The 72,089-nt window shown below is 37.7% G+C and overlaps 2 protein-coding genes and 2 pseudogenes across 2 annotated transcripts; 1 reads left to right on the top strand and 3 right to left on the bottom strand.

Moving 5' to 3' along the window:
• Positions 1-41,843: 41,843 nt before the first annotated feature.
• On the bottom strand, positions 41,844-45,123 carry LOC147498446 (uncharacterized; annotated as a pseudogene).
• Positions 45,124-48,406: 3,283 nt separating this feature from the next.
• On the bottom strand, positions 48,407-49,093 carry LOC147498445 (mitochondrial metalloendopeptidase OMA1-like). The gene has a single exon (XM_086563236.1). It carries the CDS (start codon positions 49,091-49,093, stop codon positions 48,407-48,409), a length of 687 nt encoding a protein of 228 aa, XP_086419362.1.
• Positions 49,094-49,467: 374 nt separating this feature from the next.
• LOC147498444 (histone-lysine N-methyltransferase SUVR3-like) lies at positions 49,468-50,842 on the top strand. The gene has a single exon (XM_086560423.1). It carries the CDS (start codon positions 50,103-50,105, stop codon positions 50,604-50,606), a length of 504 nt encoding a protein of 167 aa, XP_086416549.1. The 5' UTR covers positions 49,468-50,102; the 3' UTR covers positions 50,607-50,842.
• A 20,365-nt stretch (positions 50,843-71,207) lies between these two features.
• On the bottom strand, positions 71,208-71,675 carry LOC147498443 (histone-lysine N-methyltransferase SUVR3 pseudogene; annotated as a pseudogene).
• Positions 71,676-72,089: the final 414 nt, after the last annotated feature.

Genomic DNA, 72,089 nt, shown 5'->3' with positions numbered 1-72,089 from the left:
GTGACAAAAAGTCTGTTGTCACTTTTTTTTTTCCAAAACCATGATGGAGTGAGGGTCATTTATTTTTTTCCTAAAACCGCACAAATATTTGTTCCAGACTAGTCTCTCTCTATCATAAAAAATGGTAACAACTGCTCAAAAACCGTCACAACAAATCATATAATTTGTGACGGTTTTAAATAAACGGTTATGCATTCATCCTTTTTAACAGTCATAAAACCATAAAAAACGGTAACAACTGCTCAAAAACCGTCACAACAAATCATATAATTTGTGACGGTTTTAAATAAACTGTTATGCATTCATCTTTTTGAATGGTCATAAAAAATACCATTAGTCATGACAGTTTGGGTAAAACCGTGATATGTATATTTTTTTTTATTTAAAAAACGTGAATATATATATATATATATATATATATATATATATATATATATATATATATATATATATATATATATATATATATATATATATATATATTACTAATAAACTACACACTGAATAAACTACATACCTAAATATGATCCATTAAATTTCAAGTAACACTCATATATATTGCTAATTTTATTAAAACATTCCAATCCCCTTGGATAACCAATATATATTATTTATACTTAATCATAAAACGTAATGAAGTAAATAACACATTTTCCATCTAATTCATATAAATATAATCAGCTTAATCTAAATCCAAATCCAAATGAAAAAATAATCTAATTTCGTCAAAGTTGATCACCCACATGAATAAATTGGACAAATCCACAGCGCTTTCCCAACTGGTAGCATTCATTCCTCCAAAGGAACCCCAAAATCCTATCTCACATATTTTAACACACTAGCCCACTTGAATCCTGCAATTGAAAAGAGGTGGTGACACTCAATATTACTTGATATAAAATAGCCAGTAAATATATGCACCAATATACATGGTAATTAACCAAGTAATCTAAGCATGTACAAATTATATATAAGATATTTCTTAAGGGGTTAAAGTAAATCATTAGTAGGTATGATAGTTGAATGCAAAATAGTTAACTCAAGATCATTAATACCTATGTAAATAACAGAATTGCAACTGTTAATATATTTGTAGTGCCCCGAATTTTTCAAACAATTGAATATTTAGATAAAAGAGCTTAATCCAAATATTCAACCGTCTAATAAACCAAGATGTGAGCGGGTTCAACTCACATGAGTCCAACTAGAACTAAAATATAAAACACCTTTTGAACATCGCGTTCAAAGAAATTTCGACAAAGTTTCCTTTGTATTTCCAACATTTCATAAATTGAAAACCTGACATAACTTGAAATTCAAATAATATACTTCAATTTAATATATAAAAAACCTCAGCCGTAACCCAACTACTAAAAGATATATTGATTCGTGGTACCAACTACTTAACCATCTTGACGAATGGAAGTTAAATCAAGTAGCTACAGTGCCCCGAAACCAATCTCTTACTCTAGATCGGTCTTTCACACTTTGAACGCTCATCAACGTCATAATTTCTACCTAATGGATGCATTCTAATATGGATTCATTTTAAAAGATAGTAAAGAAATAATAATTTATTACAACACACTTAGAAAGAATAAATTTGAAATTAAAATAAATAGGTGAAGAAACTGTTGTATCACTCAGAGTGATTTAGGGACAACGCAGGTAGTTCCTCACCCGGAGGCATTTTAGTTCCTTATTCCCTTAACAAAAAATCTAAAGTAACATATACACGATTATACAAAATAACTACATTTATCTTTACTTTTACCTTTACCTGAGTTAGTATCATAGGGTAGACACGCTCCCTGCACAAAGTGTTAGTAGGGTCTACCCTCCTACAAATCACAGTTCAATCAAGTGAAAATAACTAACACTTAAGACATTTATAACTTAGTTAATCAACATCAAATAAATAACTTAGTTTTTAACCATATAAATTTTAGCATATAAAAATATGAATCCACTCACTTAGTTATTGAAAACAACTCCTCAAATAAATTCCCGAGCCACCGCTGCCATTTGGACGTCGTCACACTATCCACACGTACCACTAAATCCCAGTAGCTTATATATATAAAGGTTGTTGAATTAAAAGGTGAACTACGGAAGAAATAAAGAAATTTTAGTACTTAGACCAGTACTAGTGCTACTGACAGAAGAAGATAAAGATGGTTCATATCTTGTCTTTTAGCCTTTGCTTCTTGATAAATTCGAGATAAACAAAAAGAAATATGTAAGGTGATAAGCACCCAAAACTGTAATATTAAACCCCGAGAGACATAGCATTTTGGTCGATTATGTGTTTAATAATCATGTAATAATTATATTTTCGTACTTTTGCAGGATTCCTCAATTAAAATAAATATAGTGATAAAACATGCATCGGCACGGAATACGGGGGAATAATTGAAGTTTCCCACTCGACCCCCGTGAAGCCCAACAAAGCGACTAAAAGCCGAAGTTTCCAAAAGAAACGAGAACCGGTCTTGAGCGGGTCCACATATAAAGAAGCGACAAACTTCGAAGCTCAAATCGGATAAATCTAGATGCCGACGTTGGCTAGTGAAGCTGCCAAGTATAGGAATACGGGAATATTTGGAATTCCCACTCAATTCCCGTGAAGCCCAACAAAGCCTGACTAGAGCCGAAGTTTCCAAAAGAACAAAACCCGGTCGCGAGCGGGCCCACATATAAAGAAGGGAAACTTCGAAGCTCAAATCGGATAAATTTAGATGCCGACGTTGGCTAGTGAAGCTACCATAGCAACCCGGGCGACGAACTCTGCGCAAGGACAAAAGTCGTAAAATGCCAAAATCGGTAGCGGCCGCTGGACACACTCTGCTGCGGGCCCGGAAGGCATGATGAGTCAAGATAGGCGGTGGCAAAGGATGGTTTCAAATTGATACCACGGCAAGAAAAAGACACGTACCAATTCAAACCAGGTGGTTTGAATTGACATAAGCTAAAAACAAAACCTTAAATCAGCAAAAGGACAAAAATTAAAAGCGGTTAAAAACAAAGTTTTGTTTGAACCATTCAATTAGCATAAAAACAAAATCTAAAACATTCACGGATCACTCTGTATCAGCCTATATATATGAAGGGGGCCTTCATTATTACCCCTTTAGCATATTAATGCTTTAGCTTCGCCCTAGTTAGATTTTCTTCAAGACTTACATTTTGCCATTTCCATTTCAAAGATTTACTTAAATCGTAAGTTATTTTTACCTTAATAATGATCATTTCTTTTCTAGTTTAATTCTTGTCCTGCATTTATTTACTTAATATATACAAACAAGTTTTATTATTTCTTCTATGACCATGAGCTAATCCCCCCGGGGAGGGTTATCTTTGCTTCGTGTGAAAATCGGATTGACTTCGTTAATATTCTAGAATCACTACTTAGGAATTAGGCATAGAATTGACATCCGGTCCCAAAATGATCGAGGCGTACAAAGTTAGATTTGCTAATGCTCCAGATCTGTAGCGCGACTCTTTGGTGTCGTGTCGACTGACTCTCCAATTCGTCCGGTGATGTGAAATTGAGCGGAGCTGAAATAATATACCGAGAGATCGCGGTATTATTAAAACTCCTTATGCTAGTGAAATGCGACCTAGAGATGTGGGCATGCACTAGGGATCAATACTCGGCGTCGTCTCCAAAAAGCGAAGTAGAGATGTAGTGACGATGGAAATATAAACCTGTTGAAAAATGATTCTCGCATGAGTATGACTAACTCTCTCCTGTTTCTCTATTTTTGTTTACCTACATTTATTCGGCCGTAGTAATTTACATTATTTGCATTACCGTTATTTTAATTAAACCAACTAAAAAGAAACCTAAAAATCCTACTCACCAAAAGTTGTAATTCCGGTTGTGAACCTATCCGAGCCCTAAGGTTTGGGCGATCCCTTACTCGACCTATCCTACCAAACCCACGTGAGTAAGGTAACTTGACTAAAAGCGTCACGACTATCTGGATGTTGGACTTTGGACTCGGACTTGGATTTGTGGACCTCGGACTTTTGGATTTGTGGACCTCGGACTTAAGAAAATAAATGGCGAAAACCAATAAGCGTTCGAGAATAAATCGTGTGTGTAATCAAATGATGGGCCACAAGACGAAGGAAGGACGGACTTAACGTAATAACTGGAATACATCCATAAAACCCCCCCTCCTACCTCCTCATCTTTTTAATTTTCATTTCATTTACAATACTAACTCTTTTCCCTAACTTTTTCTACTAACAAATATCTGTGAACCAAGTTGTTTATTTTCATTAGCACGATCTAAGTAATTACTGTAGGAATTTGAAATCTTGAGCGGACAAAAGAGTCTCGGACGCGATTGAATTAGTAGTAGCTTTGAGACTAACACGGAGTATCAACACTCCGGTTTTCAGGTATAGGTCACTTTCCTTTCCAGTACTCTTTTGGGCTCTTTGGTCCTGTTTTGCTAGTAAGCATAAGCTCGGGGTAGTCGATCGCTATCACGAGGAATCGCGGGGCGCCCGGTTTCAAACTCTTAAACTCCTCAAACTTTGTCGAGGATATTATTTGCTATAACTTCTTTTTACCTCGTATATATTTGTATGTTGGCATGAGAACTCCGTGCATGTAAAGGTGGTTCATCATTACATATTCACGTAACACAATTAATATGATTGAATATATTTTGATATATGCAGAAAGCGTCAAACCACCGCTTAGAATATTTTTGTATGTGTATGTTACATCAATTCCACGTACCGCGGTATTCAATTGCATGAGTTCGTTCTCGACATCCTCCTAGCTCATTATAACTTACACATAGTTGCGCATTATAAGTAATATAGATTTGCATGGGTAGACTTTCTGCGTAAACTAGTATATGTTAGTTAGTTTCTATTTTGGCATCTATCGTTTTTAATTGTATATTTAAGTAATCCGTCTCCATAATACACTAAAATGTAAATTAAAATAAAAATAAAAAAAAAAAAAAAAAAAATAAAAATAAAAAAAAAAAAATCATAGTAATAAAAAAAAAAAAAAATCATCCAAATCATCTTAATAACACCCAAGATAATACACCATCATAAATTATCATCCTATTCCATCGATTGCCTAAGAAACTTGAAAAAAAATTGGGGTTGCCTAATTAAAGGAACGTCTTTGGTACGAACAACCTCCCTTAATTCTCTCGGGTGACGGGCTGTCTTTGGAATATTCACACGTTATCCTAGCTTCCCCGCTTCGAATTAGCAGCAATTTCGGGGAAGGCGTGCTTCAACTCCCCTCCTTCCTAACTTCTAAAACCTCCGGTCATTATTCGTTCCTTATGAGCACTAAATTAAAATTTATATTTGTATGAGACTATGGTCTGGTAAACATAAGGAATTAGAACTTACATATCATTGTCGAAAATACAAGAAACAACTATTTATGTTATCTCCTAGGCATAGTTCCTCTTCCGTAAATCAACCTCGTCAAACATCTCCGTTTCCATTATCTCCTTTAATTATGGCTGAAGAAAATCTCACAGTCGAGAAACCCCTTTCGGATTTCTATACTACCTTACAGGAAGGACCTGCTTCCTGCATTAAACTCGATACAATTGTAGGTGATTTTTGTATTCCGCCAAACATTTTCGGTTTGTTACCTGTTTACCATGGTTTAGACCATGAAAAACCGTACAATCATCTTCGTACGAATGCAACAAGTAGTCACCACTTTCCGCCATCCGACCGTTACCAACGAACAAGTCTTGCTTAGGTTGTTTCCCCTTCACCTTAGCTGATAAAGCTTCAGTTTGGCTCGCCGGACAAGCGCCGCAATCCATTGACACATGGGCCAAACTTGTTCAAGCATTCATGATTGATAAAAGATAAATTGAATAGTCTACTCACGAAATGAACGATGAACTCAAAACGTAAGTAAACTAAAACTAATCTTATGATGCCTATATTTATCAAAGATTCTACTCTCAAGTCTATAAGATATAGTGGAGTAGAGTGATTCGTTCCACTCTTAGTCCTTCCGTATGCTATGTTCTCAAGTGTAAGTACTCTCTACTTAAAGTCTAATGAGAGATTTACGAAAAAGGCAACTAGACTACGATGCAACTACCCACGAAATGCAACTAGTCTACGATGGGAATAACTAAGGGAATGCTACGTTGATTCTATGATAAGGAGTTAGGGGATTGATTCCACCTTAACTTCGACTTAATCTATTAACCATTTAATCGTCGTAATCGAATTGAGCGCCGCGAGAACAATTGGTTCTTCCTAATCCCTAATTACACATGGCATTCCTACCAATTCATAACTAGCATGTGAGCGATTAAACCCATTCTCATGGTGAACTAATCGTTTCTAGAGTGGAAAGGAAAATTAATGACGATTCTACGATATTCGAATCAAGCTTTCATCAAGGCTTCTCAACCCCTCTAATGGAGGTTTAGCCGGGAATCATTACGCTTAATCATTTTCGATTACATTTAAACTAAACATGATATAAAGAATTGAAATTTACTTAATTAAACAATAATGAAATCTAATTTAATGACTCAAATGAAATAAAGGCAGGAATTGAAATTAGATCTAGAAATGGAAATGACAAAAATCGAAATTGATAAAAATACTACTTTATTGATCTAATCAAAATGAAGAACAAGATTCAAAGGTTTAATCTAATACAATAATTGAAATGGAACTAAACTTAATTAATCTACATGAAAAACTAGATCTAGAATTCATTAATGGAGGCTACTAATCTAATCTATTTCTAGGTCTAACTATCTACCATTAACAAAGAGCTAAGCTTTTGTTTTATACATTCAGATCAAAAATCATGCATGGGCTTGGAGCCATGTTTTGGGCGAGAATCGGGCCCAAAACCCAATTCTTCGATCAAAAGGCCTCTTCAGCTGCAGTTGGCTTCAACAGACTTTCCATCCACTTCTGCTCCTCTGATTGGGTCAAGGCTTAGACCATTGGAAAGATCTTTCCGAGCCGGTCGTTTTGACATAAGGTAAGCCTCATTCGGAGGTCCGAGTCCAAAGATATGTCCGCCGGAAGTTCTAGCGACTTTGTGTCTTTGTTTCGGCCCGCGTCGACTTTTCAGCTTTTGACCGGGCTTTTAGAAAGGCTTTGTCTTCTCGAAACTTGGCCTTTAATCACGGAACTCCTTAGTAACCGACCTTTGCTCCTTTTATCTCGCTAAAGTGGCACATTTACGCACATAATGGACTTTGAAGCCCGAAATGCATAAAACAAATGTCGGTGTTAACTCTTCTTAATTATTACTCACATAATTGGTCTAAAAGTATGATTTGTTAAAGGGTTAAAACTACAGTTTTGGGCTCTTATCAAACCACCCCAAACAGCATTTTGCTTGTCCTCAAGCAAAGATGAGAAATTAACATAAGTGACCAAAAATGGAGTTCTATCTACTTCTCGTTTAGTAGGAGTGCGATTGCATTGACCATATGCAACAAGGCCTTAAACCACTAGGAATTCCCTAGTGGACGAGTTATAGCCCTCGTGAGAGTTTTCGATGAAGGTACTCACAAACTTCATCTATACTACAACGACTAAGAAATAAAACTATTGTTTCCTTATTCATGCTCCAAACTATCTATACATCTCACTAGCTATGAACAAGAATAACCAAGTCAAAACCTAAACTAATATATGCATAATAATCAATCATCTATAATAAACATATATACAATGAGTAATACTATGAAATGTCTAGCGGTCCGTTTACGAAACTTCGGAATAAGCGTCCTTAAGTTGGTTCTCACAATAATAGTCAAGATACAACACTCGATTTTTCCACTCAAGTTTAGCTACTCTAGTCAGTGCTTGATGAGTACACTTTACCTTACAATCTCAATGACAACAACAAAGGAAGCGGGGTCGATCAAACACATCTGCCACTTACTATCACACTAGCCTATTCCTAATTGAGCTAGAGGTCTTTATTAGGTGTTCGGGGATTAGGAGATGGTTTAAGAAGGAAGGAAATGGATATTCAAAAGGACAAGTCCGAGATAATAGAGTCTTCATATTATGTAACTAGAAAACCTTGTTATTTATTTTTGCTTCTACACTTTGTTTCCATCCTTAGCCATATTTTATATATATATATATATATATATATATATATATATATATATATATATATATATATATATATATATTTTTTTTGGCTTTTGACTCCCCTTTTATTCTATTTTTGGAGTTTTTATTTTATTTCTATTTTTATTTTTTCTTTTCCTTGGATGGAAACTTCTTTTCTTTATTTTAGGAAGCAATTAACTAACTTTTTTGTTTATAAGGTTTTTCTCTTCTTCTTTCTTCCTCATTCTATTCTCGGACTTATTCTAAATTGGGTAGGTTGATTTATATATATATATATATATATATATATATATATTTATTATTTTTATTTTGTTTTTTTTGACAGGGGTAAAAGGATTTGTGGTTTATGGAAGGCTAAAGAAAGGCTCGGAGAGGCGACTAGCGGAAAATAATTCATAGGTTTGAATTTTTGGCTATATCGATCCAAAAGGGCCTAAATTCTCGCTTAGGATATGGCATAGTGATCAAGCAAGTGGGCGTGTGATATCTCTATCCGGATTTTACTTCTCCCTTGTGTCATTTCTCAAATGTTTCGCTCATATAAGGCTTTAGGCTATATTCTCACAGGATTTGTAGAATAAGTACTCTAGCCTAGATTTCAGAAACTTACTACTAACAATCATAGATACTCATGTAATATATTTATAGATAGATGCAAAGTTTATTACCTATATATTAACCTAAATTTCTAACAATTATTCTAATGCAACAGCTATGTGAGACTTCTAGATTGTTAAGAGCATGGAGAAAGAAACAATACCAATATTCCTAAGTGTATAGCATAACTTATTTATTTATATTTTTGAATTTTTTTAAAATTTTAACTAGAGAACAAATGCATATTAACTCTATCTATATCCTAACAGATGCCTTAATTACATGTGTTTCTATGCCCCCCCCCCCCCCCCAAACAAGAAGCATGCTTTGTCCTCAAAGCATTTAAATAAAGAGGGTAGGAAAAATACCATTGAAGTGCGTGAAATTCAAGAACATCTGTAAAACAAGGTTAGAACGTACTAATATAGGAAATAAAAACTGACACAACTCTATACGAGTTCTACCCATTATGGGGTTAACAAGAATGAAATTGTTTGGGACATAAGCAGACACTAACTAGAATGAAAACTTACCTTATCCCCGCATTACTCATCATCTTACTCATCCTCTTCTTCCATAAAGAAGTGAGGTTCTTTGCGATCTGCCATGCCATGATAATTTGCCGGGCTTCCGCCATTTATCATCTATTATTGCTAACCTATTAAGAGCCACTTGGTGCGATGGGGTGTAAGGTGCAACCGGATAAGGTTGTATCCTCCACCCTTGCCAAGTCATTGCACGGAAAGATCGAATAATACTATTGGTGGGTCGTATGCGATTGTCGACCGCGTAATCCAATCCGTGAAGCGTGTACAAAAATAGGGAAAGAAACATAGCATAATCGAGAAACTAGAGCGGGCATAAGAAGGTACTTATGCCTCATGCTATGGGATCGAGCTAAACTAGACATCAAGGTTCGGGGAAGGTCATGACACGCATCGTCCTATGGCTAAAAGCAAGGAAGGCGGCGCAAGTGGCATCATTCACGCGAGAAGAAAAATGCCATTCCCCTAAAATGTTTAGCATGATCCAAAACATAACAGTTCCTATGTTCATGGACCGGGCTACCAAAGCGGCGTTATATTCCCCTTGGTCCTCAATACGGAAAATGCCCGCCATGCGACTCATGCAAAAACTTCGTAAGTGTAGACATACATATTATCGACCTAATAGCACCATGGGTCTTGTATTTCAGCGGGCATAGCAAGTCCAAGAACAAATGCTAGCAAGAACACGGTAATTTCCATTGGTTCATTATCAATGTTGATGGAGACACTTGTTCTCCATCCGGTCTTTCAAAGAAAATGCAGTTATCGTAAAAATAAGATGCTAGTGTTGGAGAATAAAGTGCATCGGTCTTACCATAAGCGGCTCCGGCCAGCGAATGTGATAAACCCCGTGAAACCAAGCACCATAAGTAGTGCTTTGGAACAAATCTTGAAAGACTGTTCGGTATCAATGTTGGAGATGTCATCTCAAAATTACGCTTTGGAATAGCTGCGAATGATCCGGATACTACGCTGTAAAAACTGGAAATTTTCTGGTCCACGGAAGTCGGGGCGTGAGCGCGCTCGATAGAAAAGTGGAAGGCTCTGAAGAAATTGAAATTTCCGGTGTTTGGCGCTGGTCGCGCTCGGCTTGGCTTGGCCGGCTCGACAAAAACTCGAAAAAAAAATATCTGAGCGCTCTGTAGAAGCTTGAAGTCTTTTCGGAGTTTGAGAAACTTGGAAAATGAGCGAAAACGAGGGAATCGCGCGGGAGTGAAAGGTGAGTGATGGAGTTTAGGTGTAGTGTGAGTTGTGAGGATAGATTGTATCAAGTTTATATAGGTTTAAAGTTGCTAAAATGGATCGGGGAAGTTGCCAAAACTAATTACGGCGGTTTAGGAAATCCTAAAATTTCCAAACCAAAAGCGGAAACAACTCATATCCTTGATTCTAATTCAAACCGGTATCTTTTAGGTTGATTTTATGATAGAATGTACCTATTTAATCTAGATTTCATCCTACAATGATACTCAATCATAGATATGCCTAAGCGGCCATATTTTCACCTTGACTCATAATAAATTCTTACACGAGGGTTATAAAAATAATGCTTGAATTGATAAAACCACCCCCAAACAAGTTGGGAAGGTGGGATCAATATGAAACAACCAGCATCTGAAAATAACCCCTTATATTAAAATTTTCATTGGATTACATTACATTACAAAATTCAAATTACAGAAATAAACTTGCATTAAAATAAATAACAATAATGAAATTACAAATAAAACATAAAACATCAAACTATACTATCCCTAGCTACTCGGGCTGGGGGTGGCGGAGGGAACATGCTGGAGGCTGCTCACGAGCTCTGAAGAGCCGGCACCATTAGATCGCCGGCGACGGCGGCTTCGTGCTGGATGGTGTGTCCTCGGAAGGAGAGTCCCCGTGAGGTAGGAATCGTGTCGACGTCTTCGTCGGGCTGTTGAGCTTCTAGCTTCGGCGGCTCATTTGTTCCCACCTCTCGTCTCTCTGCGGGTGCGGAGCTCGAAGTTGTGATGCATCGTTGCTGTCAAGTCCGGAGGTCTTCACGGATAGTGTTAAGCGAGCGCATGCCTCGATGGATCACAGCCATGCGTTACGCATCGTCAACACCTCTCCAAGGCATCCGCGTCAAAGCAGGTCAAGTCCTCCTCATCCCGGAGGCATCACGATGTCCCCGACCTCCTCGGCATTCTCGGCTCCTCCATCCTCTTCTTCTTCTTCTCTATCCTCAGCCAATCTCCAAACCCGTTGGACACACTCCTTATAGATCGCGAGGGTTACGGTGGAAGTGATGTATGTCGATCGATCGCTGGCTGCTCTCAACTTGAGCATGATCTTTGTTATCAACCACGGGGAGGGGCTATGAGACCTCCCTACTCCCCTAATCATGCTCGGTAAAACTCTAAGATCAGAAGTCATACTTCCGCTCTGGAGTATCCATAAGATATGGAGGCGATTCAGGCCGATATCGGTGACCTTCCCCTTCCCTTGGGCGTTTAGACCAATCCAGCGGGTCAGTAGCAATTGGTTGGTCCTAAGGAAGCTTGTCGAACACAATCGCGATCTTGCATTGTAGTCCCCTCAATAAGCTGTCTCGTGCATCAATGGTTCTACCCCATTATCTTTGGGACTCCGCAGGGTGACATCGGATGGATTCTAGGCGGAATGCCTAGAATCTCGGCCAACAACCAGTCGTCACTTCCTTCCGCTTCCGCCACAACAACAAAATCCTCGTCCCTTCCAACTCCCTCGTATCATAGAACCGTCGGACTAAGTCCTCGTGGTAATAGGCTTCGGTCGAGTACCACAAGCTATTCGATCTCGGTGATCATCTCAAATCACCGTAAAAAGCGGCATGAAGTGGTCGGGCGGTAAAAGCTTGCTCGGCAAAATTGGCGTTGTTGAGCCATTGGAAGTTTGGAATGTAGTGGGGGTTTAAATGTGATGTAGTGGTGGGATTTTAATCGACCGGTTGAAGCAATGAGTGGTGGTGGTGGTGGTGGTGGTAGTGGCAGCACCAAAATTTTGAATTTTCGATGGTTTTTAGTGATGTAAATCGGTGGGAGTGGTGGTCGGTGGTGTTTGGAGTCGATTTGGGTTGGGATTTGATTTTGGGCGTGGGTTAATTATCGTTTTCTTTTTATTTTGATTTTTTTTTTTTAGGTTTTGGAGCTTGGCGTTAATGGCGGAATGGAGAAGAAAATCGCGAGTGCTGCTAAAGGTAAGGGCGCGGTCGCGCTGTCGGTGGGCGCGGGTTGGGCCCAAGCCCAAAATCGAAATTTGTGATTTTTTTCCGATTTTTCGCGAAACTTCAAATCAAAATTGCCGCTTCGTTACCGGTCCGATTTTTGCGAATGAGATATGGAAATGATCAGGAGAGAATTTCCAATCCAATGATCCATAAAACACTCCATTCCAACCGTGGATGACATATAAGATAGTGGAAAATGTCTCGAAGTGCGTGCATGACGTACGTTATGCGAACAATTGAACTCTAAATTCATGGATTATGTCAACCCGAATCGTAATATAATAAAACGGCCTAAGCAACTCTAATGGGACATAAATATTTTAGTAACGGAAACCACCCCCAAACAAACCCACCCCAAACAAATTTTTACAACGAAGCTTAGAAAATTTGTTTTTATGGGATGAATTATGTCCTTCTTTTTAAAGTCGATTTTAGACTTCCTAGGTTACTATGCTTATTCTTTATATATATATATATATATATATATATATATATATATTATATTTTTAATATATATATATAAACAATAAACAAGAAGGACATTTAATTCATTTAAAAAGAAACATGACAAGAAAAAATCACCCATATAGAAACATGAAAAAATGCATGCAAGAGTGGAAAGCGTGAATTATGTTTAAGCGTGGACTTAGGTTTCGGTACTTACAGCCACACACTCCATAGAGAGGGCCGGTTACCTTAATGGTGCACTCACCAATATATGGAAATGAAAGGACATGCACCAAACACAAAAGTTGAGTCGTTTATAGTCGGATACTTTCGAGACTTGTCTAAACATATGTATGAACATCACGGTTTATCATATATCAACAACCGAAATAATTGTGGATCATTTCATAAATAAATATCACAGAAAACATATCCAAACACAATCAAGCACCAAGATTTCTTATGACCCAACCTAGTGAAATGAAAGCGAAGTCGGATAACCCTATTATGTAACCTATCATGCACCTTATTTTTCATTTTTTGAATGAGTGGGTGTTCTAGTAAATAAGGGTGGAAAAGTGAATGGTTGTGAAGAATATGGTGGATATGGATAAGTTGTAGAAAAGACACACTGTAAACAATGAGGATGTGGTTTTAGCACAAAACTCATTCATTGTGTGTGTAGGGAATTTGTCTCAATTCTGAAAATGAAGGTGTCAAGTGGTTTGTCATACGTAGTATTTGTTTACTAGGTGGATTTAAAAATTATGGAGCACGGGAGAAACAAAAGGATCGAGTGCAAACTCGAGATTCCTTTGAAAGGGTGGAAGGAGGGGAATCGAGGTGGATGTTGTGCAAAGTAGTTCTTGATAGGGTGATTCATCACCTTCTCAAAGAAACTCATCGAATTGCTCATCTAGATTGGTTATATCCTCGTTACTATGATAGTCATCTACATCTTTGAGAAAGTCATCTATCTCATCCTCATCCGTAATATGTGTATCGACTAGTGTAGGGATGGAAATGTTGGAGTCTGAACTTCCAAAGGAAAGAAATTTGGGCATATGATTATCAGAGAACGTGTTGTTGAAATATTCTCGAGCAACGCTCTCGATCATGCTAACCTCTCCATCCATAGACGAATCGGGTAACTGTGTCTTTGTTTTAAAAACATTGACTTCAACAGAAAGATGGCCAAAAGACATGGACATTGAACCATCACGGCAATTAATGAGCGCATTGGCAGTTGCCAGAAAAGGACACCCTAAGATGATCGGGACAGAGTCGTTAACGACTTCTGTGTCGAGGATGACAAAATCGGCCGGATAGTAAAAATCCTGAATTTTTACCAGAACATTTTCAACGACACCCTTAGGATACTTAATAGACCGATCGCTAATTGCAGCGTCATTCTAGTGGGTTGCATCTCGTCTAGAACCTATTTGTCTATACAAATAAAAGCGGGAGTAAGTTGACACTAGCCCCCAAGTCTAATAATCGCGGTCGTCGTATAAGAATCTCCTAAGGTGCATTGTACATGGGGCGACCGGGGTCCTTGTACTTAACAATTCCATTATGTTCGGATAGAGTTGGGAATTGTTACATTAAAAAGCGTCTTTTGGTATATTGGTCTTACGCCTAGTAGTACCACAATTCCTTAAGAAACTTAGCATGGTGTGGTAGCTTTTTATAGCCGAGGAAGGAAAGGTTTATAGTTAGATTCTTGAAAACATCCCTAATCTCCTCGTAATTTGTATCCCTAGTTAACATGGCTAATTTTTGTGGAAGCGGTGGTTTACGTCTATATTTAGCAATGGTATTACTGGGTGTTTAACCGTGGCTTCCTGCTTTTTAGGTTGTGTTGGAACTGGTACCTCTACAGTGGTAGGCTCTTCATTTTCTATTTCGGTATCTAGTAATATAGCAGGTGTAGGGGCTACTGGTGGGGTAACTATAGGCATAGTTACTTTGTTATCAACCATTCTGCCAGAACGGAGGGTGGTGATGGCCTTTAGCTCACCTACATTTTCATATTCACTACTAGTATTATCGGTTACCTCAAAGGCTGTATTTGTTGTTTTAGGATTAGGTATTTCGTTACTTGGAAACACACCTTTGGGTTGGGCTTTATCTTGAGCCAATTTGTTTGGTTAAATTATTAGCGGATTGTAGAAATTTGTTGGTTAGATTGAGCCATGGTTTGGAAAAGTTTTGGCTCACTTGTATGAAGGTGTCAAGATGATCGGTTGTGTGGGTGTAGTAGTCACGGGTGGTGTGGTGGAACTATTTCAAGTGAATTATTTATGGGTGGATTTGGATAGTTATTATTTACCGGAGCGATACCTCTATTAGCATTATAATTATTATAATTACCTTGACTTTGTGCTTGACCTTGTCGAGTTGCACGCTTGGTTGTTATAATTATTAAAAATCCCCGACCTGTCCTTGTCGTAGTGGGGCTTGGTTAAAAGTTGTGCGTAGGCCTAACATATTGGTTATTGTACCCTTGAGGTGTGGCGTTTTGGTTATTTCTCCAACCCGAAGTTGGGATTTTTGTCTCAAAAGGCGTTAGGTTCACTATTAATGGAACAAGCTTTGTTCATAGGCTATAGGACGATTGGAAGTCGGGATGCTCGAGGGGCTCAATGAGAAACTACATGGATTTGAATTTACATTCATGGCCGGGGATTGGCTTTTGTTGTATAGAAATGGCCTCTACCTTTTTGTGAGGGATTCAATTAGAGTTTTAAGCTCCGGGATCTTGATTTAACCTCAAACATCTTGGTAACCTTTAGCTGTTGAAGAAGAACTAGCGGGGCGGAGTAATCGTCACTACCCCGGTTGTTATTTTGCTTAGTTTGGTCCTCTAAAAATTTATAAGCCCTCGAAGCTCATTTGCTTAAGAAACTACCCCATTCATTATGTCAAGGACTTCTTTATGGTGGTGTAGAAGTCCTTTGAAAAAAGCCACGAACTAACGTGTCTTTCGCTAAATTATGATGTGGACACTCTATAAGGAGATCGGTGAAGCGATTCCAAGCCTCACGAAAATGTTTCATGAGGATTTTGTCGAAAGAAATAAGTCTTGGAAAGCATCTCATCCGTCTTTAGGGGTGGGTAAAATGTTCCATAAACAATTTGAACAAGTTTAGCCCACGAGTCCTGAGAATTAGCATTTTTGGGAGTTAACCAAGGCGCCGCCTTTTATCGGCTAAGGTGAAAGGGAATACCCTTAATTTAATTTGTTCGTACCAACCGTAGGATGGTGGAATGTTGTTAGGACTTGTTCAATCCTGCAATGTGATAAGGTTTTTCATGGTCTAATCCATGAAAAATGGGTAACAAATTAAAATATTTGGGGGATTAGGAAATCCCCGTGGTTCTGCTAGAACGATGCGATTTGGGGCTATCGCTCAAGGCTTTGTAGAAGTCGAGAGAGACCTCTCTTCTTCGTCGGGCATTGTGTCGGTGATGTGTGTGTGAAATAGTAGCTAGAGGTGTAGTGGGTGGTATACTAGATAGACTTGTTTGTTGACGTTGTTGTGTAATGGCGTTGGTGTTTTGTTGGCCGGACCTTAATCTCATACAAGGCTAAAACCAAACTTAGCTAAACACATCAAGACTCCAAACAATTACGATATACTAGTATAAACCTCTAACAGAGAGGCGAGGTGTGGAAGAAAGGAATACCTGATTGCGTCCTTGCCCGGCTTATGAATAAGCGTCTTGTTTTGGCGTGTTCAATGTATATAACAGGTTAGAACACTGAAAAATATGAAAAATCAAAGTTCGAATCAAAACTGTCGAAATCCGGAAAAATTAACAAAGGGTGCTTCGGATAAAGCGGATAGAAGCGTAATCGCTCCACATTCAGTCGGTCGAGCGTCGATGAGAGTTATGAAGCGGGAATGGTCAAGGAGAAGCGTCAAAGGAAGCTTTAATGTAATTTTTACCCGGAATTTTTCAACTCTAAAATGGACAACCACAGTATGAATCAAACAAGGGTGGGTGGGTGTAATGGGACTTTAAGAACAGTACTAACACTACGAAAACAATACGAAAGTGAAACTAAGATGGCAGCGGCACCATTTGATAAAAGATAAATTGAATAGTCTACTCACGAAATGAACGATGAACTCAAAACGTAAGTAAACTAAAACTAATCTTATGATGCCTATATTTATCAAAGATTCTACTCTCAAGTCTATGAGATATAGTGGAGTAGAGTGATTCGTTCCACTCTTAGTCCTTCCGCATGCTATGTTCTCAAGTGTAAGTACTCTCTACTTAAAGTCTAATGAGATTTCTGAAAAAGGCAACTAGACTACGATGCAACTACCCACCTAAATGCAACTAGTCGGCGATGGGAATAACTAAGGGAATGCTACGTTGATTCTATGATAAGGAGTTAGAGGGGATTGATTCCACCTTAACTTCGACTTAATCCTATTAACGACTTAATCGTCGTAAATCGAATTGAGCTGCCCTTGAGAACAATTTGGTTCTTCCTAATCCCCTAATTACACATGGCATTCCTACCAATTCATAACTAGCATGTGAGCGATTAAACCCATTCTCATGGTGAACTAATCGTTTCTAGAGTGGAAAGGAAATTACGGCGATTCTACGATATTCGAATCAAGCTTTCATCAAGGCTTCTCAACCCCTCTAATGGAGGTTTAGCGGGGAATCATTCATAATCATTTCGATTACATTTAAACTAAACATGATATAAAGAATTGAAATTTACTTAATTAAACAATAATGAAATCTAATTTAATGACTCAAATGAAATAAAGACAGGAATTGAAATTAGATCTAGGAATGGAAATGACAAAAATCGAAATTGATAAAAATACTACTTTATTGATCTAATCAAAATGAAGAACAAGATTCAAAGGTTTAATCTAATACAATAATTGAAATGGAACTAAACTTAATTAATCTACATGAAAAACTAGATCTATAATTCATTAATGGAGGCTACTAATCTAATCTATTTCTAGGTCTAACTATCTACCATTAACAAAGAGCTAAGCTTTTGTTTTATACATTCAGATCAAAAATCGTGCATGGGCTTGGAGCCATGTTTTGGGCGAAGAATCAGGCCCAAACCCAATCTTCGATCCAAAAGGCCTCTTCATCTGCAGTTGGCTTCAACAGACTTTCCATCCACTTTTGCTCCTCTGATTGGGTCAAGGCTTAGACCATTCGAAAGATCTTTCCGAGCCGGTCGTTTTGACATAAGGTAGGCCTCATTCCAAGGTCTGATTCCAAAGATATGTCCGCCCGGAAGTTCTGCTGACTTTGTGTGCTGTTTCGGCCCGCGTCGACTTTTCAACTTTTGACCGGGCTTTTAGAAAGGCTTTGTCTTCTCGAAACTTGGCATTTAATCACGGAACTCCTTAGTAACCGACCTTTACTCCTTTATCTCGCTAAAGTGGCACATTTCTGCACATAATGGACTTTGAAGCCTGAAATGCATAAAAACACGTAATCAGTGTTAACTCTTAATTATTACTCACATAATTGATCTAAAAGTATGACTGTTAAAGGGTTAAAACTACAGTTTTGGGCTCTTATCAATGATAAAGTTCTATACTCAGAAGAAAACTACAGAAATGCTTCAAAAGATTCAATTCTTTCGCCAGCACCCCCAGGAATCCTTTTTTGGGCGTGGAGCAGATTTCTTGATCTACTTCCGAATGTCCCCATCATCAACTTCGACACATTTGTATTAGTCCGTTCATTCTTTAATGGTCTCTCGACCATCAAAAGGAAACATTAGATATCATGAGCGGCGGTTGTTTCATGGACAAGGGCGCTCTTGAAGCATACACTTTTCTTGAGAAGCGGGCCTCCACGAAGCACCCATTGGGGAAACACCGATTCTTCTAGATCTTCTAAAGACACTCCTACCAAAGTTACGTCTATGTTGAGGTCAAACCCGATCCTGAATTAAAACTCTAATCGAGTCCCTAAACAAAAGGTCGATGCTCTTTTCGGTACAAATAAATGAACAAAACCCAAGCGGTCATGGCTGCCAACGCTTCCCCATGCCCTCTTTGTTTAAGTCCCGAAACGCGCCCGATTCTTATTGTCCTTTGGTATACGAGTGTCCTCCCCAACCTTCTGAAGAGGCTTGTGCTTTCAACATCCCTAATGCACCTTGGCAACAACATCGAATTTAGCTTGGGCACCCCTTGTCCAACAACAAAATCCTTCAGGTGGCAACAACGTTCCTGTACGACCACCCACGAACTACAATTCCTATCGTCAAGGAAATCTTCCACAATTCTAGCAAGGGCAAGGTAATTTTCCCAACAATGCAAATATAGGGTACCAAAACAACCGCAACCTTGTTCCCGCTAATCAAGGATATGGCTACCAAAATCAACCCGTGAATAATAACCGTGAACTAGTTCACGCTACTCCTTGAGTACAATCCACGGTAGATAAAGCGGTGAAACTTTCTGACATACATGAATCAACATAATCAAATCCTAGCTTCTATCCAACGGTTTCTTGGTTGTTAGCTCGGGATAAAAGTCAAAGGCGTGTTCACGGCCAAGCGGTTCAAACCCTAAGTCTACAAAACGCCTTTGAACTTCAACAATGCACGGGACCTAGTAATCCAAGCCGGGTGAGGTAAATGCCATTACCACTCTTCGTTCGGCGAACCATCGACAATGATATCACGAATGCCGGGCGAGGAATCGACAAAAGTCACGACCGACGTCCTTCCAACTCCTACCGCAACCTATAGCGGACGAAGTTGTACCTTCAAAATCTACACCTACGTCCCTAGGGGAAAGGCGTCATCGATCCTTATACCCGATTCGTCCAAAAGCTCCGTTCCTGCCCATTTTTGGTAAAGAACAAACATGATGAACATTTTGATGAGATCCGTGAAACCTTCAAAATTTGACCATAAACTTACCTTTCCTAGATCGCTAAAGCATTTGCCCAAGCATGCCAAGTTTTTTTTGAAGGACATGTACACCACCAAGCGGCGTCTGAATGTACCTCAACAAAGCGTTCCTCATTTGGCGGTTTCCCTCGATTACCACTACCAATGGTGTGGTAAAGTACAAAGACCCAGGTCGACCAACTGTACCATGCACGTTGGGCGACAAGTACATCGCTACTGCACTTTTAGACCTAGGTGCCAGTGTTAACCTACTTCCCTACTACTTATTTAAGCAGTTAGGTCTTCATGAATTAAAACCTACCAATATGACTCTGCAACTCGCGGATCGCTCCATCAAGTACCCAAAAGGCATAGTAGAGAATGTTATAGTAAAGGTCCAAGATTTTTACTACCCAGTGGATTTTGTCATCCTAGATACTGAAGTAGCCTGTGACTCCATCCCTATTATCTTGGGACGTCCTTTTCTTGCAACTGCTAACGCTCTCATAAATTGTCGGGACGGTTCAATGACATTATCGTTCGGGAACCTTTCTGTCGAACTCAACGTGTTCAAATTAATGAAAGCGGTTTCCGATCCTATAATGGGCGAGATTAACTTGGTTGATAGTGCGGAACATGATTATTTCACAAACTCTTTTCCCCCGCACGAGATACACCAATTTCTTTCTTTTGATAATCCGGAGTTTGACGATGACTTCGTTACATAAAGGGATGTCCATGCATTATTAGAGTCGATTACCACTATTTGACCCTAATGCTTCGGTGCAAACTGATTTGAGAAGAACGGATTAAGCTCTTTTCCATTGAAGAAATGATCCCTCCACGAATCCTTGATCCCCAATCCTCCAACTCGGTTTAAAACCTCTACCCCTGATTTGAAATACGTGCATCTCGATCCCGATGGTAGTCACCCTATAATAATATCTGCTCCTTAACTTCTGAGGCGAAAGAGGCGCGTTTGATTCATGTCATTAAGTGAATCTTGCTCGCTATCGGATGGTCCTCGGATGATATTAAAGGAATAGACCCTAGCATCACGACGCATCATTATACATCTTGATGACGGCACAAAGACATTGCGAGAACCACAGCGCCGCCCTTAATCCCGCCATAAAGGAAGTGGTGAGAGAGGAAGTTTTACATTTACTTGATGCGGGTATCATATACCCTATCTCGGATAGTATTTGGGTTAGTCACGTCCACGTTGTTCCCAAAAAAGTCCGGCATTCAAGTTGTGCAAAATGAAAATGGTGAGTGCATCTCCACTCGCATTCCTTTGAAATAGAGAATTTGCATTGACTATCGCGAAACTTAATGCCGAACCAGTAAAGATCACTTCCCTCTCCCATTCATTGACCCGGATGCTAGAGCGTTTAGCCGGTCATGCTTACTCTTGTTTTCTTGATGGCTATTCGGATACTTCAAATTGTCATTGATCCCGCCCGATCAAGAAAAGACAACTTTCCGCGTGTCCTTTGGAACCTTTGCATCTGAGGGCGAATGCCTTTTGGTCTTTGTAATGCCCCGGGCACTTTCAGCGGTGCATGCTTCACATTTTTAGTGATATGGTGGAGCGTTATATGGAAGTTTTCATGGGCGACTTTTCCATTTACGGATCGAAAATTCCTTTAATGATTTGTTTATCCAACCTTTCCAAAGTATTAGCAGCGTTGAAGAGAAAAAATCGATACTCAATTGGGAGAAGTGTCATTTCATGGTTACCAAAGGACTTGTTCTAGGTCATATTGTTTTAAAAGACGGGATAGAGGTTGATAAAGCTAAAATTGTTAAAATTTCTTCGCTACCCTTCCCACATACAGTTTGGGATATCCGTGCCCCTTTTAGGCCCATTTGGGTTTTACAAAGAGATTCATTCGGGATTTTTCTAAAGTTGCTTTCGAATTTTAACCAATCTCGCTTAAGGATGCGATATTCGACTTCAATTTCAATTGCAAACAAGCTTTTGATACTCTAAAAACCGCTCGACTACCACTCCTATTATTCAACCCCGATTGGTCTCAACCATTCGAACCGATGTGTGGTGACGCTAGCGACTTTGCTATTGGTGCGTGCTAGGCCAGCGGCGTGACGACAAACCCATTGTCATTTACTACGCTAGTAAAACCCTTAACGACGGCTCAGCGTAATTATACCATAAGCGATAAAGAGTTCTAGCTGTTGTCTATGCTTTGGATAAGTTTTGCCCCTACCTAGTTGGAACATCGACCATCATATATCTTGACCATGCCGCAATTAGGTACTTACTCACGAAAAGGGCCGAAAACAACGATTGTTCCATTTGGATCCTTCTCTTACAAGAATTCACCACGGAAATCAAAGACAAGAAAGGAACCGAAAATGTTGTAGCCGACCATTTATCAAAGGCTGGTTGGTGACATCGATAGTGATTACGAAGCTATCGGTGATTCCTTCCAGACGAATACTTGTACTCTATTTTCTCATCTCCATGAATGTGCGGATATCGTTAACTACCTAGTAATGGCGAGGAAGTCCCTCCTTTTGGTCACGTCACGATCATAAAAGTTCTTATCCAGCTGTAAAATATTATTTACGGGATGAACCCTACCTCTTTAAGTATTGTTCCGACCAACTCATTCGTCATTTTGCATTCCCGGAACGGGAACACACCGTATTATTATCCTTTGCCATGAACAATCTTGTAGAGGTCATTTCGATGGAAAAAAACTGCGGCCAAGGTGTTACAATGTGTTTTTCTTGGCCTATCCTTTTTCGCGATGCACCACGAACATTGCGTAGCTTGCATTCGTTGTCAACACCTAGGTTGAATTACCAAGCGAAATATGATGCCCCTAAATCCTATCTTAATTGTGGAAATTTTTTATGTTTGGGGCATTGATTTTTATGGGACCCTTCCCTATTTCTCAAGGTTTTCTATACATTTTAGTTATTTGTAGACTATGTGTCCAAATGGATTGAGGCACTCGCGTGTCGCTCAAATGACTATAAAGACTATCGTGAGATTTGTAAAAGAAAACATTTTTCTCGTTTTGGTGTTCCCAAAGCTATCATCGATGATGGGGGTACACATTTTTGTAACAAAATTTTTGGGTTTTAATGAAGAAATATGGAGTTACTCACAAGGTTGCTACTCCATACCACCCACAAACGAGTGGCCAAGTGGAAGACTCCAACGAGAGAGATAAAGTCTACTACGGAGAAAAGCATCAACCCATCAAGAAAATTTGGTCTCTCCGGCTTATCGGATGCCTTGTGGGCATACCGAGCAAACATTTAAGACACCTATAGGGATGTCTCCTTACCGGATTGTTTTTGGAAAACCTTGTCATCTGCCAGTTGAACTTGAGCATCGTGCCTTTTGGGCCATCAAAAGCCTCAATTACAATATCATCGAGGCAGGCGAGAAGCGAAAACTGCAATTAAATAAGCTGGAGGAGATTCGAGTGATGCTTATGATGATCTCGAAATCCTACAAAGCTAATATGAAAAGAGTGCACGACAAGCACATTTTGCGTAAGGATTTCAAAATTGGCCAAAAAGTTTTCTTGTACAACTCCAGTTACACATCTTTCACGGTAAATTGAAAACGGGATGGTGCGGTCCTTTCATTGTGTCATTTGTGAAACATTATGGGGCAATCTCTTTGCTTAATCCAAAAGATAACAGCGAATTTCAAGTCAATGGACAACGGCTAAAACATTACCACAATTACGCTCACGGATGTTGAGCGGACTCTTCTTGAATCCGGTTTACACCGACTAGATGTTTCATTTTGGCGTACTCAATCTTGTTTCTATAGAAGTGCGCCATGTTGTTGGTAGCGGGCCATCTTCTATCTTATGATCTCCAAAGTTCTTTGAAGTGTGTGGTTGCAAGCGTCGGAACCTTAGTCCACGAAAACTCTTTTGCAGAACTGAGTATAAATGTCTTATGCAACACGAGCAAACGTACCTTTCGTTAAACGATGGGTACCTAAAATTTCACCTCCTTCCTTCTCTTCCCTTTTCTACTCTCTACCTCGCAAACTTCAGCTAATCATTTGGTGTAAGTCTCACTCATCCGCGAATAGGGAATGGTCATAGTTCTTTTTGCTCATAAGCGGCGTGCGGCGAAGAATGGGCTGGTGTATGCATTGCCAAACACCCTTCTCTAAAGGCCGACTTCCTATCCGATACTAGCCGGTTTAAGGTATACTTTTGTCTAACACCAGGTATGCGGGATAATCTTAGATCACCGGCGCCGTTTCTCCCACAGGTTGGGATTCGATCTTGAGGATCGGCGTTAAAAGACTCACCTTGTAAATATGTTTATTTTGTTACCTTTTCCCTTTGCATTAAGTTTTGCACATGGGATTTCGTGTCAAACCTCGGATGTTGCATACTTGGAACACAAGCGGGCAATGGATTCCACCGGACCAACCCTAGAATTGGTTACTTTGAGTCCCTTGAGGCGGTTTGAGGATAGCCATATGTAAAAGGGCAATTTTATTAGGCCGTAAGCGCCGCGGTCAGATGGATGGTACCGTCCGCCCCTAACCCCATAATACATAGAGGTGATGCCCGCGGTCGGCTGGATTGGGTTAAGCCGAGCCGACATGACAGTTGTCTATGATTTAAGATGGTGACTCCACGGACATCCGGTGTTTTTCATTATATCTCCCTTGTATGTAAATAAAACCTTTACACTCTCCTCTTTCTAGTTTAAAAAAAAAAAAAAAAAAAATTGTGACTTTCAAGAATGACTCATACAATTGGATAGAATTTTTTTTCATGCCGATCGTTTCGATATCTCATTCGACCAATTCGAGTCCAAACGAGTCGTGGATGCGCAATTAGATTTTTAGGTTTAAATCGGGCTTTTAGGCTTGATTTGGGCTTCGAGAAATTTTTTGGCCCAACCAAAATATCGATTTCTCGGTCCATTTAAACCAAAAACCCGATAACCGCAGCGTCACAAATACACGATTCGTCTTCCTTAAAAACTGGATCTTGCCCCCTCTAGAATTAGTCTCGCGCGACGAGACGGGCCCACACTAAAAACCGAGGTCTCGGCAGCGAGACCCTCACAGCTCCGATCAAGATTTCCTTCCGTCAGATCATCCCAATTCTCCCTCTCATCAGTAATCAATAGCCATCCTCTCTCTACGACCAGCAATGGTCGGAAACAGGCGGATTTGTGTTGAATTTTTTTGGGAATTTGTTTGAAAATGGGATGTTTGCTCCATTCTTTGATCCGCGAAATTCACTCTAGAGGATGGAAGAGTTTGTTATATACCAATGGAGGGCTTTATTCCAAGGATTTGGTGATGAAATTCTACGACAATGGAAGCTTTAATGGCGACCATTTTTGGGTCACCGTCGAAGGTGTGCGCCACGAAGTCACACCGGTGTTGTTGCTCTCGGGATCATGGGCATTCCATCGGGTCGACCACATATCGACTTTCAACAGCGGTCAATCCGTGTACCCATGGACTTACGACCTAATGCTTGACACGCTTAATCGAGGGAGAGTACAACATCGACGGAAATGCGCGTATCGACTTTCGGTCGCGACGAGAACCAGCTAGCGATGACTCAATGGCGGGACTAAGCGTCATTGGCACCTCGAAGCCTTCGACATCAACAAGACCTTCCTCCATCTTCTCTCGGATCCTCCAGAGCGAAAGGGTAACTTCGCATCGTTACCTTTCTTTTTGATATTATCACACATGCCACTCTTAGGTGACCCCCCTTGCCGTTCTAGTACGCATGAAGTCATGATTAATCACGGGTTTTACATGCGCCACCCCACTACTCCCTATACCACAATATGAGAATATGCTTGTCTTCAAGAAATGCATACAGGACCCTTGGGAACCCACAACACCTAGAGCTGTTGAGCACGCTAGCGTAGGATCCTCTCACCCACCATACTTTGATGAGACTGCCATGAGTAAGATCACCCAACCCATAGAGGCCCTACGTGCAGTGAACAGTGGTATGAGAGACATGTACACTCACCAGGTATCGATGAGACGTACCTTGGGCGAGTTAAGGGCAGATATGACCACTCGCCACGAGTCGATGACAGACAGCATGGGCGAATTCCAGCAAGAAATGAGAGCCTCCATGACTGCATTTCAAGACAATATGCTTACTCGCCCGGAACCGGTTCAATGAATGCTCATGGCGAGCCAACATCGATTTCAGGCTCGGTGATGGATACTCTTGGTGATATCGGGGCGATTAGCCTCCACGGGAGCTCGTCTTATTGCGACGACGTCGCGGGACTCCGGTTCTTCTTCGCGGCCCGAGGATTCTTCTACAAGACACGAGGATCATCGGTAGCTATATTTATTTTTCTGGTCTTGTATAATATTTTTATCGGATACTTTATTTACATGTTTGCATTTTCCGGCTTTAATAGTAGATGGTTCCTAAATATTTCTTCTTGATATATTAGCTATATCTAATATTATAGTATATAGGTAGGAACATATATTGGTAATAATAAATTATATACATATATATAAATATATTTCACATGTCATACTTAAACAACAAATTTTAACGTAACTAACACGTTCAGAAACCGATAATGAAAAATCAAAAGATCAAAAAGCGGTCATGAACCACATCTAAAAGCGGTCGAGGAAAACAAATCGAAAAACGGAAATTTTCTTTCTATAAATAAGTTCAACTCTTCCTCCATATTCACTCATTTCATATTTTTCCCTCTACACTTCTTATTCTAAAAAACATTTTTAGATCACTCCAAGCTCAAGATCATGGATGCACTAGAAAAGTTTGAGCAGTAGCAGATTGAATATGCTACTCATGTCTTCATGCTCGGTTGTTTTATTATAGTCATGTTGTTAATGTGGCATATAGTTCTATCTAGTATTTAGGTTTGTATTTAATTCCTCGTATCATTATGATATGTCTCCATACCGTTGCACGTTCTTACATCTTATTGTGATAGTATATCTACATTTTCCTTGTCCTTCTACTTACGCTATATAAAAAAAAAATGGAGGCACTCCTTGTCACATGCCCCATTCTTCTCATCCACACTACATCTACTTTTGCGCATATCTTAGAAGATACACGTGGTCTAACTACCCCTGTGACACCTCGAAGCGTATCTTTTACATTTTCGGATGGGTGCCTATTTATAACAAGGATAGACACCTCAAAATTTAACTTCCCTTTTTCCAACATAATTTTTCACCACTCCATCTTTAATGGCCCTCACTTTCGAAGTTTAGATTGCTGAGCAAAATTTTATGGAAAATTTCCAAAATGGTCTTTTTTTCATCCTTTTTGACACTGAAATATTACGTCGAGGATGGTACCCTCTTTTACACCATAAGCAAACATTTTATTCCGAGAGAATTGGTCTTGTTATTTTATAAAAGCGGTTATTTCCAAAATGGACAATTCTTTGTCCGTCTTGAACGGATCTTGAGCATGAATTGACTATGGAAATCATCTCCGAGGTACTTCAAATTCCTATTACAAACCAAGGAGTACATCTTCAGGATTCACCTTTCGATAATATCCGGCATCGATGTTTTCAACTATCCTTCACGGGCGAATACAACCAGAAAAACCGTATTGTTTATCAGCGATCTTTGCAAAAGAAGCAATTATCTGTGATCCAATGGGTAGCTCATAATGTCATCGGCACGTCCAAGACTTCGAAATAACCAAACCACTCCTCCATTTACTCTGGGTGTTGCAGACTAACTGCAATGATTTTTGCATTATTAAATTTTCTCGGAATGCGATCGCGCGTGCGGAAAAAGGCAGCCCCTTTACCAACCATTGTGACACTTATCATGATACATTGGGGTTTTTCTAGTACTTCTCCTCACACACCTCTTGAACAGCTAACATTCTTACCATTCAAGATGTATGGAACGGATTCTAGAACCCGGCGTTGCAAAGAACCATGTCGATGCAGGAACCAACGAAGATTGTTCCACCGACAACATCTTTCATGAAAATGCATTATGCAAGCGTATTTAATCCCATGGAAGGGCTTCGCTTAATTCAACAAGGACTGATGACATTATTCAAACGTCAGAACATTATTATCACCAGCATTCTTGAATTTCAGGACCTGCGGACAATAAACGAAGAGGAACAAGCACAATTCTTGCACAGCCACAACCAATTCTTGGCAAATCACACTCTCATAATGGAGAACCACGCCGAGATTTACCAGACAGAAAGCAAAATGTTGCAACAGGTTGTTGCACGGATTGACGGCATAGAAAATCTTATAAACGCATCCCTCCCACAAAAGGATCCTCGCCGTTACTTGGGCCAATGAAACCATTTAAATTTTGTAATTTTATATTATTTATCATTTTCTTTTTAGTTTTTAATTTTCGTATGGTAATTTGTTTTTACTTAATTATTCTCATCATACTCTAATATTTGTTTATCCTTGTCTAAACAGGTCACATTTTTTCACACAATGGAAGCTCCAAAGATGATCCCAAAACAATCTTTTCATTCATTGCTGAATTCTCCAGCATATGGACATCTTTTCAGAGACTACATCACTCAAGTTGGTTGGAACTCTCTCATTCTACACCCGGAGCATACATACTCCCCAGGTTTGGCAGTTTATTTTTATGATAACATGGAAGATCTACCAGCTGTCCAGAATGGGTTTACACTACGTATTGGTAACACCCGACACGCTTTTTATGAGCCAACAGTGGCTATGGCTCTAGACCTTCCTCCTCTTCAGCCAGATCTCCCCATTCAATACATGATAGAGAATGACCTTAATGACTATTCTAGGGAAGATTTTGCTGCCCGGTATGGCGATGGCCTTGCCCACGTCAAAGAACATGCCGAAGCTGGCCGATGGCCAGAATTCACTATTCCACTAGCCAGTATGACCATGAATGTTGGAACTTCCATGTTATTTATTCTTCTGAACATCATGGGAGATTGGCATTTTTCCACGGCATCAAAGGCAGCGTGTAAGACATTCCATGCATTGGCCCAAAGAACGCGTACCACCTTGACATTACTGAAATAGTAATTGAGAATCTTAAGAAGGCTCGGTCTTTTCGGCAACACTATATCACCCTACCGATTACAAAGATGCGGGATAGTGAGGGCGTACTTCCACGAAGTTTGCAGCCACCTTCGGATTTGGGTAAAGGTCGACTCTGTGGTCCAACAAACAAGATAATTCGTTCTTTGCGATTTCCGGACATGGACCGCCGCGCAAGGTATCTTAAGAAAGTTCGTTCTTTCCCTAACGATGATAAAATGATAGCTCATCTAGACAATGCAAAAGAATAGGAAGTGGAGTGAAGTCGGAAAGCTATGATAGATTGGCGGGATCTTGAAGGAATGGCATTTTCTGAGAGGACGAGGCAAGGAGGGACTATCCCCGGTTCAAGGTTGGGGCAATATGAGTTGATGCATGTACATATTTGTTTTATGTTTTGATGTGAAATAAATAAATAACCTAACGGTGTGCTACTCTAACGGTGTGCTTCTACTTTTATGATGTATAATATATAGTGTGTTACAATAAATTTACGTGGAAGATGTCACTTTATTTTTGCTCAAAGCCCTCGGGTATACTCTTTCTTCCTCTTAACACTTTGAGGACACGGTGTCCGATTTGTTTGGGGGTGGTGAGAACCTTTTGCAAAAATTAGGCATGCATAGTTGTATATAGTTTACTTAATGTCTAAATAAACGTATTTAGTGACAAATTCTCGTTTCTCTTTCTATGATGAAAAATATTTAGAAATCTCACCCTAGCATAAGAATTAGGACTTGTTCTTAGAAACTTAATTTAATATGTATGCAATAGTTTTTACATCTTTTCATGAGCATTCATGCACTGACTATCATTAAATGTACACAGCAGTAAGTTTCTGGGACCCACGGTTAGATAACTTAGTTTCCATATCCTGTAAGAATCTAACCAAAAGCCTCAAAATGTGTGATATATGAGTAATGACACAGAGGAGTAGTTCTTCCGAATAGAGAAGTTCACACGTCTACTTACTTGATCACTACCCAAATTCTAGGCGAGAATTTAGGCCTTCTTTGGATCGATATAGCCAAAAAATTTACCGCTAGTCACCACATTGAACCTTTCATTAATCCTTCACCAAAAAAATCATTACCCATCTATTAACCACAAATAAATAAGCCTACCTAGATGATGAGTATGAGAAATAGGATGAAGTACAGAAAAATGAAGAGAAAAACCTTGTCACAAATCAAAATCAGTTACCTGTTTCATCAGAAAAAAAAAACAAAAAAACAAAAACAAAACAAAAAAAAAAAAACAAAACAAAACAAAATAGAAATATGTTTCCAAAAATCAAAAGAAATGTCAAGGTTAGAATTCCCCCCAAAAAAATCAAATCAAAAGGGAATACAAAAGCTTGAAAAATCCAAGTATGGAAACCCATGTTAGAAGCAGGAAAAAAAATAATGATTCTCTAGTATAAATATCTCGAAGACCTTATTCTCTCATACTTATCATTTTTGAACTTTCCATTCCATTTTCTTCTACACTACCACCTAAGCCCCATAACACCTAATAAAGACCTCTAGCTCAATTAGGAATATAATAGTATGATAATAAGTAGTAGTTGTGACTTCTCGACCTCGGCTCCTCTGACTGTCATTGAGTATGTGAGGAAATGTGTGCCCACTGCACACTGGAGATAGCAAAGCTTGAGTGGAAAAATAAGAGAGAAATTGTGTTTCGACACATACCTGTGAGAACCTACTTAAGGACGCTATCCAAAGGATCCAGAAACGGCCCTGCTCGTACATTTCATTATTAGATCACTGCATGCATGCTCATACGTAGATGTTTCGATTATTGTATGTATATTAACTTGAATTTCGAAAGAATAAAATCCTTGTTTCCCTTGCTAGTGAGATGTCTAGATACCTGAGATTAATTAAGGAAACAAGCCTTTGTTCTTGAAGTCGTTGTAGTATAAATGAAGTTTGTGAGTATCTTCTCTGGAAAACTCTCACGAGGCTATAACTCGTCCACTAGGGAATTCCTAGTGGTTCAAGGCCTTGTTGCATACGGTCAATGCAACCGCACTCTGCGAAATGAGATTTAGCTTATGACAACACATTTTTAACCACTTATCATTTTAATGTCTCTTCTTTGCTTGAGGACAAGCAAAGTGCTATTTGGGGGTGGTGTGATAAGCACCAAAAACTGTAATATTAAACCCCGACTATCATTTTGGTCGATTATGTGTTTAATAATCATGTAATAATTATATTTTCATACTTTTGCAGGATTCCACAATTAAAATAAATATAGTGATAAAACATGCATCGAAGTACGGGAATACGGGAATAATTGAAGTTTCCCACTCGACCCCCGTGAAGCCCAACAAAGCCTGACTAAAGCCAAAGTTCCCAAAAGAAAGTTTCCAAAAGAACAGACCCAGTGCGGAACGGGTCCACATATAAAGAAGCAGCAAACTTCCGAAGCTCAAATCGGATAAATCTAGATGTCGACGTTACGTTGGCTAGTGAAGTTGCCAAGTACAGGAATACGGGAATATTTGGAATTTCCGTGAAGCCCAATAAAGCTTGACTAGAGCCGAAGTTTCCAAAAGAACAAAACCAGTGCAGAATGGGCCCACATATAAAGAAGCAGAAAACTTCCGAAGCTCAAATCGGATAAATCTAAATGCCGACGTTGGCTAGTGAAGCTGCCATAGCAACCCGGGCGACGAACTCTGCGCAAGGACAAAAAGTCGTAAAAACGCTAAAATCGGTGCCGCCACTGGACACACTCTGCGGGCCCAGAAGGCATGATGAGTCAGCATAGGCAGGTGGCAAAGGATGGTTTCAAATTGATACCACCTGGCGAGAGAGAAGACACGTACCAATTCAAACCAGGTGTGGTTTGAATTGACATAAGCTAAAAACAAAACCTTAAATCAGCAAAAGGACAAAAATTAAAACAGTTAAAAACAAAGTTTTGTTTGAACCATTCAATTAGCATAAAACAAAATCTAAAACATTCACGGATCACTCCTCTGTATCAGCCCTATATATATGAAGGGGGTCGCCTTCATTATTACCCTTCAAAGATATTAATGCTTTTAGCTACGCCTAGTTAGATTTTCTTCTTCAAGACTTACATTTTGCCATTTCCATTTCAAAGCCAGCCTTAAAATCGTAAGTTATTTTTACCTTAATAACAAATCATTTCTTTTCTAGTTTAATTCTTGTCCCTGCATTTATTTACTTAATGTATACAGCAAGTTTTATTATTCCTTCTATGACCATGAGCTAATCCCCGGGGGAGGGTTATGCTGCTCGTGTGAAAATCCGGATTGACTCGTTAATATTCTAGAATCACTACTTAGGAATTAGGCATAGAATTGACATCCGGTCCCCAAAATGATCGGAGACCGCATAAAGTTGGATCGCGATGCTCCGGGGCGGTCTCGCGGCGCGACCAAAATGTCTCGCGACGCGACTCTCTCAGTGTCGACAATCTCTCCAATTCGTCCAGCTGATGTGAAATCGAGCCAGGAGCTAAAATAATATACCAGAGATGCGGTATTATTAAAACTCCTTATGCTAGTGAAATGCGACCTAGAGATGTGGGCATGCACTAGGGATCAATACTCGACATCATCTCCGAAAACGAGACGAAGTAGAGATGTAGTGACGTGGAAATATAAACTGTTGAAAAATGATTCTCGCATGAGTATGACTAACTCTCTCCCTGTTTCTCTATTTTTGTTTACCTACATCTATTCGCCGTAGTAATTTACATTATTTGCATTACCATTATTTTAATTAAACCAACTAAAAAGAAACCTAAAAATCCTACTCACCAAAAGTTGTAATTCCAGTTGTGAACCTATCCGAGCCCTAAGGTTTGGACGATCCCTTACTCGACCTATCCTACCAAACCCACGTGAGTAAGGTAACTTGACTAAAACGTACGACTATACGGACGTTGGACTTTGGACTTCGAACTTGGACTGTGGACCTCGGACTTTGGACTGTGGATCTCGGACTTAAGAAAATAAGTAACTGAAAACCAATAAACGTTTGAGAATAAATACGTGTGTAATCATAAGGCTTGACAACAGCCAAGGCCCAAGCTTACCAACCTACTAAATAGGCTTCAACAAAGATTCAAACTTATACTTATCAACAGAGAAAAACTATCAACTCGCAAGCTTGTATAATCGGTTTCCATTATACAATATATATATATATATATATATATATATATATATATATATATATATATATATATATATATATATATATATATATATATATAATTTTGGTTTTTTTTTTTTTCTCTACATAACATATATGTTATTCAAAAAAAAAAAAAAAAATTATATAGTAGAGACAAATGTGACCTGTTTCCATTCTCTTTTATATTAACCATCAAATTATATATATATATATATATATATATATATATATATATATATATATATATATATATATATATATATATATATATATATATATATATATAATTTTTTTTTTTTTTGAATAACATATAAGAAGGTATGTAGAGACAGCGTGTGACCTGTTTCCATTCTCTTTATATTAACCATCAAATTATTAATTAACAAAAATTATATTACTATTTGACTACTTACTTAATTGTCAACATGCATATCACCAACAATGCAGAAATTCTGCCTGGATGAATCTTTCGAGATTTGGATTATAAGAAATTAAGAGGATGATGAGTGATTGCTTTAAGGATCTAAAAATCTTAGCCAGTAGGCATATTTATGTCAAAACCCATTATGTATACTTAACCAGTTTACTGCAAAACAGCCTAAAAAGTATATTTTCTATACCTTAACAACTTTCTTTTCTCCATATAAACTAAACCTAAGAGCCAATTTCTTAGTAACTAGTATATTCCCTTCGAGCTAAAACACCAAAACCACTAATTTTCTTAACATTTCTATCTCAAATTTAGAAATAAATAATCAAAACAGAAAGATAGTAATGAATCAATACCGTCTACCTTAAAAAGGGATTTTGAGCCAACTTGGTGGAGCTCTCTTGTATGGCAAAGCTGAAGAAGAATTACCCTATTGTAAACACAAAAACAAAATAACAAAGAAATGAAGAAATAAGCAAAATTGAAAAAAGATATTAAAGTTACCTTTAGGAGTGCATTCACAGCACCATATCTCCTTTGCATCTAATTGCACCAACACCAAACAAAAAAGAAACGATCTTTTGAGAATTTTGAGAAGAGGATTTGGTGAGAAGAAGATGGGATGAGTTAGGGTTTAGGTTTTGAGTTTAATGTTTGGTGAGTAAAATTTAGGGGTTTTGAAATGGTTCTTCTTCCATTCGGAATCGATCCCCATGGCTGAAGATACTTTTTCACAAAATTAAGCAATTACTACTCTGCTTCAACAGAAAGGAAAGAGCGTCGGTTGAAGTGAAGCAAAAACATAGCAGCAAAGAAAAGGACATTTTGGATGGCGACAAGAAATTCTTATGTTTACGACGGTGGGTTTCATGTTTTTTTTATGAAGACATGTGTTTTCGTATCAAATATTTTAGAGAGTCCATGATTTTGTGCCTATGACAGGGGTTTGAGAAAGTGCGACGGGTATACGAGTAGTTAGTTAAGGACGGTTAAACCAGTCTTATTGGTTCGTGATCCTTATTTCTTTATTTCTGGCGTAGTGAGAGTGCGACAGTGAGTAGTAGTAGCCTAGGGTTTTTCTTTTTATTTTTCTTTTTCTTTTCTTTTAATGGGCGAGAGATAATCAAAAAAATTGAGCATGAAATTTTGAGCGGGTTGGAAAACTTTTTGAAACAAAAATTGTCACAGTGAAATTACAAATTCACAACATTTTATGACACAACAAAAGTTTTCGAATCCAAAGTTAGTGGGAGACAGAGAGAGGTGTGAGTGAACGAGGCTGTGTCGTGTTTTGAAATTAATTATTTTTTAGTGGAGTTGTGGGGTGCATTGGACCAAAAACTAGTTGGGTCAAACGGTCAATATGTAACTATTTTAGTAAAATAGTCACAAATAGTTCTCCACACATATACACATTCTTTTTAGAAAAAAAACACCATTTGTGACTGTTTTGAAAATGCACATCACTAAAAACTTTTTAAAACAGTCACAAAAACCCTTTTATGCTATTTGTGACCGTTCCGAACAGAATAGTCACAAATAACATTTTAAAACAGTCACAAAAAGCCTTTTTTCTATTAGTGAAAGGTATTGGGCCTATCAAAAAATGCTTCAAAATGTGGGGGGTGCCTTGCCAAGGCTATTGTGAATGAATCTAAAAGAAGTATTTTTGAGACCTAGAACTATCTAGTAGATGTTCATTGGTGAAACTCAAAATAGTGATGCTAGTTTTCAGTTGTCATGAGTGATAACAATCTTGTAGATACCACACTATTATTGAATGTCTTATATGCTAATTTTATTTGAGGTTGTATTTTCTGCAAAATTGGCATAGAGTGGTTGAATATTTATAATGAACTACATACGAGGATCCCATAATTTCTGAACAAGAAATTTGGAAGACTATTAGTGAGTATATCACGGTGATGACGTTTATATGTTTCTTAAGGAAGATTCATGAACCCATAAGAAAGGTGTCTGTCTATTAGAAGTGTCCTTTTTGAAAGATACAACTCCTCTAAACTGGACTTTTGATTTACACAAATCATTAAGGGGAGGTAGTTAATCTACCTATTGGGGGATCTATAGGTTGAATTGTATCTTCAAGAGAAAACTAAAACGTGATAGTTATATTGCAAAATACTAGGCTAATAATAATAGCCAAGGGGTTCAACTCAGATAAAAGATTTTAATATTTTGGAACCTGGCTCATGTAACAAGAATTTCTTCTTCATAATTCTAAAGACTCTAGTTGAGTAGTTGTGAGGAACTACAATACCAAGTAGTACTAGGTGAAGAGCTTAAGGTATACAATTTAGTTAAATCTTTGTATGAGTTGATTCAATCGTCTATAAATGGCATGAGCAATTCAACAACATATTGGTGTTGTATAGATGTCAAAGTACCATTGTTGATAAAGATGTGTACTTTCTTTAGAGTAAAGCAAAATATATGTGTTAATGTATCTTTGTTTAGATGATTTAATATCATGAGTGCTAGCATTGAGAATGTGTATGAGACAGAGAAATTTCTATTTGAAACACATAATAGACCGTCATTGGAAATGATAGTTCATTATGTTGTTAAACTCATTTATGTAACTGCTATATTCAGTTGTCAAGATGTTGAGGTTTGAATATGGTTGAAGCCCACAGCGTACCTTAAACCAGACCGGTCGGATGGTATAGGGGAATTTTGGGCACTACAGAATTGAATGACTGGTGAATATAGGAATTATAACTCATGTTGGTTTCATTATGTTGTTTTAGCACTTAGTCAAAATATTTTCATTAAAAAGTATGGGTATTTCGTTAGTAAGATTGTGTCAACACTTCTTGTGACAGATATCCATCTTATGAAAAATAATATACTTGTGTTTTCTCATACTAAATATGTCAATATCATTGGCAGCCTATTGTACTTAATGGATTATATATGTGAGACATGACATTGCCTACATTAATGGCATATTGAGTTGATAAACCATTGTTCTTATAAGAAACATTGGATGTATATTGTCAGATTATCTAAGTACTATAGCGGAGCCATTGATTATGGACTTATGTTTAGTAGATTTCCATCATTGTTGGAAGGGTAATGTGTTATAAACTTAATCCAATAGTGTTTTGTGTTTACCCTTGGTGGAAATTGAGTGTCTTGGATATCATCCAAGCTAATCACCTTAGAAAAGGCATGTGATGATGTTAAGAAGGTTAGCAACCTCTTGGCAAATCTTCTCATTAGCTCTAAATAGCCTCCTGATGTGTATATGCTTTGTAATTGTCTCATTGCGATAGCTAAAACATAAAGAAATATGTGCAATGGGAAAAGAATACATGTAAGTTTGAGATATAACTTAATCAAGTAGCTATTGGAGATTATGTTAGGTCGGACTTAGTTTGGCCACATGTCTGACCGCACCACTTATTTGGAGGCAAGTGGTTATACATCGAGGGGGATGAGACTGCTTATGCCCATATATAGGGCGACACTGACGGCAACCCTACCTATGTGATTGGAGATCCCATGAAGTAGGTTCAAAGGGAAAAACAAGTCATTTCGTCGTCCTGCATTACTATCGTCTTATTTTTATGAGACGTCCCACCTTATGGTGAGATGGTACTATAGTATACTTTGTATAACTAGAATTGCAGTGAGTAAGGATGAGTTCTTTAACTCTTATTGGATTCTATATATAGCCCATATTTAATGAGGTGGTTTATTTAAACTACAATGTACACTTGATGGAAATCCACCTACGTTAATGTAGAACTGGGTCGATTCTTATGAGTATTCGGGCAAGTACTCTAGAGCATTCATGGAACACAGGCAACGCAGGGCCAAAAGGCGCAACACCGCAAAACTGGCATATAATTAAAAGCAATATAGGTGCATGTCATCTATTTCACTACAAGGGAAGTTGGTTCAAAGATTTTTTAATCTACCGCTTTCACGTGAGAAAAGACATGTTACCCTATGACTGGTTTAAGCCCGTAAGGCACCAGTATCTTAGGCATTGCAATTTCGTTTCTCTCTTGCATTTTGTAAACCCTTTCTTTTGTAATATCATATTCCAAAATAGTGGAGGACTGTAAGTATTTTGAAATAGTGGGAGATTATTGGAATCTCTTTGTTGTATTTCAATCTACTTAAGAGTGAGCAAAGTGGAGGTGGAGAACATTGAGTGTTCTCTCCACTTTTATGCTAGAAAGATAGTCCCATATTGCCTAAACTTGTTTTGCTTTTGGAGCAAGTTTCAGATTTCTGTTTCCAGTAAATTTCTATTCTATTTCTAGAAACCAACTGTGACTCTCTATATAACCAGGACTGTGCATCCAGATCATATATACTTACAGAAACAGATCTTGCAAAAAACCAAACCCTAGCTTCTCCTTCTCTTCTTACTGTCAGCCACCAGAGAAAGTTATTACGCCGTTCTAGAGAGAAGTCTGATTAGTGCAAAATCATCCTTCTGTAACCATTGAATCTAGTGAGGAGAAGACGTCATTGTAGCCTTTCTGCACCAGTGGAAGGGGCGAAATCTTTCCTTAAGGATAATCTTATCGACGCTTTGGTTGTTCACTATTCATCTACTATTCATTCTGTTCTACTCTAGTTGATGTTTTCATACAACTAGTCTAACAGATTTCACAATTAGACTACCATACCTATCACCACTCCATTTCATAGTATCCTTGCTTACACCCTTCCTTACCATGACATCTTGGAATTTTTTACTAATGAAAGAGCTGAAATATTGATCCAATAAACTAGTATTCTAACCACTTTCATCATTCAAAAACAGATGAGCCACCTTCAAAATTTCAAGTTGGGGGCTCACCACCCCTAACTCTTCAAGTGTATTAGGTTTGTCATTGCATATGATCCAAGGATCCTTCATGATTGAGGTAGAGAGCCCATTGCCCAGAGCCAAGATTAAACCACCATTAATACAATTGAAGGCTTTATGAATGCATTTCCAGAAGTAAAATGCCTTGTCAGGTGGAATCTCAATATCTCCAATCCATTTTTTGGCCATGCATATATACTATATTACAAAGTTCTAGTCCATAAAGAATTGATATCAATGGCTACTCTCCAAGCTAACTTGGACAGCATAGCCCAATTCATGTCTCTTGCCTTTCTGAAACCAAGGCCCCCAAACTTTTGTGTTTGGTAATGTGCTCCCACCCAATGGTGTGAACACTATTTAAACTTTATCTAGTTTAATCAAATGAAGAAGATAAATACTACATAGAAAAAATGCATTTCTTCCTCACTTTGGTCTTGTTCTATTAATTAATATATAAAATTTGTTATTACTATTCCATTTTCATTTGTCTCTTCAATGTTAATGGTTGTTGCTATCTTTGTTGGTGATGACGTAGGAGTGTAGGACTATAGTGGTTGAAAAACAAGGTATTTGTACCAACTTGTATGGTTGTATGCTCTCACGTGTATGAAATTCCAGAGTAAATTACGACACTCATATATATATGATCTTATGAATAAACAATGTCTTCATATATAAGGTGATTCTATTGTTTATACATTTTGTTTATTTGAATTGCATGAGAGTAATACGTGGAAACTGCATATTAATCCATGGCTCCAGGCTCAATACACATTCTAGTGGCATGTTGGCTGCCTATTGTAGTGTTGTGCTTTATGAAATTTTCTTGGAAGTTTGGTATATGCCGAATGATATAATGTTTTGTTTTGTATAATGTATTTGTGTGTTAGCGTGTGTGGTATAAAGCCAATCAAGTCATCCTGATACAGCTCAAGTGAGAACCATCTAAGAGCATTCCCAATGCAAGTAGCTTTGAGGTGAAATAACAACTTGTCACCTTTATGATCCAAAAACAATGGCCCAATGCAAAGGTGACAATGAGGGTAGTTTTTCACTAAGTTACAATGAGGGTACACACTTGCTACTAAGATAGTTGCCGACTTGTGATCTTCAGACGAAACTTTTTATTCTGCTGTCTCGTATTTTTTTTTTTCCAGATGGGATGTTTCATTCTGTCCCCAAGTCTTTTTCGACTTTTTCATTTTCTTTTTCTTTCGGATGAGATGTTTCATTTTGTCCGGCATGTTTTTTTTTTCGGTATTTTTCATTTTTTACATTCAGACATAATAAAACATTTCACTTGAATTTTAAAGTCACCTTTGCAACAACCCCTAGTAGCTTCTCATCCAAAAGGTAACTATGAGGAGAAATAGTCCTATGTGGTGCCTATGTGGAGGTAACAAGTTGTTGCTTGCATTGGGAATGCTCTAATACATGTTAACAACTCAGCAAATCAAGACAACATATCACAAGTGGACACCTCACTAATGCTTTAGCTAGGTTTCAGTGCAATGATTTGGTATACATATGCAATAAGAGATTGTTATTCTTCAAGTTTTCAATAAACAAAATGTTATGCTTCCTTCTTCTCTTTATGGTATCAGAGCATTGATTCGTGCCCTTAATACTGCCAGGTATGGAGAAGGTTATTATAATAAGAGATTGTTATTCTTCAAGTTTCCAATAAACAAAATATTACGCCTCCTTCTCTTTATGGTATCGGAGCATTGATTTGTGCCCTTAATGCTGCCAGGTATGGAGAAGGTTATGCTTGATTCTTTGGTTGCATAACACTCCAAAGTGGCTTTAAGGCTTGAGGGCTTAAGTTTGGGTGTCAAAGGTTGAAGCATTGTCACTGGTGTTAATAACATATGGGAAACAGTAGTATTGCTCAATCTAGTGGCCAACTAAAGTTTGTGTATGTGGCGTATTTAGTATATACAAACTTCAGTTTGCCGCTAGATCGATCAACTAAATACATGCAACTTCAGTCATACTCGTGGTATGCATTCATAAGTTCGCTGCAGAGAATGAAAACTCGCTGAAAACTGTGCAATAATTGTGCAGTTTATCTATGTAAAATAAAGAATTGTATGCGGAAGTAAAGAATAACAGAGATTGTTTTATTCTCTTGCTCTGACTAAAAAGAGACAAGATTTTCATTCTATATATACTGTACAATACTTGCTCACTAAGGAGAAGCACAATCAATACGACAAGACTTCCTCACCAAGAATGTACATTAAGGAAAGACTTCCTGACCAAGAATCTATAGTTGGAAACTATACAATATGGAATACACATATATTTGGAAACTGAATATATAGGATATTCTAAGACTCCCCCTCAAGGTGGAGCGTGGATGTCAATAACGCCCACCTTGCGAACCAAACGTTGAAAACGATCAGCACCAAGTGGTTTGGTAAACATATCTGCAATTTGTTCCGAAGGAGTATAGCGAGGAGCAATGAGCTTGGACTGAATTTTCTCATGAACAAAATGACAATCTAGTTCAATGTGTTTCATTCGCTCATGAAAAACGGGATTTTCTGCAATGTGAATGGCAGCTTGATTATCATAATAAACTAAGATGGGAGAACAATGAGGTATACCAAGATCTCTGAGCAAGAATTTTAACCATTGCAATTCACAGGTGAGAGTATCAAGCACATGATACTCGGCCTCGACAGAAGAACATGAAACAGTAGGTTGTTTTTTGGTTCTCCAAGAAATAGGATTAGTACCTAACAAGGTACAATAGCCCGTTGTAGAACGCCTAGTAGTTGGACATCCTACCCAATCTGAATCACAAAAACCACTTAGATGCAAACTGTTGGATGAAGAAAGAAAAATACCCTTGCCAACAGAACCCTTTAGATATCGAAGAATATGTTGAGCTGCATCCATATGAGAAGAACGAGGTGCTTGCATGAATTGACTAAGATGGTGCACCGAGTATGTGATATCAGGCCTTGTTATAGTGAGATAAATGAGACGTCCAATAAGACGTCGATATAGAGAAGCATCTGGAAGAAGGTGCCATCCATAGGAGATAATCTCAAATTTTGTTCCATGGGAAAATCTGAAATTCTACCACCAGTAATACCTACATCCTTCAAGATGTCAAGAGTGTATTTTCGTTGAGAGAGAAATAAACCCTTCTTTGAACGTGCAAATTCGATACCGAGAAAATATTTCAATCTACCAATATCTTTGACAGAAAATGCTTCCTCTAAAATCACTGCCTGTAATGATAATGTCGTCGACATAGACAAGAACAAAGAGTGAGGAATTTTCTGTAACACGAGTAAATAGTGAATAATCTGCATGAGACTGAGAAAATCCTTTCTGGATAAGAGTGGTAGAAAACTTGGCAAACCATTGCCGAGAAACCTGTTTTAAGCCATATAATGACTTATTCAACTTACACACTCATTGCTCCCCTTTTCGAGAAAATCCAGGAGGAAGTGTCATATAAACTTCTTCATTAAGATCTCCCTGCAAAAAGGCATTATTCACATCCATTTGAAAGAGATCCCATCCTTTAACTGCTGCTACTGAAAGTAAGGCTCGAACTGTAACAAGCTTGGCAACTGGAGCAAAAGTATCATGATAATCAAGACCCTCAATTTGATGATACCCTTTTGCGACCAAACGCTCTTTATAATGCTCAATAGTACCATCAGAATGAAATTTGATCTTGTAAACCCATTTACAACCAATAGGCTTCTTATTTGAGGGTAAAAGTACAAGAGTCCATGTATTATTCTACTCCAGATCTTTAATTTCCTTAGCCATTGCATCACGCCAATGAGGTAATTTCATGGCTTGCAAGAAAGAAGTAGGTTCATTGGCTGATGAGATGCTAGAAAGAAATTATTTATGTACATTTGAATATTTAGAGTAAGAGATATAGTTAGATAATGGAAAAACCGTTGTACATGTCTTCTTGGAGTCAACTGAAATGGGTAACTTATCATGAGCAGCAACAGAACAAACAAAATCCTTGAGTAAAATTGAACGTTGATGATCTCTAATAGACTGTCTAGGTGGTTCTTGTTGAGGGAAAACTTGGTCTTCTAGAACCGGATCATGAACAATAGGATCTTGCACTAAATCAATGTTTAGAACAATAATATCTTGAGGATTGACATCATTTTGCACGAGTTCATTAATTTGAGAAGGAAAAGTTGAATTATCCTCAATAGGTTTAATAGTAACAATAGTAGAATCAGCCAAGTGAGACAAATCACGAAAGGGAAAAATATTTTCATGAAAAACAACATCACGAGATGTATAATTTTTTTTGGTTTCCATATCATAAACAAGATAACCTTTTTGACCATGAGGATAACCTACAAATATACCAGGTTTAGCTCGACGATCGAATTTATGTTGAATGTGTGTATTATGTGCAAAACAAAGACATGCATCCAAAAACACGTAAATGAGAGTAATTGGGTTTGGAATTGAACAACATTTCATGAGGTGATTTGTTTGATAAAAGTGGAGTGGGGATTTTGTTAATGAGATAAGTGGCAGCAAGAACACACTCTCCCCAAAAAATGAGGGGTAAATTAGCTTAGAATCACAAAGCCCGTGTGACTTCAAGGAGATGACGATGTTTCCGCTCCATGACTCCATTTTGTTAGGGTGTGGCAACGCAACTTCGTTCATGAATGACACCATGTTGATTGAAAAACAGTTGCATATCTTTTGAAAGAAACTCAGTTCCATTATCGGATCGAACCTTTTGAATTTGAGGTAAGAAAACATCACCATCTCCAGACGAAATAAATTTAACTTTTGAATTAAATTGTTGTACGACCATAGCAAAAAAATATTGGATGAATTTTTTAGTTTCTGATTTGGCCTGCATAAGATATATCCAAGTGCAATGAGTATAATCATCAACAATAGTTAGAAAATATCTTGTACCACTTAAAGATGATTGAGAAAAAGCACCCCAAATATCGCAATGAATTAACTGGAAAGGTCGAACACTAGAAATGGAACTCAATGGAAAAGACAAACGACTCTGTTTTGCTTGTGGACAAATTTCACAAACATTGTTTTTTGAACAAAAAATAGAACTATTTTGTTTGGCTGGAAACTGAAGATGAGAAGACGAGAGATGCCCAAGACGACAATGCCATAAATCAAAATTAGAGAAATTTGTGGAGAGTAAAGTTGTGTTTCCTTGAAGAAAATAGAGACCTTCATGATAATTACCCAGTCCAATCTTCATCTTCGTTGACAGGTCCTGGAAAACACAATGGTCATGAAAGAATGTTATGCAGCAGTGAATAGATTTTGTAAGTTGGCTCACAGATAAAAGATTAAATTTGAAGCGAGACACAAAGTAAACATTTTCCAAGATAAGTGACGGAGAATAGTGAACAGTCCCAATATGTGTAACCAAAGTATGAGTCCCATCTGGTAACTGAACATATAACTCAACAGGTGCAGGTTTATAAAATGAAAATAAAGATAATGAAGAGCACATGTGATTTGATGCCCCTATGTCTATGACCCAAACTGATGATAAAGGGACAGAAAGAATAGTACCTGCTAAACCTGCGGATGGATGAATACTACCTGATGAGAGTAGAGCCAACAACTTGTTATACTGCACCTGAGAAAATGGTGGTGAAGTCACCGTAAAACTAGCACTTTCGGAGGTACTTGGAGTAGAAACAGCAAGAGAAGTGGATTCAATCTTTTTTGGAGGAAAGCCATGAATCTTGTAGCATGTTTCCTTTGTGTGACCTTCTTTCCCACAGTGATCACAACAAGGAACTCCATAAATCTTGTAATAGGTCGCCTTTGTGTGGCCATGATTGCCGCAATGATCACAATAAGGACGCCCTTTTAGACTTTTGCTGGAGAAGTTTTGCCTACTTGTTCCACCAAATTGATTATACGTATTAGTATTTTTGTTACGTATTTTAGATTTAGGAACATTAAGAGCAGCAGATTGAACCATAGGAGATGATAAAGAATGGAGTTCTTGCTGTTTTTCTTCTTAACGAACTAAGGAATAAAGCTTGGTTGTGAGAGGGAATGTATCCATGAGCAAAATCTGACTCCGAAGTGGTATATAACGATCATGTAATCCTTGCAAAAATTTCATACCACTATCTTAGCTAACAAGATCAGCAGTGGCTCGACCATGACCACATATGCAAGGTGGAATCACCACAAGAGAGCTCAGTTCGTCCCATAAAGATTTCAGTTTGGTATAATACTCGGAAACAGACATACCTTCTTGCTTGAGTAACATAATAATGTCTTTCAACGGAAATATTTTTGGAGCATTAGATTGAGAATACCGTTCATGTAAATCAATCCAAATATCATGGGCAGTATCTGCATATAGTATACTGCTTCGAATATCACTCGAAACCGAGTTCAATATCCAGCTAGAAACCAAATCATTGCATCTCTCCCATTGACGCAATTCTTTTTCAGTTTTTGGTTTAGTAATAGTACCATCAACGAATCCTAATTTGTTTTTTGCCCGGAGTGCCATAGTAATAGTTTGAATCCAGGTAGCATAGTTGTCGCCGATAAGAGAAGGAGAAACTAAAATAGTCGTGGGGTTATCTGAATGATGAACATAATATGGATCATCAGATCCTTGAGCAGCGATGATGTCGTCATTGTTGACAGATGAAGAAACAAGAGATTTTGGTGTGTTAACGTCACCCATTGTTGAAAAAAAATCACTGAAGTGAAAGGAAATTGATATGATTAAGCGTGGATCGTAACTGCTCATGATACCATGTAAAATAAAGAATTGTATGTGGAAGTAAAGAAGAACATAGATTGTTTTATTGTCTTGCTCTAACTAAAGAAAGACAAGATTTTCATTCTATATATATTGTACAAGACTTGCTCACTAAGGAGAAGCACAATCAATAGGGCAAGACTTCCTCACCAAGAATGTACATTAAGGAAAGACTTCCTGACTAAAAATCTATAGTTGGAAACTGAATATACAGGATATTCTAAGAATCTACTCCTAAATCGAGTCAATATACTATCACTACAATCTCGTAAGACTGATAATTAAAGTAGTCCATATCAACTTATGAAGTTTCTTTGCATTTGAGATAAATAATTCTTCTGATTTAATCATTGAATTGCTAGTGCTTGGCCCACGATTTAACACTTTTACATAAACACCAATTGCAAGAAGATATATGGAATCTGAAAAACTCGCCCAAGGAACTTTTTACCATAGCTTCCACAAATGAGACCACGGGTGCGACTGCTCACAAATTTCTGCTCTGTGAACCAAGTTTCTTTAAGTTCAAGCCAACATGTTGACCATTTAAATCGAACAATATCCATCTCTCTGGTCATACAAATCTATGCTACACTACAGATAACTATATGATAATGATTAAGGGAAATGTACATGTGCACAACAACCATTGTTTGGAAAGTGAAGCAAAATCCATTAACAGTGACAAAAATGAGATTTTACATAAGTAACATTGATTTAGAAAACATATATGAAGGAAATAATTAAACTGTCAACATGATATACATGATCTCAATGCAAGAAGCATCCCTTATAATATAGAATTTTATGATATTCTAGCAGAGCCAAAATTTATCAACTTCCAGTCTTCCACATGAGTTGCGTAAATAGTTGTGCCGCATGTCGAGCTACAATATGTGCAACCCCATGCCAAAAGTTTATAGCTATCTCAGCATATGACCTGAATACTTGGAGCAATCCTGTAAAAGCCACAATCTTTCCACCATGGCGCATAAATCCCACATAACATGTGTATCTATGAAAATTCAAGCACTTAAAACGCCCAATTTCCTAACCATAACTTGTACAACGTTTTACTCCTCTTTGTAGACCTTTCAAACAGTTGAAATGTACATTGTAATATCAACCTCATCCTTGCACTTTGAGGATGACTTTCAGGTAAAAGGTCATCCTACATAATATAAGTTTATCAAGTGCAAATTGTCCTATTAGCACGTTTTCCTCATTCTTTTCTAACCTGCTTCACTTATTCTCGTGCTCCTACTTCCTTTTTTGTTTTTCTTTTTCTTTTTACAGGGAGCGACTCTAGAGGACAAATCGGCCGAAAGAGGAACTCTAGAGGACACGTTATTTTTGTAATCACTCGCAAGGACCGGGTAGATGAAAGTTCAAGTTTACTTTTGACGCGAAATAAGAACGGCTCGAGTAGATGAAAGGTCAAGTATACCCTTGAAGAAAAAAAATAAACTGCCCGACCCAACTGAAACAACCCGGTTATGAACATTGATTGTTCATACCCACAATAGGTATGAACCCCCAACTATTGTTCATACCTATCCATGTATGAACAATAGCTATGAATATTGATTGTTCATACCCCCAACTATGAAAATTAGCTATGAACAATGAGTGTTCATACCTATTTGAGCTATGAACAAATATTGTTCATATCTATCCATGTATGGATATTGACCCAGTTATGAACATTGATTGTTCATACCCATAATAGGTATGAACATTGATTGTTCATACCTACCCATGTTGAACATTAGCTATGAATATTAATTGTGGCTATAAAAACATGAACTCAAAATAGATATGAACAATAATTGTTCATACCCCAAATTATGAACATTAGCTATGAACAATAAGTATGAACAAAACATATATGAACAATAAATGTTCACACCCAAAACAGATATGAACATTGATTGTTCATGCCTTCTTTAGGTATGAACAATCCGTGTTCATACCCAAAAAAAAACATGAACCCAAAATAGATATGAACATTGATTGTTTATACCCAAAACATATATGAACAATAAATGTTCATACCCAAAACAGACATGAACATTGATTGTTCATACCCAAAACATATATGAACATTAAATTTTCATACCCAAAATAGACATGAACATTGATTGTTTATACCCAAAACATATATGAACAATAAATGTTCATACCCAAAACAGACATGAACATTGATTGTTCATACCCAAAACATATATGAATAATAAATGTTTATACCCAAAACATATATGAACATTGATTGTTCATACCTACTTAAAAAAAACATGAACCCAAACCAAATATGAACATTGATTGCTCATACCCAAAACATATATGAACAATAAATGTTCATACCCAAAACATATATGAATATTGATTGTTCATACCCAAAATAGATATGAAAAATACGTGTTCATACTAACAAAAAAACATGAACCCAAAGCAGATATGAACAATACGTGTTCATACTTAAAGTAGGTATGAACAATACGTGTTCAACAGTAAAATATGAACAATTATTGTTTGATTAACATTAAAATTTTAGAGGATCTTGGTGGAATCGAACCACCATCACCTTTGGATATCTTCAAAGTGCTCGCCCATTCGAGCTAAAGGTCCACCAGGGTTTAGTTTAAAAAAAAAATGATAATGGTGTGATACTTCATCTTCAATGTCTTTGATTTTTTGGATAATGGTTGCCATCTTTGTTCAACTTCTTTAAAATAATTGAAGCTTCGCACAACTTTGTCTATTTCTCGACTTTGGTTTTAGGTTTTTCCTATCGTAATTTCGTTTGATTAAAACAGGGAAGGGGTTTTGGGTTTTCTCTTTCGTAATTTCGTTTGATTAAAACAGGGAAGGGATTCGATTTGTAGTTTGATAAGGTGCGTCATGAATCAAAAAGTCTGGTCAGTTGAAGAAGAAAGGGGTTTTAGATTTTTTTCACTCGTAATTTTGTTTATTAACGGGAAAGGGTAAAAGTAGTATTAAAGAAATATAAAATAAACCAGGCCAACTTAATTTGTCCTTGAGAGTTATTAAAATCAATAAATTGGGTCCGTGAGTTATTTCATTGATGAAAATGGTTTTCTGAGTCATTATCACAAAACACTGTCCTCTACAGTTGTTCTTGTTCTTCATTGATGGAAATGGTTTTATGTGAGATCCAATAATCATAAAACAATTTTTTTTTTCTTCAATAAAATTGTGCTTGTACTTCATAATATATGGTGAGTGCTTCTTCCATGATATGATTTTGAGCCAAGAAATTAGCTCTTTCCTCATCAGATGGATGGGTAGAGAGAGAATCTTCATCTTCTTCTTCATTTTCTAAGCCTTCTGACAAATCAAAAGAATCCCACATTTCTGGCAAATCACAAGAATCCCAAATTTCCATCTTCTTCCACATTTTAGGTGCAATTCGAGGATCATATCCAGCTGAAGCCATCAATAGTAGCCCAATGTAATCCGCTTCTAATTCAGTCATATGGCGATGAGATAAAGGTAATGTGGGACATTCTGCGTGATGTCTAGCTACAAAGTGTCCAACCTCATGCCTAATAATCGTAGCTACCTCAGTATCATTTCTGAAATATTCTAGCAAACCATTGGAAATAAAGATTTTTCCCTGAAGGATGTCGTAAGCAAATATAGTTGGGTCGTCTATCACTGCTATTTCCCATATCCAATCATCAAAATGCCTAAACCCCGAAGCATAATTTGGATTACGCTTTACTAAACCTTTAAGTATATTGCGTAATATCAACCTCGCCCTCACACTTTGAGGATGTTTTTCATCTAAAACTTTCCCGGTATATCTTGACATACGTTGTTTTAGTATAACATATCCTATTGCTTTCTCCATCAGCATAGGCGACGACATAATCAAATGTGTGCAGTTTCTGTAAGGAACAGTTTCGAATCTCCAATAACATACAGTACCCAAAATCTATAAACGGAAACATGATAACAAACACTATAACGAGACACACACTTAACAGCTAGCAATGCAATAACCAATAAATCACGATGTGCAGATTAAGCCCACAGTACGCGAAAAGACAATAAGAGACGACTAGGTTCGGCATTATTCTAATCCACGGCGATAATGGCAAAAGAGTATATCATTAATGAGAGTGGAGATCAGAAGAATGAAGTTGGGTGAAGAACGAGATGGAAACCGACCTATACTGTTTTATCTCTCACGTTCTCTCTCTTGAACGCATTGTTGCCTATTTCTCGATTATTCTATCACAAGCCACTCAATGTCGGTGGATTAAAATTTTGCTCAAACACTCGTATATATAAAACAACACAACCTGGTCATAATCTAAATAGAACTTGGTTTCATAAAAGTTGTTTACCAAACCAATAGTGTTTTGGTTTCCGAAACCTACACTGAAATATTTCCTTGTACTAGTAGTACGTAGGCTTAAAGGCAGGGGAAAAGACTAGAAACAGCAAACAAAAATTTCCCAAGTCTCTTTTTCCAATGCGCCGATTTACTCCTTCCATGGCTTTCTCCTGTAGATCTAGCTTCATCTTCTCTAACCTACAAATATCTTCACCAAATCTCCAAACAAATCACAATCTCAAGATCATTAGACGCCTTTCCAAACTTAGAAACCCACCCAATACCATTCATTAATAATACAGCTGATTCTGATTCTGAGCCTTATTCTTATTTTGTTTACACCCCATGTCAAATACTTAAAGTTTTTAACCCATCTCAACAATGGGGCTGTTTCAATTCGTCGATTTATTTGAAACAGACGGTTTCTAGTTTGTTAACGATTGAGGATGGGGTTGGGTGTGATTGTGAGGGTATTTGTTCTGGGGATGAGTGTGTTTGTTGTAGGTTGAAACCTGAGTTTGCTTTTGAATATGAGGTTATGAGTGAGTGTGGAGAGAGATGTGTTTGTGATTTGAGTTGTGGGAATAGGTTAACTCAAAAGGGGGTTTCGGTTAGATTGAGAGTTGTTAAGGATGGAAGGAAGGGTTGGGGATTGCATGCTGGTGAGTTCATTAGACAAGGAGAATTTGTTTGTGAGTATGCAGGTGAACTATTGACAACAGCTGAAGCGAGATGCCGACAACAGAAGTATGATGAACTTGCAGCAGGTGGCAAGTCTCCATCTGGGAAAGCATGTTTGAGGGTGAATATTGATGCGACCAAGGTAGGAAATATTGCACGGTTTATCGGTAATCTGTTGACCGTGTTAGTAAGAAACTCTGGGATGTTGTTTCCTCGCCTATGCTTCTTCACTTCAAGAGATGTACTAGAAGGTGAAGAACTTGTTTTCAGTTATGGAGATGTTAGGCTCAGGCCTAATGGTTTAAGGTGCTATTGCAGCAGCTCTTATTGTTTTGGATTCCTTCCATCTGAAAATACTTGATGTATTTTCTCTAAATAGAGTTCTTCTGTTGGAGAATATTGCAAAAACTTCTGTAGCAGGGTCGAGACAATGGGGTTGTACTCTGTAGCAATAGTTACCAGTTGTGAAGCCTGATGCTGCTTTGTGTTGAAGCATTGATATTTTTCGAATTGTCTGGACTGGAGCTTGTAGTGTTATGGCTGATGGAATGTGTACTTGTTGCTGGAGTTTATAATAATTTTTTGCAAGAAATATAATTCTGTTATAAGTTTAAAAAAAAAGCTTACAAGCAGGAAAAAAGGAATCATCAATTGTGATCATCATCGCGAGTGGTATCTTACATTGTAGAATCAATTTGTACTGGTCCCTTGCCTTAGATAAAGAACAACGATAAAATTAATGAGACCACGGCCAAGACAGAAACTGCTTCCAAAAGCCACAGTGACAACGAGCCCTCACCATATCCCTAAAGACCTCACAGGTAGCAGCATAAGAAGTAACGTTTTTATTTTTATTTTTTAAAGATTAAGTTGGGGTTAAGGCCAGCTGTTATTATTGCAAAAGGTTACACCTTACAAGCCTCCCTAAGAGTTAGATCATTAAAAGGAAGAGCACAAAGACTCTATACTGACAGGCTTCAAGCCTAACATACATAATAACATACCAGTCGACCTGCAAACGAACCTAAGAAAGTAGAGATAGTAGTCCTACTTTCCTAGTCATGCTTTCTTTAACAATCTTAGGATGATCCTTTCTAAGATGAGTCCGCGCTTTCTCATAGTTGCAAAAGAAACTTTCGCAAGAACAACACACATAAGTGAGTCCCAAAGTATCATCCAAATTTTTTTTGGTGTAGCCCTCAAGATTTCTGATCTTTTTGTTATTCAGTAACGACTTTACTTTCTTCATCATTACCAGCGTAGGCTCTACTTCTCCTGAATCATGCTTTTCGATCCGCTTGCTTCTTTTTGGCTTCACAGTAGTCCATTGATTTGGATCCTTAAATGGCGTTACATACCTTGTTGAGCTCTTTTGCAAAACAAGTGTTGGGGATACTACATCCGTAAAGAACTCAGTCTCATTCTCTGAGAGATCATCATCTTTATCCTCATTTCCAGTAACTAGCCCTTCATACATGTTTCGTTATCTACTACATGGCAGTTGGTTAATCGGAATACCTCTAGGCTGACTCTGGATTGGTGTAATCATATCACTCTTATATCTTTTGTTACTTGAAGTTCCTCTTTGCGAAAAAGTGTTAACATCAGGAATATCAATAGTTTCACTAATCATATTTACTATAGGAGTTGTTATCTCAGCAGGCACATAAAGTACTAGCTAAAGTCCAATGGAAGGATCGATTCCAGTCTCATGTACACCAGTATTGAGCTCTTCAACCTCTGTTCCATTCCCTTAAGCACCACTACTCTGGCTATTTGGTGCATGTTGGGCAGTTGTACCAGTAGGCCCTGATCTCTTTGCCTCTATCATTTCTTATGCAACTTGTTCCTGCACCTTCAGAGAGGGCACTAGAACGACTCCTAACTCTTCATATTTTTCTATTCACATCTTCTCCACTTCCATTACCAGCATACGTTACAGTATTCCTCATAGCATTCTCATAGCTTACATTGGCATTAGGAGTCATTCTTTCATTCTGCCTTCCTTCCTGTAAACTGGTTACATTGTTAGCATCCAATCCGATAGATTGTACAAGATATTGAGTCTACTCATTCTTCCACTTCTGTTAGTGGTATTCAACCTCCTTGAATTTGCATCACCCAAACATTTTTCAGTTTCATGCCCAAACTTTTGACACTTCTCACATCTTTTTGGGATCTAATGGTACTCAAACGAGATGATCCGTTCATCTCCTAGTGCTAGTTCAACTGTAAATGAATCTGGAAGATTGGCAGAAACATTTACCTCAATACATAGTCGAGCATAATCGATTCGCTTCTTTTGCTTTGTAGCTTCATCGTGTCTGAAAGGGATGCCCACCTTGCTAGCTACGAACCCCAAACCATCATCAGTCCACAACTCCTTAGGGACGTTGTGACATTTAACCCACACAAGGATTGTTGTTACCATTGCCCGCTGTTTTTCAACACCTCGAGTCCATGAACTTATGATAAAGCAATGACCACCAATAAAAATTGGACCTTCCTCTAAAACTGCTTGACGAGCTTCATTGCTCGAGAATTTGAAGTAGAACAGATCTTTATCTGCAATAATCTCAAATGACCCTTTATCTTTCCATCGCTGTTGAAGGACGTTTTTCACATATGGAAATGAGAGGCGCTGTTCTATAAAGAATCCCACCACATAGTCACTCCATTCATTACATTCTTGCATAATCAAATCCATCGGTACCTGAGTAACACCATTCACTTCTTGTAAAGTGAAGTGCTTTAGTGTTTTTTTAAGAGCAGACGCTCTATTTTGAAGGAATAAGCTACTCCATGATGATGCAGTAGGTAAGCCGAAGCAATCGGGTGGAATTCCGGTGAGGAAGGTCGCGAATCGAGGAGATAAGTGGCTCAGATGGTGTAGCATCTGCTGAGGAAGTGGAGTTGGATGGGAAGAAAGAGGAGGAAAAGAAGATATACTACTATCCATCAATAGATCATTCGAACTCCGAGATATCCATGTTCTCAGATGAGAAATCTCACATACCTTGTTGTTTCCAATCAAAACCCCCTAATAACGAAATTGATTCATCTAAAACCAGATCTTAGTAATATTTTCCACGAAGTAATCAAAGCATGACAGAAAAATATTACCACAAGAAAAGCCCATAAAAAATAAAGAGTATGTTGTTCATTTGGCAAAACAGAACGGGTGACATGTTCGAAACATTTATTCTTTCGTCTCCATCTTTTCAATGTTCTTGTTTCCAAATTTGATAAGAAATAACAAAATCGTCCAACTATTTCTCCCTTCTTCGTGATTTCTTAATTTCCCACTCTTCATATACCTCTGTGTCAATCAAAATGGGATTTTGGGCAACTTTAAGGTTTTTTAGAATCAAAATACCATCAAGATTGTATTTCCTTATCTGAAAATGCGATTACGTACTAAGGGCTGCTTGAGCCTTTCCCTCCTAACACGGGCATCTGTTTTATGATCATGCATCTCGACAGCTTCAGTTTTGTCCTTTTGGACTCTTCTTTTGTAATAATCTTCATTTTTCTTTGTATGTTTTTTTTATTCTTCCTTTATTCATTGCCTTACCAATCATCTTGCGTAATTTGTAGTGATGCTTTACTTTGACAAACAAAAACTTGCAATAGGATTTAATATTTTTAGGATGGAAAAGATGTTTTACTTTGACAAACAAAAACTTGCAATAGGATTTAATATTTTTAGGATGGAAAAGAGTCTGAAAATAAATTTTATGGGTTTCCTTAATACAACATTGCTTTTATTAGTGTTCCACACCAGGTGACTATATTTACATCTCTCCCTCTTTCAAAAATCTATTCGCTTCCTACCTTCTAAAAATTTATCTTAGAGCAAGTCCAATAGGGTGCTATATGGGCTGGTAAAGGGCCATATAACACCCCAACCACAAAAATGTCATTCCAATATAATGGGGCTGCTAAAAGGGTCTTAAATTTGGAAAGAGTAAAAAACCCAGCCAAAGTTAAGACATTCCCTAGTAGCTGCCATAATAAGTTTCGGGAGACGGACGACATAGTTTTTGCCGTCTGTTGGTTATTTATGTACAGACGGCAGAAACTATGCCGTCTCTCTTATTTTAATTAAATGGATGGACGACAGAAACTCTGCCGTCTATACCTGAAAGACTCAAAAACTAATAAATCTTGTTCTTCTTTTCATATACAAATTCCTTGAAAATTCATATCAATTCCACTCACTCTACAATCCATTACCATTCATTCCAGAACTCAACAATCCACACATCCATTCAACTAACCAAAACTCATTCATTAAATATAATCCATACAAACATCAATCAATACAAACATTAAAAAAAAAACTAACTTCGATTTGAACTACCCTCGCCAGGTTGCCTCTTCTTTGATTTACTCCCTCGCCGTGATTCTCGCAATGTCATTTCTAGAATCTACGCTTTTAACTCTATGACTCTATCATGTGACTTTTGCTTCTCTTCTCGCTCGACCACCAAATAATGATAGTATTCGACGGTTGTAGTCATAAATGAATTGTGCATCCCATGCATCATTAGCTGCGACTCGGCATATCGCGCTCTAAGTGTAGCCTACAAAAAAATCAATGACTTTAAGAAAAATCATCACTATAAACCAAATATAATTCAAGTTTCAAAATATAATCCAAATACTAACCTCATCTAAACTGTCAAAATCCGGGACAAGGTTCGGAAGATAACATTGATCAACATGAGATATAGGTATGGCGACATGCATTCCCAGAGATGTAACCATGTCATAGCTCCATAGGTTATCCGGATCGGAAGGAGCTGGAGAAAAATCCTCGTAAGGACCTTAAGATGAAGAGTAGGGCTCAGCAGGGTGTGAGATACGCAAATCACTTCTAATAGCCTTATGTCCCACTACACAAAGTCCACTGACTAGCTCTTCTCAATGGGCACATATTCTCCGGCAGAGGGTGTGGGCTGAAATGTGTCCCAACAATTTGGTGCCAACACCTATCGTCCAGGTACCATATGATGATACCTCCAAACTCAAAGACGATTCAGCACATTGTAAGATTATACGAATGACGTACACGGTGAATCGCCTCACATAACCAAACATCATCCATGGTATCTCCCTCCACATCTTCAACATTTAATTACATATATCAAGTATGAAACCATGGTGTCCACTGTATTGCCAATGCCGACCTAGTCTCGAGTTGGTTACGGTATAATTGAATGTTGTGGTGTCCTTGACCACTTCTGCGATCTTTTAAGTCATTCATCTATGCTTTAATCCGTGGACTTGCTCTTACCAATAGTTTTTCAGCATCCATTTATATTCTTCCTCCAACCGCCAAAGAAGTGGTTCCAATTTTAAATTCCTGATTTTTTCATGCTTAGTAATCATATTTCTCATATATTACTTTTACTATGTAAATAGTTTCAATTTCAATGTTTCACTCTAAATTTGGCACTTACATAGTTACATTCAATTTTTCCTTTTATGTGTCCGCATATTTTGTTATGACTCTTCTCTTCGACTCTTATTATTATTATTATTATTTTGAAGAAGCTAGGGGTTAGGCAGACCCCAACCTGTATTGATCAAGATCTCAAGTACACTTTTCCTTGCGCATCCTCCATTACAAAATTAGTTAGAGCCCTGTCTAAAGGAGGAAGGAAGAAGAAAACAAAATCCTCATGTGACCTACATAACTTAGAGAAGTAATCAGCTACCCTATTTGTTTCTCTTATTATTTTCTTAACGCTTCATTATTTCTCTTTCTTTTTTGTTTCAGATAATCTGGATATTTCTTAAGGCTTTTTTATTTTTTGTGAAAGAGTATGGGAATGTTATTTTTTCTATAAACATAAAACATATTTGAGAAATCTATCATTATTATTAGTATTATTTTTTGGAAGTAAGAGAAGTTTAATGGAAGGCATCATTGTGTTATTCAATTCATGGCACATAGCCACATAGTATAAATATCATATCAGGTTATCTTGCGATAGGTATTATAGGTATTATTACTGATGCATAAAATAATAATGTTCGAAGAAACATTCGGTGCCTCATGTTGAGAAACCGAAACCGTTAGCACTCATGCGTTAAATAATAATGTTCCAGACATGAATATAAGCATTATTGTTGGTTTCTATAATGCAAGTACCTATAGACTTAATATTAGATAGTCTTACATATAACCCATGTTTTGCACAGAAAATCTTCGTTCTATATACTAACGGCTTGAACATGAAATCTGAACTTTTACCACTGGTGTCTTCATTTGCAGGATTGGAAGAGGCAATTATTTTAGACAATATATTTTATTCTTTTGTAAATGGAAAAGATCATGTGTGTATGCTTATGTTGTTCTTTTACATAAGAGCAAGTCCAATGGGGGGCTATATGGGCTACCAAAGGCAAATATGGCACCCCAACCACAAAAATGTCATTCCAATGGGACTGCTAAAAGGGTCTTAAATTTGGAAGGAGTAAAAAACCCAGCCAAAGTTAAGACCTTCGCTAGCAGCTGCCATAATAAGTTCCGGGAGACGGACGGCATAGTTTCTGCCGTCTGTTGGTTATTTATGTATAGACGACATAAACTATGCCGTCTGTCTCCTATTTTAATTAAATGGACGGATGGTAGACATTGTGCCGTCCTTACCTTCCAAACACTCAACATGATTTAGACTTAGTCAAATTCAACCAATTTTTCACTCACATGCATTTACTTGTCATCATAGCATCAACCCTCAACTCCTCAACCATCAACTCTCCAACCACCAACCTCATTTCTTGTGTCAACTTTATAGACCACAAATTTCTCAATTTTGTCTTCACTCACACTTTTTACATTACTATTCTCAACTTTGCAACCTTTCTTCTCACGTTCATTCTCAACTTTTCTTCTTACATTCAAAATGGCTTCTTCTTCTCGCTATGTTGAATCAAGCTCCTCATCTAAAGATGAGAACATGATGAATGACGACGATGAGAACATGTTCATACCTATTTTCTCATTGTTGCAAGATATGCACGAAGCTACTCGTGATCATCGAGGCTCAGTCCCTGGTAGAAAGTACATTTATCGTGATTGAATCGAGGCTCACAATAGGATTATGAGGGATTATTTCGTGCAATACCCGAAGTATCCCCTTGATATTTTCTGAATGAGGTTTAGGATGCACCGCCATCTCTTCCTCCAAATCTTGAAAGCCGTCTCCAACTATGACAAGTACTTCACATACAAGGTTGATGGCATTGGAAAGCCATATTTGGCAGGTATGCAAAAGGTGGTTGCTTGCATATGGTTATGGTGCGGATGTGTGGGATGAATACATTCAAATCACAAAGTGCACACTTTTTGAAAGCTTGAGGCATTTTTGTGATGCCATGTTGGCGGTCTTCGAGGAAGAATCTTTGAGGGCTCCAAACTAAGAAGACATTTAACGTCTACTTGCATAAGGTGAAAATCGTGGCTTCCCGAGTATACTTGGAAGTTTGGATTGTATGCATTGGCAATGGGAAATGTGTCCTACGGCATGGCAAGGTACACATGTAGGACATAAGAAAAAACTTACAATCATTTTGGAAGTCATTTCCGATCAAGACTTGTGGATTTGGCACACTTTTTTTGGTATGGCGGGTTCAAACAACGATGTCAACGTGCTTCAACGTTCTCACCTCTTTGACAATATTATGCGTGGTGATGTTCCTTGTTGCAATTACACCGTAAATGGTCACCAATACAAAATGGGTTACTATCTAACCGATGAGATTTATCCTAAATGGGCTACACTTGTACAAACAATCCCTCACCCAACAACTCAAATAGATAGATTCTTTGCTAAGATGCAAGAAGCATGCCGCAAATATGTGGAGCGTGCATTTGGTGTCTTACAAGCTAGATGGGGGATAATCAAGAGGCCGGCGCGAATGTGGAGTAGGGATGACATTAAACGGATAATGAATATGTGTATAATTTTACATAATATGATTGTTGAGGATTAACGAGAGATTAATATAAAAAATTGGCAAATTGACATGGATTGGGAGCCACCAGTCGCATTGCATGTTGTCGGGAATCAAAATGAGGAAATTGCAAGAAGACTCAACACACTTCGTCACATTCAGAGTAGAGAAACTAATGTTCAACTAAGAGTTGACCTCATCAATCGCCTTTGGCAATTTCGTGCGGATCAAGGAATGTAGTATGAGTATTTCTATATTTGTAGTTGAGTATTATCTATGTTTAACTTTATGTTGTTTCAAAACAATTCAAATTAAAATTAAAATTACAATATTGGAAATGAACTAACAACAACAATAGAAATGAAATAACTAAAACAACATTGAAATTAATCTAAGTAGTAGAAGCACCACCCCTACTAGAAGCACTACTTGGAGTTCCAAACGTTCCACTCTCTCTCCTTTGGTGAATTATCTCCATTTTCATCGTCTTGAAGTATTTGGCAACTTCCGGCTCAAGAGTATAAGTATCTTGTGCTAATATTTTGTTGTCTTCTTTCTATTTCTTGAGCTTCATCATCTTCACCCTATCGGCGGCGGCATTCATCATTTGTGCCAATACTTCTCCATCATCTTGTAATTCTCTCCTCTTTTCTTCATCCTTTCTTTCTCACCCCTTGTTCCCTGTGATCGTTTTTTCTTGGTTCCACTTCCACTTGCATTTCCACTTCCACTTCCACCTCCACCTCCACTTCCATCCCCAACTTGTGTAGGAAATGGATCAATTGGAACGCCACCAAAAGTTGTCGATGGCATTGTGGGTGTTGAAGGCACGACTTCGTCATCTACATCATGAATGACGTTGGTTCGTCTTCTCGATGTAGTTGTGGACCGACTCTCTAATTCTTCATTCTATCTTGGGTTATCTTTGAGGAGGGCCCAACAATGCTCAAATTGAAAGTGTGTGTTATGAGCCAACATATATGTTGTTTTTGCCTCAGCCAACCAATCTTGGATTGTTGTGCCACTTCTTGCAGTCCTCTCCGAAGAGGAGATAATTCCCGCCCACCGGTTGCAAGCTTTTTGGATGTGTCCAAATCAAGTGGACACCAAATCCTTGCTTCTCTTATTGTTTTCGTCAACTCTCTCTCAAAATTTCTCTAATATTCTCTCCCAATAGTGTCTAACTCATTGCCCCGCACCAACAATTGGATCTTCATTAACATATATCCACGCTTTGCAAAGAGCCTCGTCTTCTTGAATTGAAAAATTGGCGGAAGATTTATTTCCTTTTGATGTGGTTGCATGTTCATTTGGATCCATTATTGTACTTGGAGTAGTGATTGTTGTAGTTGGAGTAGATAGAAATTGAATGAGAATTGGGAGCAAATGGTGAGAGAGTTGTGTGAAGTAGTTGCTATAAATTTGCAATTTCAGAAAAACTAGCCGTTGGGATGTCTGGACTACTAGACAGACGACACAGTTTATGTCGTCTGTTGCAATTTAACGTACAGATGGCAAACTCTGTCGTCCATATCCTGAACTTAACAATTGCTAAAAGTCCCCATTAGACTGGTTTTTTGAATTTGGGCTGCGAAATTTGGCTGGGGTTGCTAAAGGGCCTATGTGGCACCTTTTAGCAGCCCATTATAGCTACTCCCCATTGGACTTGCTCTAATGGGAAATTTTACTATTAAGTGCTATTCATCTTCTTCGTCTTTTTGCTATTAAAGTTTTTGTGAATATTATTTCCCTATTCATTGTCAAAAAAAAAATGACCCTCATCAATCTTTCAATTGCCAAATTTCATATATTCCTTTCTTGCTTTATTAGTTTATACACTACAGGTTTTTTCACGTAGTATGGAAAGAAAATGCCTTCCTCCATATTTTGATTTGTAAGAAAACACCAAATTGAACAATATATTTGTCTTTGATTGTCATTTTAAAATTCATCAAGTTGAGTTATTGTTCTCAAGGATACAATTCATATTGGTTTTGCTTGTGAGTTATTACATGCATAACGGCTAAATTTTTAGGGTTAACTAGTATTATCTCCCCTAGATGGCCAATTAGGGTCTCCCCCCTAAACAGACGGTCAACTTAGATTAACCGTTAAATTTCAAGTCAAGCAACTGAAAATTATACAAATGCCCTCATTATTTTCAAAAAGCAAATGTTCAATTTTAATTTGGTGGGGGCAATTGTGTCATTTTCAGCCATTTGACTTAAAAGTTAACAGTCAAACCAAGTTGACCATGTGTTTGGGGGTGATACCCTAATTTCCCATCTAGTGAGGGGGAAATCCTAATTGGGTCATCTAGTGTGTGTGTGTGTGTGTGTGTGTGGGGGGGGGGGGGGTAATACTACTTAACCCAAGTTTTTATTTACTTTTTCCTTTAATTTTCCCTTTATCATGCGTACTTAAAAAATTTCATTGACTAAACTATGTAATTGTTACTTATAAAGTTTCAAGCTATGGAATGAATGTTCTTAACAACAAATTAAATTGTTGCAATGTACATATTTCCCAAAATGAATAGTCATACTTCTTTTGGGAAATATGTACATTGCAACAATTTGTTGTTAAGAGCATTCATTCCATAGCTTGAAACTTTAAAAGGAACAATAATTACACAGTGTAGTCAATGAAATTTTTTAAGTATGCATGATAAAGGGAAAATTAAAGGAAAAAGTAAATAAAAACTTTAGCTGTTATGCACGCAATGCCCATCTCACAAGCAAAACCAATATGAATTGTATCCTTGAGAACAATAACTCAACTTGACGAATTTTAAAACGGCAAGCAAAGACAAACATATTGTTCAATTTGGTGTTTTTCTTACAAATCAAAATATGGAGGAAGGCATTTTCTTTCCATACTACGTGAAAAAAGCTGTAGTGTATAAAGTAATAAACCAAGAAAGGAATATACGAAATTTGGCAATTAAAAGATCGATGAGGGTCATTTTTATTTTTTTGCAATGAATAGGGAAATAATATTCACAAAAACTTTAATAGAAAAAGACGAAGAAATGAATAGCACTCAATAGTAAAATTTCCCATTATGTAAAAGAACAACATAAGCATACACACATTTTTTTTTGCTAACCGGGTGTCCGGGCCAGCTTACGCGAACCTTGACTAATCCCAGGGCCCTGGTTGGAAATTCGACCGGGTACTGCCTCTAATGTCCTTGAGGGGAATCGAACTAGTGACCATTGGGGAGCAAACCCAAGACCGGACCAGTTGTGCTACCCCTCAAGGTTATTAAGCATGCACACATGATCTTTTCCGTTTACAAAAGAATAAAAGAGATTGTCTAAAATAATTGCCTCTTCCAATTCAGCAAATGAAGACACCAATGGTAAAAGTTCAGATTTCATGTTCAAGGCGTTAGTATATAGAACGAAGATTTTCTGTACAAAACATGGGTTATATGTAAGACTATCTAATATTAAGTCTATATGTACTTGCATTATAGAAACCAGCAATAATGCTTCTATTCATGTCTGGAACATTACTATTTTACGCATGAGTGCTAACGGTTTCGGTTTCTCAACATGAGGCACCGAATGTTTCTTCGAACATATTATTTTATGCATTAGTAATAATACCTATAATACCTATCGCAAGATAACCCAATATGATATTTATACTATGTGGCTATGTGCCATGAATTGAATAACACAATGATGCCTTCCATTAAACTTCTCTTGCTTCCAAAAAATAATACTAATAATAATGATAGATTCCTCAAATATGTTTTATGTTTATAGAAAAAATAACATTCCCATACTCTTTCACAAAAAATAAAAAAGCCTTAAGAAATATCCAGATTATCTGAAACAAAAAAGAAAGAGAAATAGTGAAGCGTTAAGAAAATAATAAGAGAAACAAATAGGGTAGTTGATTACTTCTTTAAGTTATGTAGGTCATATGAGGATTTTGTTTTCTTCTTCCTTCCCCCTTTAGACAGGGCTCTAACTAATTTTGTAATGGAGGATGCGCAAGAAAAAGTGTACTTGAGATCTTGATCAATACAGGTTGGGGTCTGCCTAACCCCTAGCTTCTTAAAAAAAAGAAAATAATAAGAGTCGAAGAGAAGAGTCATAACAAAATATGTGGACACATAAAGGGAAAAATTGAATGTAACTATGTAAGTGCCAAATTTAGAGCGAAACGTTGAAATTGAAACTATTTACATAGTAAAAGTAATATATGAGAAATATGATTACTAAGCATGAAAAATCAGGAATTTAAAATTGGAACCACTTCTTTTGGCGGTTGGAGGAAGAATATAACTAGATGCTGAAAAACTATTGGTAAGAGCAAGTCCAATGGAAGGCTGCTATAATGGGCTGCTAAAAGGTGCCACATAGGCCTTTTAGTAGGCCCAACCATATTTAGCAGCTCAAAATCAAAAAACCATTCCAATCACACTTTTTAGCAACTATTAAGTTCGGGATACATATGTCTGTTAAATTGCAACAGACGACATGAAACTATGTCGTCTATATAAGGCAGTTACTAAAAACGTGAATTTCTTTCTTTTCTTAATTTCTCTCTTCTCTCTTGTCTCTTCCCTCTCAATCTCGTGGCCTCCTCTCTCTCACCTCAATTTCTGTTAGATTATTTTGATATACATTCACTAGGTATGAATTATTACAACTTTGAAATTCGATTTTATTGAGTTTATTTTGATTGATTGTGAGTTATTTTGATTGTGAGGCTATTTTGATTAGTTTAATGTTGATTGTTGAATTAGAATATTGGAATTGTGAGGTTAAAGGGATTAGTTTAATGTTTGTTGAATTGTTTGTTGAATTAGAATGTTGGAATTGATGTTAGAATGTTAGTTTGAAATTGTGCGTTTTGTTTAAATTGAAGTTATAAAGAGGATATTGTTGATTAAATTGTAGGTGCCACGCAAAATGAGTAACAAGGGTAAACGATTTTTCGGTCGAAAATCAGTTACTAGATTGACACAAGAGTCGACGTCAGTGCTAAACATTGATGAAGAAAACAAAAGGTATAGTTTGCAAAACCCTCCAGTAATTCAATTTCCAGACCCAATAGATCCACTAACACATGCTACATTTGGCTAGAAACCCGAAAACTCACATATCTCACCGTGTAAATATGGTAAGTATTTGATCATTAAATTTGATTTCTTTAACATCATAATTTGTATTTTCTTTAATTTTAATGAAGTATTTTGAATAAATGTTTAGGGAGGGGGGGGCGGGAGAGATGAAATTGCGGTGTTGTTGAGAATCCGTGAACAATTGGTAGAAGATAATGCTTGCCAAAGGAGACTGTTTTGAACATATAAGAAATGAAATTTTACAATCTCCGTTTGGGTCATTATTTTGATGTGGTTATCAAAACGCCGATCGTGGTTTGATATACGCTTTGATTGAGCAGTGGTGGGACACAACTCACACTTTCCACTTTCCATAAAGAGAGATAGGCATCACTCTAATGGATGTTACTATGCTCACGGGAATGAGCGTAGGAAAAGGAAAGGTCATTATGTTTGGAGAAGGTCGGTTCGCGACTTTTGATTATGCACAACACTGTTGGCCGAATATAAGGCCGGAGCATTGGGCTAAAGGGGGTACCAAACCCTCCTTTTTTGTGAATGAGTTCATGGAGAAGACGAAAGAGAGTGATGAAGGTTGGTGCCCAACGGGTACAGATCGGACTCGATATTTGTAAGCATTCTATTTTTACTTAATCACGCAGTGTTTCTTCCCCACGGGTGATAGTTCACTGAGATTAGGTTGGATAGAGTGTTTGGATTGTTTAAAATACATGCATCATTATGATTGGGGTGGTGCTATGTTTGGAGCTTTGATTTACGCGTTGGATCAAGCGTGCCGAGTCACAGCTAATGTTGCGAATGGTCAATATGGTGGTTTCACCCCTCTTTTACAAGTAAGTTTTAAATTTTTAGTATTATAACTTTATATTAAATTACGTACAAGTTTGATTTTGATATTATTTGTTTTTATGATAGTATTGGTGGCATGAGTACGTACCTACCATGGCTCCTTTTCTGAGACCGAATATAAACCGTGATATCATCCCACGGATTAGAGCATTGATGAATGACTTTAAAGATGGCCGAAGTGGTCAAGGACGCCACATCATTCACTTAGACTGTAACCAACTCGAGACTAGGTCGGCATTGGTGATACAGTGGACACCATGGTTTCATACTCGATATATGCAATTAAATGTTAATGATGTGGAGGGAGATACCATGGATGATGTTTGGTTACGTGAGGCGATTCACCGTGTATGTCGTTCGTATAATCTTACAATGTGCTAAATCATCTTTGAGTTTGGAGGTATCATCATGTGGTACCTCGGCGATAGGTGTTGGCACCAAATCGTTGGGACACATTTCAGCCCACACCCTCCACCGGAGAATATGTGCCCATTGAGAAGAGCTAGTCAGTGGACTTTGTGCAGTAGGACATAAGGCTATTATAAGTAATTTGCGTATCCCACACCCTATTGAGCCCTACTCTTTATCTCAAGGTCCTTACGAGGCTTTTGCTCTAGCTCCTTCCGATCCGGATAACCCATGGAGCTATGACATGGTTACATCTCAGGGAATGAATGTCGCCATACCTATATCTCATGTTGATCAAAGTTATCTTCTGAACCTTGTCCCAAATTTTGACACTTTAGATAAGGTTAGTATTTGAATTATAATTTGAAACTTGAATTATATTTGGTTTATAGTGATTATTTTTCTTAAAGTTATTGATTTTTTTGTAAGCTACACTAAGAGTGCGATATGCCGAGTCGCAGCTAATGATGCATGGGATGCGTGATTCATTTATGACTACAACCGATGAATATTATCATTATTTGGTGGCCGAGCGAGAAGAGAAGTAAAAGTCACATGATAGAGTCGTAGAGTTAGAAGCGCAGATTCTAGAAATGACATTGCGAGAATCACGGCGAGGGAGTAAATCAAAGAAGAGGCAACCTGGCGAGGGTTGTTCAAGTCGAAGTTAGTTTTTTTTTAAATGTTTGTATTGATTGATGTTTGTATGGATTATGTTTAATGAATGAGTTTTGGTTAGTTGAATGGATGTGTGGATTGTTGAGTTGTGGAATGAATGGTAATAGATTGTGGAGTGAGTGGAATTTATATGAATTTTCAGGGAATTTGTATATGAAAAGAAGAACAAGATTTCTCAGTTTTTGTGTTTGCCAGGTACAGACAGAAGAGTTTCTATCATTTGTCCATTTAATTAAAACAAGAGACAGACGACATAGTTTCTACCGTCTGTACATAAATAACCAACAGACGGCAGAAACTATGTCGTCCGTCTCCCGAAACTTATTATGGCAGCTACTAGCGAAGGTCCTAACTTTGGCTGGGTTTTTGACTCTTTCCAAATTTAAGACCCTTTTAGCAGCCCCATTATATTGGAATGACATTTTTGTGGTTGGGGTGCTATATGGCCCTTTAGGAGCCCATATAACACCCTATTGGACTTGCTCTAAGATAAATTTTTAGAAGGCAGGAAGCAAATAGATTTTTGAAAGAGGGAGAGATGTAAATATAGTCACCTGGTGTGGAACACCAATAAAAGCAATGTTGTATTTAGGAAACCCATAAAATTTATTTTCATACTCTTTTCCATCCTAAAAATATTAAATCCTATTGCTGTGATAATATTTTTCTTGCCATGCTGTGATTACTTCGTGGTAATATTTTTCTGTCATGCTGTGATTACTTCGTGGAAAATATTACTGAGATTTGGTTTTAGATGAATCAATTTCATTATTGGGGGGTTTTGATCGGAAACAGCAAGGTATGTGAGATTTCTCATCTGAGAGCATGGATATCTCGGAGTTCGACTGATCTATCGATGGATAGCAGTATATCTTCTTTTCCTCCTCTTCCTTCCCATCCAACTCCACTTCCTCAGTCTCCTTGTGATGGTCCTTCCCCCTCAGCAGATGATACACCGTCTGAGCCACTTATCTCCTCAGTGGCAGCACCTTCCTCAGCTGGAATTCCACCAGTTGCTTCAGTGCCTACTGCATCATCATGGAGTAGCTTATTCCTTCAAAATAGAGTGTCTACTCTTAAAAAAACACTAAAGCACTTCACTTTACAAGAAGTGAATGGTGTTACTCAGGTACCAATGGATTTGATTATGCAAGGATGTAATGAATGGAGTGACTATGTGGTGGGATTCTTTATAGAACAGCGCCTCTCATTCCAATATGTGAAAAACGTCCTTCAACAGCGATGGAAAGATAAAGGGTCATTTGAGATTATTGCGGATAAAGATCTGTTCTACTTTAAATTCTCGAGTAATGAAGCTCGTCAAGTAGTTTTAGAGGAAGGTCCAATCTTTATTGGTGGTCATTGCTTTATCATAAGTCCATGGACTCGAGGTGTTGAAAAACAGCGGGCAATGGTAACAACAATCCCTGTGTGGGTTAAATGTCACAACGTCCCTAAGGAGCTATGGACTGATGATGGTTTGGGGTTCATAGCTCGCAAGGTGGGCATTCCTTTCAGTCAGGATGAAGCTACAAAGCAAAAGAAGCGAATCGATTATGCTCGACTATGCATTGAGGTAAATGTTTCTGCCAAGCTTCCAGATTCATTTACAGTTGAACTAGCACCAGGAGATGAACGGATCATCTCGTTTGAGTACCCTTGGATCCCAAAAAGATGTGAGAAGTGTCAAAAGTTTGGGCAAGAAACTGAAAAATGTTTGGGTGATGCAAATTCAAGGAGGTTGAATGATGTTTATATTTTGTGGTCTTTAGATTGCAAGTTTCTATTGTCCGTTTCGTGTAAATTCAAGTTCCTACTCACCTGTCTTCGTTCGTTCGTTCATTTAGCTATAGTAGGGATTCGAACCAATCTAAGTTCTAGGACAACATAAAAATTTCTAATGCTCTAAGTTAGGAAACATAGAGAGTAAGTTTCGCTGTGTTTGCTAGCTAAGTTGCTTTGTTGAATCTTAAATGACGCTAAACATGTGAAATACAAAAAACGGTAAAAACTAAGATTTTTCCTAAGATATTCAAAGAGAAGAAGGGGTGGAGGATCATGCTACTCATGCAAGGTCATATTATCCTATCTTACTATCGGATTACCACCATCTCTAAGCTGTTTTGGGTTCATTATCAAACCCGAACCGGCTTGAGCGTCAATCCCTAGCGAAATGAACTCATCTCTAAGTTCATTTCCCTAGCATAAGAAGTTGAATTGGAATTTCATCTCTAAAACTCCATCTCAACTCCTGGACACATAAAACATAATCCTGTCAACTCTGGAATCAAGAAGCCAAATAAGACTCACGCGCGCGGCTATATTAGGCATAAAAAGGGAGGCGCACGCTAGTCCTTCATCACTTCCAGGCCTCAAGTTTGGCCGGACACTACCATTTTGGGGTAGTGTGTTCCATGCATCCTTAAATCCAGGCAGTGAATCCTACTTTTAAAAATTTATACAAATTCTCACATGAGCTTCATTAACCCTCCACTTTTGAGCATTTTAGCCCATGATCTTAGGATTGAATTGAACTATAAGAAAGATATGTAAAATGAGAGAGAGAGAGAGAGAGAGAGAGAGAGAGAGAGAGAGAGAGAGAGGAAACAAGATGTAATAACTTGTTTTTAACTAATGAAGAAGAGTTTATTAAAAAAAACTAGAAAGTGTTCCCTACTAACATGTTACAAGCTTTTTTCTAAAAACAACAAAAGCTAAATACCAAAAAGTAAAGACAAGGCATGTAAAAGAAAATAAAAGTCAAGGAAGTAAATTCTAGCTAACTCCCAAAATTAGCCCCCTTTACGTAAGAAAGTTTTTTTTTCTCTTCTCCCACGTGAAATACTCCCCTCTCATTTACTTTCCTCTTATCCAAAACTAACTCCCATTTGACACCTTTCATTTTTTAGATAATCATCAACTAAATCCAACCAACTTCATTAATTTTATGCAAGGTGTCAAATTTGCACCAATTATTTGTACTTTTGTCTTGACTTGCATGATGACTCATCACATCTTGTGACCTGCCTAGTGGGTCCATGTGCAGTGTCCAGTGGCGGTCCGGTCTTTGAGCATTTTTACAACTTCCCGCCTATGTGTAGAGTTTGTCGCACTGATCGTTTGGGCAGCTCACTCGTCGCATTCGGAGTCCTGGTTCAAGAGATATGAGCTTCGGAAGTTTGACGCTTCTGTGCACGTAATCCCGTTTCTGACTGGATTCTGTACTGTTTGAGTCTTTGGGCTTTAGTCTGGATTTTGTTGGGCTTCATGTGGGCTTAACCGGAAAACTTCTGTATACTTCTTATTTCGTGCTTAAATACTAGCTTTATCATTATTTTTACGTTAATAGCTCCAACCTGCAAAAACACGAAACTGCGATTATTTCCTGCTTATTAAACACATAATTAACCAAATTACTATGTCTCTATGGGTGTAGTTTTGGGTGCTTATCATTGAATACCACTAACATAAGTGGAAAAATGAGTAAACTCAATACTATACAATCTACTAGATTGGATGCTAACAATGTAACCAGTTCACAGGAAGGAAGGCAGAATGAAAGAATGACTCCTAATGCCAATGTAAGTTATGAGAATGCTATGAGGAATACTGTAACATATGCTGGCAATGGAAGTGGAGAAGATGTGAATAGAAGAATATGGAGACTTAGGAGTCATCCTAGTGCCCTCTCTGAAGGTGCAGGAACAAGTTGTATAAGAAATGATAAAGGCAAAGAGATCAGGGAGCAGCCCACTGGTACAACTGCCCAACATGAACCAAATAGCCAGAGTAGTGGTGCTCAGGAGAATGGAACAGAGGTTGAAGAGCTCAATATTGGTGTACATGAGATTGGAACCGATCCTTCCATTGGACTTCAGCTAGTACTTTATGTGCCTACTGAGATAACAACTCCTATAGTAAATATGATTGGTGAAACTATAGATATTCCTGATGTGAACACTTATTCGCAAAGAGGAACTTCAAGTAACAAGAGAGATAAAAGTAATATGATTACACCAATCCAGAGTCAGCCTAGAGGTATTCCGATTAACCAACTGCCATGTAGTAGATAACGAAACATGTATGAAGCATTGTCACCAAATACGGGTTTAAAACCCGTTTAAAACCCGAGATATTGTCAAGGCGTCTGGTTCCAGTTTAAAACCCGGGTTTTTCAACAAAACGCGTTTTAAACGTTTTAAACCCGTTTTAAACGTTTTAAACCCGTTTTAAACTTAAAAAACGTTTAAAACCCGATATTTTGAAAATCTCCCATTTAAAACTTACGCTAGAAAAGAAAAGGGTTATGGAGTTTACCTTTTTGAAGAGTGGGCGTTAGATTGATTTATTGAGACCGTTCTATTTTGCTTTGGACTATTAATAATTAATTGAAATTTTTAAAGTTATTAACTTATTTGTAGTACTTAATTATGCCATTATGGTTGGTAATTAGTAGTATCTTATTTTGAATAGTGTTTTGGCACTGAATCTAAAACTTCTAGTATTTGGATGAGTAATGATAATTTGATACTTTCATGTATTTGAATTTTCTTTCATTTATATTATTTTTATTTTTATTTTATGTGTCTATTTTTTTTTCCACTTTTATAGAAAGTCAAACTCCTTATCTATTATATTATTTATCATCGGTTTTTACCGTTTCTTTTACGTATTATACGTTTTAAACCCGTTTTACCGTTTTAAACATTTTTTTTTTTATGCCCCACGCTTTTTACGCTTTTTTTTTTTTCGTTTTTTTCCGAGACGTTCCGTTTAAAACACGAACTAAGTTTTTTTCAAGTATACCATTTTAAACCCGTACCGTACTTGGTGACAATGGTATGAAGGGCTAGTTGCTGGAAATGAAGATGAAGATGATGATCTCTCAGAGAATGAGACTGAGTTCTATACGGATGCAGTATCCCCAACATTTGTTTTGCAAAAGAGCTCATCAAGATATGTAGCGCCTTCTAAGGATCAAAATCAATAGACTACTGTGAAGCCAAAAAGAAGCAAGCGGATCGAAAAGCGTGATTCAGGAGAAGTAGAGCCTACGCTGGTAATGATGAAGAAAATAAAGTCGTTACTGAAAAACAAAAATATGAGAAATCTTGAGGACTACACCAAAAAAAATTTGGATAATACTTTGGGACTCACTTATGTGCGTTGTGCTTGCGAAAGTTTCTTTTGGAACTATGAAAAAGCGCAGACTCATCTTAGGAAGGATCATCCTAAGATTGTTAAAGAAATCATAACTAGGAAGTAGGACTACTATCTCTACTTTCTTAGGTTCGTTTGCAGGACGACTAATATGTTATTATGTATGTTAGGCTTGAAGCCTGTCGGTATAGAGTCTTTGTGCTCCTCCTTTTAATGATTAGGGAGGCTTGTAATGTTTAACCTTTTGCAATAATAACAGCTGGCCTTAACCCCAGCTTAATCTTAAAAAAAAAATAAATAAAAAATCGTTACTTCTTGTGCTGCCACGTGTGAGGTCTTTACGGATATGGTGAGGGCTCTTTGTCACTGTGGCTTTTGGAAGTAGTTTCTATCTTGGCCGTGGTCTCATTAATTTTATCGTTGTTCTCTATCTAAACCAAGAGACCAGTACAAATTGATTCTACAATTCAAGATACCACTCGCGATGATGATCACAATTGATGATTCCTTTCTTTCCTGCTTGTAAGCTTTTTTTAAACTTATAACAGAATTATATTTCTTGCAAAAAATTATTATAAATACAATTTATAACCAGCAACAAGTACACATTCCATCACCCACAACACTACAAACTCCAGTCCAGACAATTCGAAAAATATCAATGCTTCAACACAACGCAGCATTAGGCTTCACAACTAGTAACTATTGCTACAGAGTACAGCTCCATTGTCTCTACCCTGCTACAAAAGTTTTTGCAATATTCTCCAACAGAAGAACTCTATTTAGAGAAATCACATCAAGTATTTTCAGATGGAAGGAATCCAAAACAATAAGAGCTGCTGCAATAGCACCTTAAACCATTAGGCCTGAGCCTAACATCTCCATAACTGAAAACAAGTTCTTCACCTTCTAGTACATCTCTTGAAGTGAAGAAGCATAGGTGAGGAAACAACATCCCAGAGTTTCTTACTAACACGATCAACAGATTGCCGATAAACCGTGCAATATTTCCTACCTTGGTCGCATCAATATTCACCCTCAAACATGCTTTCCCAGATGGAGACTTGCCACCTGCTGCAAGTTCATCATACTTCTGTTGTCGGCATCTCGCTTCAGCTGTTGTCAATAGTTCACCTGCATACTCACAAACAAATTCTCCTTGTCTAATGAACTCACCAGCATGCAATCCCCAACCCCATCCTCAATCGTTAACAAACTAGAAACCGTCTGTTTCAAATAAATCGACGAATTGAAACAGCCCCATTGTTGAGATGGGTTAGAAACTTTAAGTATTTGACACGGGGTGTAAACAAAATAAGAATAAGGCTCAGAATCAGAATCAGCTGTATTATTAATGAATGGTATTGGGTGGGTTTCTAAGTTTCGAGAGGCGTCTAATGATCTTGAGATTGTGATTTGTTTGGAGATTTGGTGAAGATATTTGCAGGTTAGAGAAGATGAAGCTAGATCTAGAGGAGAAAGCCATGGAAGGAGTAAATCGGCGCATTGGAAAAAGAGGCTTGGGAAATTTTTGTTTGCTGTTTCTAGTCTTTGCCCCTGCCTTTAAGCCTACGTACCACTATTGGTTTAATAAACAACTTTTATGAAACCAAGTTCTATTTAGATTATGACCAGGTTGTGCTTATATATACCGATATACGAGTATTTGAGCAAAATT

Source organism: Coptis chinensis, chromosome 5, assembly GCF_015680905.1.
Source record: "Coptis chinensis isolate HL-2020 chromosome 5, ASM1568090v1, whole genome shotgun sequence".
Classification (NCBI taxonomy): Eukaryota; Viridiplantae; Streptophyta; class Magnoliopsida; order Ranunculales; family Ranunculaceae; genus Coptis; species Coptis chinensis.
This window is presented reverse-complemented; position numbering and strand designations above follow the sequence as displayed.

Coding starts and splice junctions, on each gene's coding strand:
- LOC147498445 (XM_086563236.1), bottom strand. CDS start 49,093: ATGTCGTCGCCTATGCTGATGGAGAAAGCAATAGGATATGTTATACTA.
- LOC147498444 (XM_086560423.1), top strand. CDS start 50,103: ATGAGTGAGTGTGGAGAGAGATGTGTTTGTGATTTGAGTTGTGGGAAT.